This window comes from Nicotiana sylvestris, chromosome 4 (assembly GCF_000393655.2).
Source record: "Nicotiana sylvestris chromosome 4, ASM39365v2, whole genome shotgun sequence".
In the NCBI taxonomy this organism is placed as follows: Eukaryota; Viridiplantae; Streptophyta; class Magnoliopsida; order Solanales; family Solanaceae; genus Nicotiana; species Nicotiana sylvestris.
The window spans coordinates 118,783,066-118,855,154 of record NC_091060.1 but is presented as its reverse complement, the minus strand read 5'-3'; the positions used below and the strand labels follow the sequence as shown (position 1 = coordinate 118,855,154).

Genomic DNA, 72,089 nt, shown 5'->3' with positions numbered 1-72,089 from the left:
TAAATGAGCTTCAAGTTTATTTGTCTCAGGGACTTGAAAAGGAGAATCCAGACGGCTCTTTTGATCTTTTGGAATGGTGGAAGGCAAGGGAAAAACATTTTCCGGTTCTTGCAAGGATGGCTCGGGATATTTTATCAATTCAAGCTTCAACTGTTGCATCAGAGAGCGCTTTCAGTCAAGCAAGACTGCAAATAGGTGATCATAGAGCGTCTATGAGGGATAGCTTGGAAAAATCAGTACTGTTTAGAGATTGGATCCGCTCGGAAAGAAGAAACTTTGGAATTGCAGAAGCACAACCGGCGATAGATGAAGCTTATGAAGAAATGATAGCGGAACTTGCGGAGGATTCGGCTTCGCCCGGAAGTGGTGATGAACAAGCTTCTTTTCCACCACCACCAACGCAACCTCCTCCGAACCTTGAAGGATTTATGAGATTTGTTAGAGATAATACATAGACTAATATGTAACTTGTATTTTGGCACATCTTCCTTAGTTTTTTTCCTTCTAATGGTGGTATTAGTACCTTGTTGTGCTCATTCCATTGGGGGAAGGATGACTAAGAAAGATATGCCATTTTTGGTAATAAAATTTATTGCTTCTACCCATGAATATCTTTTCGCAATATTTCTTTGTCTTTACTTAGAATTATATATAAGAGAATATATATACATAAGATACAATATATATACTACAAGACAATATATTATGCGAATATATATACATAAGATACAATATATATACTACAAGAAAATATATAAGAGAATATATATACATAAGATACAATATATATACTACAAGACAATATATTATGCGAATATATATACATAAGATACAATATATATACTACAAGAAAATATATAAGAGAATATATATACATAAGATACAATATATATACTACAAGACAATATATTATGCGAATATATATACATAAGATACAATATATATACTACAAGAAAATATATAAGAGAATATATATACATAAGATACAATATATATACTACAAGACAATATATTATGCGAATATATATACATAAGATACAATATATATACTACAAGAAAATATATAAGAGAATATATATACATAAGATACAATATATATACTACAAGACAATATATTATGCGAATATATATACATAAGATACAATATATATACTACAAGAAAATATATTATGCGAATATATATACATAAGATACAATATATATACTACAAGACAATATATTATGCGAATATATATACATAAGATACAATATATATACTACAAGAAAATATATAAGAGAATATATATACATAAGATACAATATATATACTACAAGAAAATATATAAGAGAATATATATACATAAGATACAATATATATACTACAAGACAATATATTATGCGAATATATATACATAAGATACAATATATATACTACAAGAAAATATATAAGAGAATATATATACATAAGATACAATATATATACTACAAGACAATATATTATGCGAATATATATACATAAGATACAATATATATACTACAAGACAATATATTATGCATGACAATTTAGTGTTTTACTATTGTTTTGTTATGTTTCTTTTTCGTCAAGCACTTTAATAATTAGATCTACATATATACTACATACATATTTTTAATATAGCCATGATACTACAAGAAATTGTCTTTAAAAAAAACCGCTAGGCCCGCGAAGCCCACGAGACCGGCCCGTTAAGCCCAGGACCATGTGGGCTTAGGCCCATCACGGGCCGGTTCCACCCGTTGAGCCCACGAAGCCCGGGACCGCCAGAGCCCAGGCCCACGAAGCCCGGCCCGTTTGGCCCACGAAGGCCCGGCCCAGAATACAGCACTAATTACAAAAAACAAAGATCCCAAAAATAATGGGTTTTACGCGAAAGTTAAACACATAGATAAATTTTATATCTTTAATGAGAACGTCAGAAAATGTACAACTCGCAAACTATGTATTATGGAATACATAATGGATTAAAAAAATCAGTCAATTAGCTAATCATTTGTCACGATCCTAAACCCAGACCCGGTCGTGATGGTGCCTCTTGTGTAGACAAGGCCAGCCGACACAACACCCAATTCATTTTAAACAATTAAAATAACACAATTTAAGTCATTAGCATGATTAAATCCCAAAGAAACAGTGAAACGGTACAATTTGCGAAACAAACACAGCCCGACATTAGGGTGTCACCAGTCATGAGCATCTAAACATGTGTCTAAGAGTCTGAAGGAGTTTATACAGTCTATTACAGAACTAGAAACAGAAAGTAAGATAGGAGGGATAAACACTGAGCTGCGAACGCCGAGCAGCTACCTAGTGGACTTCGAATGGCCTGCTGGGAGCAATCAACTCTCACTGGCGGGACCTGAAGCTCCTGAATCTGCACACGGGGTGCAGGGAGTAAAGTGAGTACTCTAACTCACTGAGTAATAACAATAAATGAAGACTGAGCGATAAGAAATCATGTAAAACGCAACAACATGCTATAGAAAGGCAGAGTAAAACTAGTAAAATGCAGTAAAACAGTGAAACCTTGAAAAAAAACACCTTAGTTCAGTATAAGCTTCTTTAAAATACCTTTTTAATAGTTAAACAAGTAAATGAGAAGCAGCGAGAAAAGATAAATACATAAAATTAGCCCCTCGGGCACAATATCAACAGAATCAGCCCATCGGGCAATAACATGGAACAACACCAGCCCCTCGGGCTATATCTCATATCACAATGGGTACCCGTGCTCACTTGGGGTGTACAGACTCCGGGAAGGGCCCCTTACGGCCCAAGCGCAATATCAAGCCATCTCTTGACATAATTAAATAGGCTTTCGGCCTTATATCGAGCCACCTTGTGGCATACAACTCAGGCCCTCAGCCTCATAATCATAATCAGTTCAACACTGCTGCGGCGTGTAGCCCGATCCCATAATAACCTCACAACACAGGCCCTCGGCCCTACTCAGTCAGAAATTTCTAAAAGTCACTCGGGCACAGTAAAATATGATGCTCAGCCCAAAATATCATTTTAAGTGTTAAAACAGAGTAAACATGCCTGCGTTATGAAAACAATATAATATACATGACTGAGTACAAATATAAAATCAAAACAGTGAGGAAATAGTAGTAAAAATACCCTAAGGGTCCAAATAGTTGGAACGAGGCCCAAATATGACATTTAGCCCAAAACATGATGATAGCAAACAATTTTCAATAAAATACACAGTAAAACAGTCATACGGGATGGACTAAGTCACAATACTCAATGGTGCACGACCCCACACTCAACATCTAGCGTGTGCGTCACCTCAATATAGCACAACGATGTGAAATCCGGGGTTTTATACCCTCAGGACAATATTTACAATCATTACTCAACTCTATCCGGTCCAAACTCTAGCCTGCGATACCTTTGCCTCTCGAATTGGCCTCTGGATGCTCCAAATCTAACAGAAATCAGTGCAAAATCATCAAAATATGCTAAGGGAACAAAGCTCACTAAAGAAATCAAATTACAACAAAAATCTTGAAATTGGCCAAATCCGACCCTCGGGCCCACATCTCGGATCCCAATAAAAATTACATCAATAGACTCCTTATCACTCCCCGAGTTCATTCATATCAAAATTACCAAAATCCAACTACAAATGATCCCTCAAATCCCTAATTTTAGGTCTCCAATTACAAGCCCTAGTTCTTTAATATTTAGGCTTAAATTCAATAATTTCCATGATTAATTAGGTATAAATCACATTAGGATCGAGTATTAAGTCCATAAATCTTACCTCCAAGTGTTCCCCCTTGATTCCCTCTTCAATCCTCTTCAAAAAACTTCACAATCGCCCAAAAATGGAGGAACTTAGGCTAAACATCGCGGAAATGAGCTTTTAAACATTCTGCCCAGACATTTCAATCCTTCTTCGCGAAGGCGGTCAAAGCCTCGCATTCGCAAAGCACAACCTAACGTTGACCACATTTTCCTTCTTCGCGAACGCGTCTCCCCTCTCTCGAACACGAAGGATCAGCTCCACAACCCATCGCGAACACGGCTCCCCGAATCACGAACGCGTAGCTCAAAGACCCCACCCCTTCGTGAACGTGGGACCTCCTTCACGAACGTGAAGGCCAAAAATCCTGCCTCACATCTCAACCCTTCGCGAACGCGAGGGACCATTCGCGAACGCGAAGGCCAAAAGCCTGCAATAGCTGAAGCCAAAAATCTGCAACTTCTCAACTATGCATTTTGGTCCGTTTAAACAGCGGAAACTCACCCGAGGCCCTCGGGACCTCAACCAAACATGCTAACATATCCCATAATATCACTAAAACTTGTTCCAACCTTCGAAATTCTCAAAACAACATCAAAACACCAAATTTGCATCGGATTCAAGCCTAAGAATTCCAAAATCTTTCAAATTCCACTTTCGATAAAAAAAGTCTGCCAAACCTCGTCCGAATGACCTGAAATTTTGCATACACATCCCAAATGACATAACGGACCTATTGAAACTTCCGTAATTCTATTCCGACCCCTATATCAAAATCTCACCTATTAACCGAAAAATGCCAAAATTCCAATTTCGCCAATTCAAGCCTAAATCTACTCCGTACCTCCAAAACAAATTCCGATCACGCTCCTAAGTCCTAAATCACATCCCAAAGCTATTCGAACCATCGGAACTCACATCCGAGCCCTTTGACACATAATTCAACATCTGGTTGACTTTTCCAACTTAATCTTCCTCAAAAGAGACTAAGTGTCTCAAACGTTACCAAAACCTCTCCGAACCTGAGCAACCAACCCGGTAACACAAAATGCAGTTGAACAAGGCAATAAGAAGCAGAAATGGGGGAAACGAAGCGATAACTCATGAAACGACCGGTCGGGTCGCTACATCCTCCCTCTCTTAAACAAATGTTCTTCCTCGAACGAGTCAAGAAACATACTTGAAGCCTCAAACAGGTGATGATATCTGCTCCGCATCTCCCGCTCGGTCTCCCAGTAGCCTCTTCCACGGGCCGACCTCTCCACTGCACTTTCACTGAAGCTATATCCTTTGATCTCAACTTTCGAATCTGACGCTCCAAAATAGCTACTGGCTCTACATCATAAGTCAAATCACCATCTAACTGCATCATGTTGAAATCCAGAACATGAGACGGATCCCCAATATACTTTCGGAGCATAGAAACATGAAATGTCGGATGCACACTCGACAAGCTGGGTGGCAAAGCAAGCTCATAAGTCACCTCCCCAATCCTCTGAAGCACCTCAAAAGGCCCAATGAATCGAGGACTCAATTTATCTTTCTTCCCAAATCTCATAACACCCTTCATGGGCGAAACCTTCAATAGAACCTTCTCGCCAACCATGTAGGACACATCCCGAACCTTCTTGTCAGCATAACTCTTTTGTCTCGACTGCGCTTTGCGAAGCCTCTCCTAAATTACCTTCACCTTTTCTAAAGCATCCTGCACCAAGTCTGTCCCCAATAGTCTAGCCTCACCCGTCTCAAACCAACCAACTGGAGATCTACACCGCCTCCCATACAAAGCCTCATATGGAGCCATCTGAATACTCGACTAGTAGCTGTTGTTATAAGCAAACTCTACGAGCGGTAGAAACTGATCCCATAACCCTCCGAAATCAATGACACAAGCACGCAACATGTCCTCCAATATCTGAATTGTACGCTTGGACTGCCCGTCCGTCTGAGGGTGAAAAGTTGTACTCAACTCAACCTGAGTACCCAAATCTCGCTGCACAGACCTCCAAAACTACGAAGTAAACTGAGTGACCCTATCTAAAATGATGGAAACCGGGACACCATGCAAATGAATAATCTCCCTGATATAGATCTCTGCCAACCGCTCTGAAGAATAGTTAGTACACACAGGAATGAAGTGTATGGGCTTGGTCAGCCGATCCACAATCACTCAAATAGCATCGAACTTCTTCAAAGTCTGTGGGAGCCCAACTACAAAGTCCATGGTGATCCGTTCCCACTTCCACTCTGGAATATCCATCTGCTGAAGCAAGCCACCCGGTCTCTGATGCTCATATTTTACCTGCTGACAATTGAGACACCGAGCTACAAATCCCACAATGTCCTTCTTCATTCTCCTCCACCAATAATGTTGTCTCAGATCCTGATACATCTTCGCGGCACCCGGATGAATGGAATACCACAAGCTATGGGCCTCCTCCAGAATCAACTCTCGAAGCCCATCTACATTGGGCACACATATTCGGCCATGCATCCTCAACACCCCATCATCACAAATAGTCACATCTCTAGCATCATCGTGTTGAACTCTGTTCTTAAGGACAAGCAAATGGGGATCATCATATTGGTGCTCTCTTATGCGATCATATAAGAAAGACCGAGAAATCACACAAGCTAATACCCGAGTGGGCTCCGAAATATCCAACCTCACAAACCGATTGGTCAAGCCTGAACATCAACTGCAAGAGGTCTCTCCCCAACTGGAATATATGCCAAACTCCCCATACTCACCGCCTTCCTACTCAAGGCATCGCCCACCACATTGGCCTTTCCCGGATGGTACAAGATAGCAATAACATAATCCTTTAGCAACTCCAACCATCTCCGCTACCTCAAATTGAGATCCTTCTTCTTGAACAAGTGCTGGAGGCTACGATGATTAGTAAACACCTCACAAGACACACTATACAAGTAATGCCTCCAAATCTTTAACGTGTGAACAATGACAGCCAACTCTAAATCATGAACATGGTAGTTCTTCTCATAGGGCTTCAACTGACGAGAAGCATAAGCAATGACTCTACCCTCCTGCATCAATACACACCCAATACCAACCCTCGAAGCATCACAATACATGGTATATAAACCTGAAGCTGATGGCAAAACTAACACTGGAGTTGTGGTCAAGGCAGTCTTGAGCTTCTGAAAGCTCTCCTTACACTCATCCGACCACCTGAATAGAGCACCCTTTTGAGTCAATTTGGTCAAGGGCGATGCGATAGATGAGAATCCCTGAACAAACCGGCGGTAATAACCCACCAAACCAAGAAAGCTGTGAATATATGTGGCTGAGGACAGTCTGGGCCAACTCTTAACCGCCTCTATCTTCTTCGGATCAACCTGAATACCCTCGCTGGACACCACGTGCCCCAAGAAAGCCACTGAACTTAGCCAAAACTCACACTTGGAGAACTTTGCATAAAGTTTCTCCTCTCTCAATCTCTGCAACACAACTCTCAAATGCTCCACGTGATCCTCCTAACTACGTGAATACACCAGAATATCATTAATGAAAATTATGACAAACGACTCGAGATAAGGTCGGAACACGCTGTTCATCAAATACATGAACGCTGATGTGCATTGGTCAGCCCAAAAGACATCGCCAAGAACTTATAATGACCATATCGGGTCTTGAAAGCCGTCTTAAGAATATTTGAGTCCCTGATCTTCAACTGGAGATAACCTGAATGGAGATCAATATTGGAGAACACTCTCGCTTCCTGAAGTTGGTCAAACAAATCATTGATACGAGGCAAATGATACTTGTTCTTGATTGTTACTTTGTTCTACTGCATGTAATCAATGCACATCCTTATAGTGCCATCCTTTTTCTTCACAAATAGAACAGGCGCACCCCAAGGCGACACACTAGGCTGAATGAACCCATTATCAAGGAGTTCCTTAAGCTGCTCCTTTAACTCCTTCAGCTCCGCTGGTGCTATAGGATACAGTAGAATAGAAATGGGCTGAGTGCCAGGCACCAGATCAATACCAAAATCAATATCCCTATCTGGTGGCATGCCTGGCAGGTCTGCAGGAAAAACATCGGAAAAATCCCTCACAACAGGAACAGAATTAATATCAGGAGTCTCTGCATTGACATCCCTCACAAAGGCTAGATATGAAAGACAACCCTTCCCAACCATACGCTGGGCCGTTAAGAATGAAATTACCCTACTGGGAACATAATCAGTCGAACCTCGCCACTCAATTCGTGGCACACCCGGCATAGCCAATGTCACTGTCTTAGTATGATAGTCCAAAAATAGCACCATACGGAGATAGCCAACCCATGCCCAATATGACATCGAAGTCCATCATACATAATAACAAAAGATCCACTCGGGTCTCCAGACCCCCAATAGTCACCACACACAACTAGTACACATGGTGTACAAGAACGGTATCGCCCACCAGAGTAGATACACGAATAGACAAAATAAGAGACTCACGGGGCATAGCCAAATAACGAGCAAAATATGATGACACATAAGAATAAGTGAAACCGGGATCAAATAATACAGAGGTATCTTTGTGGCAGACTGAGACAATACCTGTGATTATGGCGTCTGAAATAATAGTATTGGGACTAGCTGGAAGTGTATAGAAATGGTCCTGACCGCCACCTGATCGACCTCCCCCTCTAGGGCGACCCCTAGCTGACTAACCTCCACCCCTAGCTGGGTGGATGGGTGGTGGTGAAGTAACTGGCACTGAAGCCGATGGCTTACTCTTCTACTGAGATGAACCCACAAGACGACGAGGACACTACCTCCACATATGACCTATCTCTCCACACTCATAGCAACTCCCGGGGTGCTGGAGATGGGGACTGAAAGGAACCCCTAGCACTGGAATGACTAGCAGATGCACCTGGTATAGAATAGCCTTGAACTGATGGAGCACGGGACGAACCCTGAGCTGGAAGGGCACTAAGTAATGATTGGCTCTAATGAGAACTGCGGGGACCATAACCCGATGATGCCCCACGATAACCTGGGAGAGCTGGTTGAGTATGCCTGAATGGACGACCAATGTCGTGCTGAAACTGACCTCTCGAAGGAGCACCACCATAACTACCAAATCCCCGATGCCTCTTGGCCTCCCTCTCATCTCACTCCTGGCGTCGAACTGACTCAATCTCACGAGCAATGTCTACAACCTCCTCAAAAGTAGCACCAGACACCCTCTCCCTGGTCATGAGAATATGAAGCTGATATGTGAGGCCATCAACAAACCTCCTAATCCTCTCTCTATCTGTCAGAACCAACCAAATAGCATGACGATCTAACTCTGAGAACCTCATCTCATACTACGTCATAGTCATCTCTCCCTGACGCAACCACTCAAACTGCCTTCGCAGCTCCTCACTACGAGACTGTGGCACATACTTCTCCAAAAAGAGAACGGAGAACTACTGCCAAGTAAGGGGTGCTACACCAACAGGCCTACGCCTCTCATAAGCCTCCCACCAAGTGAAGGAAGCTCCAGAAAACTGAAAAGTAGTGAAAGAGACCCCGTTGGTCTCTAGAATACCCGTTGTACGAAGAATCCTCTGGTACTTGTCCAAGAAACCCTAGGCATTCTCGCCCTCTGCACCACTGAAAGTCGGAGGCTGAAGTCTACCAAACCTGAGCAGCTGAAACCGGCTGGGCTGGATGTGCCCCTGGTGTCTGAAGTCCATGTACGACCTGCTCAGGTGTGCAAGCGGCGGGAGTCTAAGTGCCTCCCCCGGCCTGAGAATTAGCTGTGGCTGTAGTAACTGAAATCGCCTGAGCTAGGCCAGTGCATACTGATAGAATCTGAGCCAGGGCCTCTTGAATACCCGAAATCACAATGGGCATAGCTGGTGCCTAAGTTGGTGCTGCTGGAGCGTCAACAATTGGGACCTGATCCTGAACTGGGGCGGCTGGTGGATTTGCAGGTGCTTCCCTAGCTATTGTGCGGGCCACACCCCTACCCCTACTGTGACCACGACCGCATCCTCGGCCTCTAGTGGCCATAGCTGGTGGTACTGGTGGCCGTCCATCCTGACTGATAGCGCGTGTCCTCACCATCTGTGAGAGAATAGAATAACAGAAGTTTAGTACTCGGATTAACAAATTTGCACGACAAGAACTTCAAGAATGTGAAGTTTTCCTAAAGGTTTTGCAGCCTCCCAAGGATAAATATGGATGTCTCTATACCGATTCGCGAGACTCTACTAAACCTGCTCATGACTCGTCAGACCTATGTAACCTAGGATTTGATACCAACTTGTCATGACCCTAAACTTAGACCCGGTCGTGATGGTGTCTCTTGTGAAGACAAGGCCAGCCAACACAACACCCAATTCATTTTAAATAATTAAAATAACATAATTTAAGTCATTAACATGATTAAATCCCAAAGAAACAGTAAAAATGTACAATTTGCGGAACAAACACAGCCCGACATAGGGGTGTCACCAGTTATGAGCATCTAAACATGTGTCTAAGAGTCTGTAGGAGTTTATATAGTCTATTACAGAACTAGAAACAAAAAGTAAGATAGAAGGGAGAAACACTGGGCTGTGAACGCCGAGTAGCTACCTAGTGGACTCCGAATGGCCTGCTGGGAGCAATCAACCCTCACTGGCGGGACCTGAAGCTCCTGCATCTGCACACAGGGTGCAGGGAGTAAAGTGAGTACTCTAACTCAGTGAGTAATAACAATAAATGAAGACTGAGCGATAAGAAATCACGTAAAACACAACAATATGCTATAAAAAGGCAGAGTAAAACCAAATATATGCAGTAAAATAGTGAAACCTTGAAAACAAATACCTTAGTTTAGTATAAGCGTCTTTAAAACACCTTTTTAACAGTTAAACAAGTAAATGAAAAGCAGCAAGAAAATATAAACACATAAAATCAGTCCTTCGGGCACAATATCAACAGAATCAGCCCCTTGGGCAATAACATGGAACAACACTAGCCCCTCGGGCTATATCTCATATCACAATGGGTATCCGCGCTCACTAGAGGTGTACAGACTCCGAGAGGGGGCCCTTATGACCCAAGTGCAATATCAAACCATCTCGTGGCATAATCAAATAGGCTCCCGGCCTTATATCGAGCCACCTTGTGGCGTACAACTCAGGCCCTCGGCCTCATAATCATAATTAGTTCAATATTGTTGTGGCATGCAGCCCGATCCCATAATAACCTCACAACACAGGCCCTCGACCCTACTGAGTTAGAAATTACTAAAAGCCACTCGAGCATAGTAAAATATGATGCTCAACCCAAAATATCATTTAAAGTGTTAAAACAGAGTAAACATGGCTGAGTTATGAAAACAGTATAATATAGTATGACTGAGTACAGATATAAAATCAAAACAGTGAGAAAATAGCAATAAAAATCCCCTAAGGGTCCAAATAGTTGGCACGAGGCCTAAATATGGCATTCAGGCCAAAACATGATGATAGCAAACAATTTTCAATCAAATACGCAGTAAAACAATCATACGGGATGGACTAAGTCACAATCCCCAACGGTGCACGACCCCACACTCGTCATCTAGAGTGTGAGTCACCTCAATATAGCACAATGATGTAGAATTCGGGGTTCATACCCTCAGGACAACATTTACAATTATTACTCACCTCTATCTGATCCAAACTCTACCCCGCGATGCCTTTGCCTCTCGAATCGGCCTCCGGATGCTCCAAATCTAACCAAAATCAGTGCAAAACCATCAAAATATGCTAAGGGAACAAAGCTCACTCGAAAGAAATCAAATTACAACACAAATCCCGAAATTGGCTAAATCCGACCCCCGGTCCCACGTCTTGGATCCCGAAAAATTATATTAATAGACTCCTTATCACTCTGTGAGTTCATTCATATCAAAATCACCAAAATCCAACCACAAATGATCTCTCAAATCCCTAAGTTTAGGTCTCCAATTACAAGCCCTAGTTCTTCAATATTTAGGCTTAAATTCAACAATTTCCTTGATTAATTAGGTAGAAATCACATTAAGATCGAGTATTAAGTCCATAAATCTTACCTCCAAGTTTTCCCCCTTGATTCTCTCTTCAATCCTCTTCAAAAAGCTTCAAAATCGCCCAAAAATGGAGGAACTTAGGCTAAAAATCGCGGAAATGAGCTTTTAAAACATTCTGCCCAGACATTTCAATCCTTATCCGTGAACACAGTCAAAGTCTCGTGTTCGCGAAGCACAACTTGACGTTTACCATATTTTCCTTCTTCACGAACGCATCTCCCCTCTCGTGAATGCGAAGGCTCGGCTCCACAACCCATCACGAACGCGGCTCCCCTCTCGCGAACACGTAGCTCAAAGACCTCAGCCCTTCGTGAATGTGAAGGCGAAAAATCCTTCCTCACATCTCGACCCTTCGAGAATGCGAGGGACCACTCGCGAACGTGAAGGTCAAAAGCCTGCAACAGCTGAAGCCAAAAATTTGCAACTTCTCAACTATGCATTTTGGTTCGTTTAACCACCCGAAACTTACCCGAGGCCCTCGGGACCTCAACCAAACATGCCATCATATCCCATAATATCATTCAAACTTGTTCCAACCTTCGTAACTCTCAAAACAATATCAAAACACCAAATTTGCATCGGATTCAAGCCTAAGAATTCCAAAATATTTCAAATTCCGCTTTCGATCAAAGAGTCTATAAAACCTCGTCTGAATGACCTAAAATTTTGCACACACATCCCAAATGACACAACGGACCTACTGAAACTTCCGGAATTTCATTCCGACTCCTATATCAAAATCTCACCTATCAACCGGAAAACGCCAAAATTTCAATTTCGTCAATTCAAGTCTAAATCTACTTCGTACCTCCAAAATATATTCCGATCACGTTCCTTAGTCCTAAATCACTTTCCAAAGCTATCTGAACCATCGAAACTCACATCCGAATCCTTTGACACATAAGTAAACATCCGGTTGACCTTTTTAACTTAAGCTTCCTCAAAAGAGACTAAGTATCTCAAACCTTACCAAAACCTCTCCGAACCCTAGCCAACCTACCCGGTAACACAAAATACAGCTGAACAAGGCAATAAGAAGCAGAAATGGGGGAAACGGGGCGGTAACTCATGAAACAACCGGCTGGGTCGTTACATCATTCATACTTTCAGTTTTTAACTGACTCTTTATTTATCCCAACTTTCTCTTTATCTCATTACCAGATGGGTTACCTATTCATTTCTCCAGATTCAACTTGATCATTTTCCCTCAACATTAGCTTATAATAATACTACACTATGTTATCTAAATATATTTCTCATTGCTATTATGTTTTTCAGAATATCAAACTATATTTCTAAGAACTTTTCTATATAATTCTAAATAAATGGTGTACCTTTTAAAGCCTTCTTTTGTTACATCAAAGATCAGCAACCTCTGAGATAAGAAATAAATTTAATAAAAGAGCAAACCACAGCAATAGAACTTGTGCATTTGGATGGAGACTGCTTTTCCCATGATTTATTTCCTTCTCTTTCTCTCAGCTCTTCTCTTGTATCACATACCAAAAAAACAAAAAGGAAAAGACATACAAAAAGCAAAGTTGCCTCCTGGTACAATGGGGTGGCCTTAAGGAAAACTCTCCAAACGTACTCTGAAGACCCAAATGTCTTCTTTGCTAATAAACTAAAAATAGAAGCAACAATAAGAGTTGGTATGAAATATAAATCCACTACTTCCAAATAAAAATGGCAATATTTAAGAGATGCCAAAATTGTACACAATTTTCTAGTCCACAATCTTCTTTAGCTGGATGTGAACCACCTGACAATAATAAAAGAAAAGGAGCATGTTCAACAACAACAACAAACTCAGTGTAATCTCAACTAAGATTCAATCTTTATACGTAATACATAAATTGCAAAAACACGGATACGCTAATCTTGTAAATGTAAATAAATTCCAACATCGCAATTAACAAAATCAGTGAGATAAAAAAGGATATAGAAGTGGAAAATCCAAACACTTACATCAATAAAATCATTAAGGAAACAAGAAGGAGTCTTCTGAGTAGGCTTATAAAAAGACAATTTCATAAGCTGTCTTAACTTCTCAAGAGTTTGTGGCAACAAAATTGAAACAACCTCCTCTATACTTTTTATTTGAAACATCTCATTTTTCATATCCTTTTCCTTAGAACAAACACTAGAACACCCTAAAATCAGCCTCTCCACTGCCTCAGGAAACTGAACAGCCATACTATACCCTATAAAACCACCATAACTCAACCCCACAACTGTCATTTTCATAACCCCATAAACCTCCATAATTCTCATAACACTCAGCTTGAAAAAGTTCACTTCTTTCAGGTCTAGTAGTATAAGATTCACCAAAATGTAACAAGTCAGGAACATAAAGATTGAATCTTGATGATAAAAGTGAGATGAAGTCATTCCATTGCCACATTGCATTAGCTCCAATTCCATGAATAAGGAGTAAAGCCTATATCCGAGATGGAAATTCAATTCACACAATCTTTGATCTGAGAAAAATTGTGATCACTAAAAAGACAAAAAGATAGTGGCAATATGAGGCACTATGATAGTGATATTACATCAGGTAAGATTCCATTTCACTTCTCTGGTTATATTATTCAAAAGTTGTCACGGCCCCAGTTCGCCCTCCGTGAACTATCGTAATGGCACCTAGTCTCTACGACTAGGTAAACCTAACAATTTGCGAAAAAGGAAACAAAAGATAAAAACTAATAGAAACTGCAGATAAACATAATGAACGTTTAAGATGTCACTCGGCATATACAAATACACACTCTCAACTGAAAAGATCTCCCAAAACTCGGAATCTCATGAATTCACAAGCTATGGATACTACATAATGCTTTAACTCCAGAATGTCTAAATTAAAGTGAAAACAGAAGGGCTATAACTACAAGAGAGAATAGAGAGGGACTTCTCGGTCTGCGGACGCGGCAGATATACCTCGAAGTCTCTGATGAATCGCCTCGCCTCAAGGATGGTAGGGCTGAGCCAAAGAACCTGGATCTGCACATGAAATATATGCACAAGAAGGGCATGAGTACACCACACCGGTACTCAGTAAGTGCCAAGCCTAACCTCGGTCGGATAGTGACGAGGAAAGTCAGGGCCCTAGTGATTATAGATGAAAGAACAATGTAAAATAGTATAGAATATGACAATATAATTAAAGTGCTAATAGTCTATAACGAATAAAAACACAGAAAGATTCTAACTCAGTACACAGAAATAGCAACTGGGGATCTCCCAGGATACCGTCCCGTAGTCCCAAACATAAATGTCTAGAGGATCTCCCAGTATATCGTTATAGTCCAAATCATAAAGATGCAGGGGAAACTCCCAGAATACCAATCCGTAGTCCCAAAGTAAATATCCAGTATAGGGGATCTGTCGGTGCTATCCCGTAGTCCCAAATATAAATGTGCACGGGGATCTATCGGAATACCGATCCGTAGTCCCAAAGTAAACAATCGGGGGGATCTCCTGGGATATCGTCCTGTAGTCCCAAAGTAAACACACAGCAGCAACACAAAGCATATTCAATTCGATCCAATTTCATACCAAGGTAAAACAGGTATTTCTAACCTAGCATACTGCACAGAATTCAAATAAAGCAATTTGGACAAGTAATGTAATTAAATCACTTAGACATGCTTCCCTAAACTAACAGTAGGCTTAAATTGCAAGTAATGTACAACAAGGAAGAAAAACACAATTATAGTTACTTAATGAAAATAGAATTTTTAACAATTAGCACATGTACGCACTCGTCACCTCACGTACAAGGCATTTCATATATCAACAATACCAAATCCTAAGGGGAGTTCCCCCACATAAGGTTAGACAAGCCACTTACTTTGAACCAGCTCAATCAACTCGATATCATGTTCTTGCCATGAGTACCCGACTCCAAATGGCCCAAATCTATTCAAAGTAATTGCATAATGTAAATATAACTTCAAGTAATTAATTCCACTAATTAATTCGAAGCTAACGCGCGGAATTAAGAAAATCGCCCAAAAAGTCCCCCAAGCCCACGTCTCGAAATCGAATAAAATTTGCAAAACTAGAATCCTCACACTCTCACGAGTTCATACATACCAAATACATGAAAATCGGACCACAAACAACCCCTCAAATCCCCAATTCCAAGTCTCCAATTTCAAACCCTAAACCCCCAAATTTAACCCTTATTTTCCATAAATTTCTTGCCAAATCAGTAGAAAAATACCATAATAACGAGTTTGGGTTCCAAAAATCTTACCTACTTGAAGATCCATTGAATCCTCTATAAAAAACCACCCAAAAAGCTCAAAATTCGGATGAAAATGGTGAAAGAATAGGCCAAAATCGCGACAGAAACATTATATAGGTTCTGGCCCAGGGTTTCTGCACCTGCGGCCATTTTCTTGCACCTGAGGACCCGCACCTGCGATCCCAGGTGTGCATCTATGAGAATTCACTTAAAGCACCAAGCCGCACCTGCGCTTCTTCTACCACACCTACGGTCCCGCAGGTACGCTCCAGCTCTTGCACCTGCGACTTCAGAACTCCAAACGACCAGCTTCATCTATGGCTTCACAATCGCTTTTGCGGTCCCGCACCTGCGATCCCATGCACGCAGGTGCGGTTATGACAGATCCAGCCAACTTCAGATTTTTTTCTAAGTCCAATTCAACTTCCGTTAAGCACTCGAAACTCACCCGAGGCCTCCGGGACCTCAAGCAAATATACCAACTAATCCTAAGAAATCATACAAACTTATTCCAACCCTCAAATCACATCAAATAATGCTAAAACCACAAATCGCTCTCCAATCCAAGCCTAAGGATTCCTAAACTTCCAAATTCCATTTTCGATCAAAAAGTCTTTCAAACCTCGTTCATATGACCTGAAATTTTGCACGCACGTCACGTTCAACACTACGGAGCTACTCCAACTTCGGAAATTCCATTCCGACCCCAATATCAAAATCTCACTATCGAACCGGAAAAATCAAAAATTCTACTTTCGGCGTTTCAAGCCTAATTAAGCTACGGACCTCCAAAGCACAATCCGAACACGCTCCTAATCCCAAAACCACCCAACAGAGCTAACAGAAACAACATAATTCTATTTCGAGACCGTCTTCACATTGCTCCGACTACGATCCAAATTTTAAGGCTTAAACTCTCATTTAGGGACTAAGTGTCCAAAAACACTCCGAAACTCCAAACGAATCCTTCCAGCAAGTCACAATAGCAAAAATAAATATGGGGAAGTAGTTAATAGGGGATCGGGGCGTTAATTCTTAAAACGGCCGGCCGGATAGTTACAAAAGTATAGGACTTAGACTTCTTTCCATATATTCTAATATGATGCACTATGGTTCTTATATTTACTTGAGGCACGAGAAATAGTAACAAAGTGCTTTAAATTTAGGGAACCAAATAAGATCAAAATGCTTACATATGCAGCTTTAAATTTTAACAAAAGAGAATCAAAAGTAACCAATCTAGTACCTTCTACCAATACAAAATATATATATTTATAGTAAATAGAGAAGAAAGCATCAAAAATAAAAAATAATATTAAAGCTGGAGTTTCTAGCGTGTCTTTAGTTGTTAATCAAGCAATTGACTGGACGATTTTTCTAGTTGAACATGTACAAACATTCATTACTTGAATTAGCAATGCCCAAGAAATATTGAACACCATCAGTATACTTATTGGTATCCTTGGTAGATCCGTCCAACCTTAGGACAGAACATTTGTAAACCTAAAATCAATGGTGATATTAGATTTGAAAATAGATATCCATTTAAGCAATAACTATACTTAACAAATAGATCGTAAAAATTAAAAATAATTTTTCCAACATAGGGTATTATATAGTAACATAATAAGAAAATAAAGAGAATAGGAATCTCTTTACCTAGTCATGACATTTGTTTTATGCCAAACCTAACTTCAAGTACACCACAAATCCCGAGTGTTGACTAATTTTGGAGGAGAAAATAATCAAATATTATTATAATTCAATAGAAATATACTAACATGAATACCTCTGTATCCAATTTTGCCATAAACAAAACCTCTCGTAACAATGAAGCATGTGTTGAAATATAAATTTTAACATTCAAAAGATTAAAAAGCTAAACAGATATTCCCTACAGCTTAATAAGTATTTACGACTATATTAATTTTTCCTTGTGCTTAATTAGCATAATTAAAAAATGCATACCGGAAATTTCAATGGTTGGTTAATATTTCTTAGCAAATAATGCCACAATGTTAGAAGAAAACTAGTGATTTCTAGATCAGTATTAGTGAAGATAATATAATCAAAATTTTACCCGTTGAATCCTAAGCAGTAACAAAAAATTCACAAATTCCTTCGACGTCTAGGGTTTTAGGAGTCAGCGTGAGTCTTTTTTAACAACTGAACTGAAAAAATTATTTTTCTCATAAAACACTCACCGTCATGACTACGCAATCGCAAGAAGAGATCTTAGCTGATCATCTCGAACAACAGAAGAATGTCGATCCTAAGCAAAGTTCAGTTGTTCAAGTATATTTATATCAAACCAAAAGAAAATAATTAAAAAGATGAAGCAGGAAGTGAGAAAATAATAGTGAATCAACCAAATAAAATAAAGAGAACACCATACTAGTCAGCCCAGGAGACAGAAGCGGTGTTGCTTCGGTAACAGAAGCAACACGAAGCCGAGTTCAACGAAACTATAGGGGAGGGAAACAAATTGGGGATGGCAAAAGTTTTTCCAGTACTTTTAGAAAGAGATACAAATGCGTATTAATGTTACTGCCTTTTGAATTTGTCACGATCCGGATTTCGCACCATTGGGATCGTGATGGCACCTAACTCTTAGAATGCTAGGCAAGCCAACAGATAGAGATCTAACACGCTAATCATTATTCAAACCGTAAATAAAAAAAAATTAAACCAAAACAAAGTAGTAAGTGAGGAAATTTGTAACAATCTAAACTCTAATACACGACTACCCAAAATCTGGTGTTACAATCCACAAACTTCTAAGAGTTTCTACAAATACTGGTTTAAAGAAAATACATCTATTCTCTAAATACAAGAAAACAAGGAAGATAGGATATATGGAATGGGACTCCAAGGTCTGCGAATGCCGGCAGATCTACCTTGGGTCTCCTAATGGACTGAAGGCAACAACCCAACTCTGATCAACAAGGTCCGGTACCGAAATCTACACAGAAAGTGCATAGTTCAGTATTAGTACAATCGACCCCATGTACTGGTAAATGCCGAGCCTAACCTCGGCGAAGTAGTGACAAGGCTAGGACACGACAATAAGATGAACTTGTGCAGTTAAATCATATACGATAAAATAACAACAGCGGAAATTTAGCAGAAAATAAGGGGAAAGCGAAGACATGCTAAGGGGAAATATCAAATCCTGAAAATAGTACAGTAAAGAAACGCAGTAAAAATCGTGTTTTGCACCAACGGAAATAATAACATAGTAAAACTTGTGCACGACATCACCCTTCGTGCTTTTACTCTCGTCCTTACCGTAAGAAACAATAGGAACGACACGGCATCACCCTTCATGTATTAACTCTCTCATAACATGGAACGACACCATCCTTCGTGCATTAATACTCACAGAATATGGCACGGCATCACCCTTCGTGCATTATCACTCACTCACAAAACATTGCACGGCATCACCCTTCGTGCTTTACACTCTTCCTCACCAGAACAATAACAACCCGTCAAGGGAAATCATCAATAACCAAACTTGTTTCAATGTTAAATTTCACAATATAATCCCAACTTGAATCAATACTCGACCAATATCTAATTCCAATAAAGCATGATAAGATTATTTTAACATGAAGAATAACTAATTTAAGCATGAACAGTATGAATAAAGAATGCAACGATCACGAGTGTAAAACTCACTCTCATGTTATGACTCGACGACAACATATAGGTACTCGTCACCTCCCTATACATCGTACTCAACAAACAATCATATATAAAATAAGGCAACAGTACCTAATCCCTCAAGCTAAGGTTAGCCACAACACTTACCTTGTTTCCTCCGCCAAAATCAAGCCACAATTACCGCTTTACCTCTCGACTCCACCTCCAATCCACTCGTATCTAGTCATAATTAACTTAATAACATCAATTATCGCTAATGAAATCAGTTCCAATGCATAATTATAAGTTTCCCAATATTTTTCCCAAAAAGCCAAAAATCGACCCCGATCCGCTTGGTCAAAACTCGAAGTTTGGACCAAAACCCGATTCTCATTTATCCCCGAGCCCGGATATAATATTAGTTTTGAAATCTAACCTCAATTTGAGGTCTAAATCCCCAAATTTCAAAATTCCTAAGTTCTACCCAAAAAACCCAATTCCACAATGAAAACCCTAGATTCTAAGATGAAATCTTGTGAAAAAAAGTAAAAGAGTGAAAGAAATGAGTTAAGAATCACTTACTTATGATTTGGGAAAGAAAAAATATTTGAAAAATCGCCTCTTATATTTTAAGGTTTTGAAAAAGTGAAAAATGGATGAAAAGTCCCGTTTATATAGCACCCCCGGATCCTCACTACGAGGTTCGTTAAATCCCGGGCGCAGCCGCGAACCTTCACCGCGGTCCGCAAAATTATAGATGTGGCCACGAAAATGAGCCTTGCCATACCGAGTCCGCGAATCCCTCCACCGCATCCGCGTTCTTCAACCCGAGGTCCGCGAATTTCACTCAGCGGTCGCACTCCTCAGAGTTGAGACCTGCAACCTCTGCAACTATCCAGCACTAGGTCTTTTCCTAAGCTAGATATCACGTAGCCTATCCGAAACTCACAAGAGCCCTCTGAGCTCTAACCCAAATATGCACATAAGTCTTAACACAACATATGAACTTGTTCGAGCGATTGAATCGCCAAGATAACACCTAGAACAACGAATTTAGCATCAAATGGCATGAAATTTTCAAGAAAGCTTCAAAACTTCAATTTTCTCAACCAAAGGTCTGAATCACATCAAATTAGTCCCTTTCTCACCAAATTTAACAGATAGGGAATAAATATCATAACAGAACTGTACCGAGCTCCGGAACCAAAATACAGACCTGGTACCAACGAGATCAACTATTAACCATTTTCTCAAAACCATTATAATTTTAGTTTAACAGTTTTCATCAAAAATTTATTTTTCGGGCTAGGGACCTCGGAACTCGATTTCGGTCATACGCCTAAGTCCCATAATTTACTACTGACCCTCCGGGACCGTCAAAATACGAGTTCGGGTCCGTTTACTCAAAATGTTGACCGAAGTCAACTAAAATCACTTTTAAAGGCAAAAATTATTCTTTTCTCAAATTTTCACATAAAGGCTTTCCGGAAACGTGCTCGGACAGCGCACATAAATCGAAGAGAAATATGATAAGGTTTTGAAGGCCTCAGAACCCTGAATTGGGTTCTAAAACATGAGATGACCTTTTGGGTCATCATATTCTCCACCTCTAAAATAATCGTTCGTCCTCGAACGGATAGAGAAAAGTATCTGAGCTAGGGAAAAAATGGGGACATCTGCTCTTCATATCGGACTCGGACTCTTAGGTAGCTACCTCAACAGGCTGACCTCTCCACTGCACACGAACTGAAGGATAACTCTTCGACCTCAACTGACGAACCTGTAGGTCAAGAATAGTTATCGGCCCCTCCTTGTAGGTCAAATCCTTGTCCAGCTGGACTGTGGTAAAATCTAACATGTGGATGAATCGGTGTGATACTTTCGAAGTATGGACACATGCAACATTGGGTGTACTGCTGATAAGCATGGTGGCAATGCAAGACTGTAGGCCACCTCTCCCACTCGATCAAGAATCTCAAAAGGCCCGATGAACCTAGGGCTTCACTTACCCTTCTTCCCAAACCGCATCACACCTTCATGGGTGACACCCGGAGCAACACTCTCTCTCCGACCATGAATGCCACCTGACGAACCTTACGGTCAGCATAACTCTTCTGCCTGGATTGAGTTGTACAGAGACTATCCTGAATGATCTTAACCTTATCCAAGGCATCCTGTACCAAATCTGTGCCTAATAACCGAGCCTCTCCCAGCTCGAACCATCCAACCGGTGATCGACACCGTATGACATACATGCCTCATAGGGAGCCATCTGGATGCTCGACTGATAACTACTATTGTAGGAAAACACCGCTAATGGCAAGAATTGATCCCAAGAACCTCCAAAGTCAATGACACAGGCACGGATCATATCCTCCAAGATCTGAATAGTATGCTCGGACTGTCCATCCGTCTGAGGATGAAATATTATGCTCAACTCGACCCGCGTACCCAACTCACGTTGTACTGCCCTCTAGAAATGCGAGGTAAACTGTGTACCTCAGTCGGAAATTATAGACACGGGCACACCATGAAGACGAATAATCTCGCGGATGTAAATCTCTGCCAATCGATCCGAAGAATAGGAAACTGCCATATGAATGAAATGCGTTGACTTGGTCAGTCTATCCACAATAACCCATACAACATCGAACTTCCTCTGAGTCTGTGGGAGTCCAACAATGACATCCATAGTGATACTCTCCCACTTCCACTCAGGTATCTCAATCTTCTAAAGCAAACCACTTGGTCTCTGATGCTCGTACTTTACTTGTTGACAATTCAAACACAGAGCTACATATGCAACAATATCCTTCTTCATCCTCCTCCACCAATAATGTTGCTGCAAGTCCTAATACATCTTAGCGGCACCCAGATGAATAGAATAACGGGAACTATAGGCCTCCTCTAGAATCAACTCTCGAATCCCGTCCACATTAGGCACACAGACACGACCCTACATCCTCAAAACTCCATCATCTCCAACTGTAACCTGCTTGGCATCATCGTGCTGCACTGTGTCCCTGAGAAAAAGCAAATGAGGATCATCGTATTGCTGCTCCCCGATACGCTCAAATAAGGAAAATTGAGCGACTATACATGCTAGAACACGGCTGGGCTTTGAAACATCCAATCTCACGAACTGATTGGCCAAATCCTGAACATCTAAAGCAAGCGGTCTCTCACCGACTAGAATATACGCAAGACTGCCGATACTAGCTAATTTCCTACTCAAAGCATCGACCACCACATTGGCCTTCCCGGGGTGATACAAGATAGTGATATCATAGTCTTTCAGTAGCTCCAACCACCTTCTTTGCCTCAAATTGAGCTCCTTTTTCTTGAACAAGTAATGAAAACTCTTATGATCCGTGAACACCTCACAAGACACGCCATATAGATAATGCCTCCAAATCTTCAGTGCATGAACAATGGTTGCTAGCTCCAAGTCATGAACTGGATAATTCTTCTCGTGAATCTTCAACTGTCATGAAGCATATGCAATAACCTTTCCACCCTATATCAATACCACACTAAGTCCAAGACGAGATGCGCCATAATATATTGTATATGGCCCTGAACCTGTGGGCAACACCAACACCGGTGATGTAGTCAAAGCTATATTGAGCTTCTGAAAGCTCGCATCGCACTCGTCTGACCACCTGAACGGGACACCCTTCTAGATCAACCTGGTCATCGGAGCTGCTATAGATAAAAAACCCTCCACAAACTGACGGTAATAACCCGCCAAACCCATGAAACTCCGGAACTTTGTAACTGATGTGGGTCTAGGCTAGTCCTTGACTGCCTCAATCTTCTTAGGATCCATATGAATACCCTCTGTTGATACAACGTGACCCAAGAATGCAACTGAACTCAGCCAAAACTCACATTTCGAAAACTTAACATATAATTGGCTATCTTTCAGGGTCTGAAGAAAGACTCAAAGATGTTGCTCATGCTCCTCTCGACTGCGGGTAGATCAAGATATCATCAATAAAAACAATCATAAAAGAATCCAGATAGGGCTTGAACACTCGGTTCATCAAATCCATAAATGTTGTCAGGGCATTTGTCAACCCAAATGACATCACTAAAAACTCATAATGCCCATATTGAGTCCAAAAAGATGTCTTAGGGACATCGGATGCCCTAATTCTCAACTGATGGTAGCTAGACCTCAAATCGTGCTTTGAAAACACCTTGGCACCCTGAAGCTGATGAAATAAATCATCAGTCCACGGCAATGGATACTTATTCTTAATGGTGACTTTGTTCAACGGCGGAATAGAAATGGGTTGAGTGCCCGAAGCCAAATCAATGAAAAAGTCAATATCCTTGTCGGGTGCCATCCCCTGCAGGTCTGCAGGAAATACCTCTAGAAACTCATGAACAACTAGTATAGAATCCATGGAAGGAACCTCCACACTGGAATCACTAACATAAGCCAAATAAGCCAAACACCCCTTCTCGACCATACGCCGAGCCTTCATATAAAAAATAACCCTACTGGTAGAATGACCAGGAATCCCTCTCCACTCCAATCATGGAAACCCTGGCAAGGCTAAGGTCACGATCTTGGTGTGATAGTCCAATATAGCATGATAAGGTGACAGCCAATCCGTCCCCAAAATAACATCAAAGTCAACCATATCGAGAAGTAGGAGATCTACGCTAGTCTCAAGACCCCCAATAATAACCATACACAAACGATAGACACAATCTACAATAATAGAATCACCCACCGGTGTGGACACATGCACGGGAGAACTTAAAGAATCACGAGGCACAACCAAATATGAAGCAAAGTAAGATGATACATACGAATAAGTAGATCATGGGTCAAATAATATTGATGCATCCCTACTGCAGACTGAAACCGTACCTGTGATAACGGTATCATATGCCTCAGTATCGGGCCTAACCGGGAAAGCACAACATCGGGGTTGGGGCCTACCACTCCAAACTACATCCTTGGGACGGCCTCATACTGGCTGGCCTCCACCTCTAGCGGCCTGACCTCCACCTCTAATACCTCGACCTCCACCTTTGGATGTCTGACCCCTACCTATACCTGACTGAGCGGGCAGTGGAACACCCAGTGCTGGAACTATGGCACGAGAACCCTGATATTGAGAACTGGTCGATGCTCGAGGGCAATACCTAGCGATATGCCTCGGATCGCCACAAGTATAACAAGATCTCGGCTGTTGAGACTGCTGACTCTGAAATTGACCCTGACGGCCTGGGTAACCACTCTGGAAACTTTGGAGCGGAGGTACACTGATAGGAGCCTGTGGTTCACTATAGGGTAGCTGATCAAAATACTGCATATGAGAGCCACGGCCACCTGAAGCACCGTGGGAAGCTTGAAATGCTGAATGAAACGGCCTGGGAGGATGGCATCTACCAAAGGAATCCCTACCTCCAGATGAGGCATCACTGAACCTACCAGAATGATGAGGCCTTTTGTTAGACCCCTGACCACTCCCCTAAGCTAAAACTATCTCCACTTGCCTGGCCACATTGGCTGCATCCTGGAAAGAAATCTCACTCCCTGTCTCCTTAGCCATCTGCAATATGATAGGCTAAGAGAGTCCCTCAATAAACCTCATTATCCTCTCTCTCTCTCTCTCTCTCTCTCTCTCTCTCTCGGTAAGAAGTATAAGAAGAACATGACGAGCTAAATCAACAAACCTAGTCTCGTACTGAGTGACGATCATAGAACCCTGCTGAAGGTGCTCGAACCGTGTGCGATAGTCCTTTCTCTAAGTAACTAGAAGGAACTTCTCTAGAAATAACTGAGAGAACTGGTCCCAAGTCAAGGCAGGCGACCCAGCTAGTCTAGTCAACACAAAATCATTCCACCATCTCTTGGCGAACCCTATTATCTAGAATACAGCAAAGTCGACCCCATTGGTCTCCACTATACCCATGTTCCTCAATACCTTATGGCATCGTTCAAGATAATCTCGTAGGTCCTCAGAAGTTGCCCCACTGTAATGAACCGGGAAAAGCTTGGTGAACTTTTCCAACCTCAACAAAGCCTCAAAAGACATGATTGATCCACCAGCGGCCTGTGCCGCAGTAGCTGGTTGAACTACTCTAACTGCTGAGTTGCCGGAGTCTGAATCTGAGGAACTATCAGCTTCGGAGTGTGGGTAGCGGGAGTCTAGGCTCCTCCCCCAGCCTGAGAGACGGCTGGTGCTACAGGAAATGTGTCAGTCTGAGCTACAATCTCCATAAGGCCCACTAGACGGTCCAAAGCATCTTGAATCACTGGGGTGGCTATGAACCCCTCCAGGACCTGAGCTGGTCCTGCTGGAACTGTCTGGGTGGGAGCCTCTTCATTAAACTCTAACTGAGGCTCCGTCGCTGGTGCTGCTGCTCGAGCTCTAGGCTGAGCCCTGTCCCTACCTCGTCCTCTGGCATGGCCCGTCCTCTGCCCCTTGTAAGAGCTGCCACTAGGGGCTCGGGCTGCTGGCCTACTGATGAAGCGGTACGTGTTCTCACCATTTGCGAAAGAACCTGAGTAGAAAGTTCAATTAGCCTTGAGAAATCAAATCACACGACAAAGAAGAATAGAAGTGATCCCTCAGACTCTACCTAGCTTGTTCGTGAATTTTGAGACCTAGGTAACCTAGTGCTCTGATACCAACTTGTCGCGACCAGAATTTCCCACCAACGGGATCGTGATGGCGCCTAACACTTAGAATGCTAGGCAAGCCAACAGATAAATATCTAACACGTTAATCACTATTCAAACCGTAAATAACAACAATTTAAACCAAACAAAGTAGTAAGTGCTGAAATTTGTAAAAATCTAAACTCTAATACATGACTACCCAAAATCTGGTGTTACAATCCACGAACTTCTAAGAGTTTCTACAAATATTGGTTTAAAAGAAATACATTTGTTCTCGAAATACAAGAAAACATGGAAGATAGGAGGGGACTCCAAGGTCTGCGAACACCGGCAGATCTACATTGGGTCTCCTGATGGATTGAAGGCAGCAACCCAACTCTGATCAACAAGGTCCGGTATTGAAATCTGCACAGAAAGTGCAGAGTGCAGTATCAATACAACCGACCCCATGTACTGGTAAGTGTCGAGCCTAACCTTGGCGAAGTAGTAACGAGGTTAGGACATGACAATAAGATGAATATGTGCAGTTAAATCATATACGAGAAAATAACAACAATGGAAATTTAGCAAAAAATAACGGGAAAGGGGAAGACACGCTGAGGGGAAATATCAAATTCTGAAAATAGTATAGTAAAAAAATGCAGTAAAAATCATGCTTTGCACCAACAGAAATAATAAGATAGTAAAACCTATGCACGGCATCACCTTTTGTGCCTTTACTCTCGTCCTTACCGTACGAAACAATAGGAACGGCACGGCATCACCCTTCGCGCATTAACTCTCTCATAACATGGCACGGCATCACCCTTCGTGCATTAACTCTCTCATAACATGGCATGGTATCACCCTTCGTGCATTAACACTCACAAAATATGGCACGGCATCACCCTTCGTGCATTATCACTCACTCACAAAACATTGCACGGTATCACCCTTCGTGCTTTACACTCTTCCTCACCCAAACAACAGAACAATAACAACCCGGCAAGGGAAATCATCAATAACCAAACTTGTTTCAATGTTAAATTTCACAATATAATCCCAACTTGAATCAATACTCAACCAACATCTAATCCCAGTAAAGCATGATAAGATTTGTTTAACATGAACAATAACCAGTTTAAGCATGAACAGTATGAATAAAGAATACAACGGTCACAAGTGTAAATCTCACTTGCATGCTATGACTTGACGACAACGTATAGGTACTTGTTACCTCACCTATACGACGTACTCAACAAACAATCATATAGCAAATAAGGAAACAACACCTAATCCCTCAAGCTAAGGTTAGCCACAACACTTACCTTGATTCTTCCGCTAGAATCAAGCCTCAATTACTGCTTTACCTCTCGATTTCACCTCCAATCCACTTGTTTCTAGTCATAATTAACTTAATAACAACAATTATCATTAAAGAAATTAGTTCCAATGCATAATTATAGTTTCCTAACATTTTTCCCAAAATGTCAAAATCAACCCCGGGCCTGCTTGGTCAAAACTCGAAGTGTTCGAACCAAAACCCGATTACCCATTCACCACCGAGCCTAGATATATAATTGGTTTCGGAATCCGACCTCAACTTGAGGTCTACATTCCCAAATTTTGAAATTCCTAAATTCTACCCAAAATCCCCAATTCCACCATGAAAACCCTAGATTCTAAGATGAAATCTTGTGAAAAAAAGTAAAAGAGTGAAATAAATGAGTTACGAATCACTTACTTATGATTTGGGAAAGAAAAAGTATTTGAAAAATTGCCTCTTATATTTTAGGATTTTAAAAAAGTGAAAAATGGATGAAAAGTCCCATTTATATAGCACCCCCGGATCCTCACTACGCGGTCCGCTAAATCCCGGCCGCGGCCACGAACCTTCACCGCGGTCCGCAAAATTATGGGCGTGGCCGCGAAACTGAGCCTTTCCATACCGCGTCCGTGAATCCCTCCACTGCGACCGCGTTCTTCAACCCACGGTCCACAAATTTCACTCTGCGGACGCACTCCTGTGAGCTGAGACCTGCAACCACTACAACTATCCAACACTAGGTCTTTTCCTAAGTCTAGACATCCCGTAGCCTATCCAAACTCACTTGATCCCTCGGGACTCTAAACCAAACACGCACATAAGTCTTAACACATCATATGAACTTGTTCGGGCAATCAAATCGACAAAATAACACCTAGAACTATGAATTTAGCATCAAATGGCATGAAATTTTCAAGAAAGCTTCAAAACTTCCATTTTCTCAACCAAAGATCTGAATCAGATCAAATCAGTCACGTTTCTCATCAAATTTCACAGATAGTGCACAAATATCATAACAGACTTGTACCAATCCCCGAAACCAAAATACGGACCCGATACCAATTAGATCAACTATTAACCATTTTCTCAAAACCATTACAATGTTAGTTTAACAATTTTTATCAAAAATTCATTCTCGGGCTAGGGACCTTGGAATTCAATTCTGGGCATATGCCCAAGTCCCATATTTTACTACGGACCATTCGGGATCGTCAAAACACGAGTCTGGGTCCGTTTACTCAAAATTTTAAAAGAAGTCAACTAAAATCACTTTTAAAGGAAAAAATTATTATTTTCTCAAATTTTCACATAAGGCTTTTCAGAAACGTGCCCGGACTACGCACGTAAATTAAGGAGAAGTATAGTGAGGTTTTGAAGACCTTGGATCCCCGAATTGGGTTCTAAAACACGAGATGACCTTTTGGGTCATCACAGAATTTTTAGAAAATTTTGGGGGAATCTTTTGGGAGGGAAATTTTGGGGAAAATATTTTAGAGGGAAATGTTCAAGGTACGCTTGTAAAACGCTTGTAAAGGATTATATTAGTTATGCTGATAAAACTACTCTTAAATAAGTTACAATACATATAATAAGGGTTGCCAAATATTTTGTTATTAGCCACCTTTAAAAAGTGCAGACTTTTCATTTAAAAGGAACACTTTCCAAGCATTGCCTTAAAATCCGTAGTCAAAGACTCTATCCAAAAGCCACAATTTGAAAGCGTTCCCAAAAATATTTTTTACAACACTTCTTGGGCGCACTTCCCAGACCCCACTTGTGGGATTATACTGGGTCGTTGTTGTTGTTCTTGGGCGCAGTCTAAAATAAGTGTGGTTGTAGGTCAAATTTGTTGTAGTGAAACTAGTTTACCCCAAAATAAAGCGGCAATAAAGCTGGGAGTTCAAGGTGGCTTGAACATGAGCATGATTGGTCTCCTTTTCTTGACTCGAAATAAAGGCATTTGCCATCTATCTATGTTCAAAAGCCATTTAATCTGACTGGGTAAAGAACAAATATTTGTGCATATGTATTGGTTTTCTTGATTGTGGCTAGAGAGTTCATTCTATCTGCAACTTGGTTGGCCTCTCTAAAATAATGATGGATGAAAATACCTTGTCTTTTAATGAGTTTCTCAATATCTTGGACTCTATCTTTGATTCTCCACGGAATGGTCCAGTTTTCTGAGATGCAATTTTGTAGTAACTTTGAATCAGTTTCACCAACGATCAAGTTGAACCTTTTTCTATACACTACTTGATCCCAAACAAGATAGCACACGCCTCAACCCAATTGCTTATACCTTGCCCCAGAGGAATGGAGTATGCCATCATAAATTTGTCCATTGTCCCTCACTACACCTCTTCCTCCACATTCATCATTTCTGCATGAACCATCACTATTAAGTTTCACGAACAAGATAGGTGGTTTAATCCATTTCACCACAGAGGTGCTAGTTTCCATTAGAGGTAGCTCCCAAATTCTACACAGGTTCTCTCATGAGTAACTGAACTCCAATTTCCTGAATTGAGCTTTGACATTTGTATAATCTTGAAATTGATCGGTGAGATAGATCTTGCAACTGATGGCCTGTCCATTTCAAATTTAGAGTTGCATCTGGACCTCCATAACTCCCATATTACTATAGGTGGAATATATACACAAATATTGATAGAACTAATTAACTACATATTTATTCACACTTTCAATTCAACATGTACATCTTTAAATCTTCAATTGGTCACTGCCTTCATTAATTGTGAAACTTTGATTTGCAGCGGAGAAAAATTATATTAGGGCTAGATAGAAAAAGAGAGCATAGAAAGAGAGAGAAAGAGAGAACGAGATATTTTCGTTCATTCTGAAATGAGCCATCTAACTTTGGAAATTCTAGAAAACTAGTTAATAGGTTTGTGCTATGCACCATTTCTTTTATAAATTTATTCATTAAAAATTATAATATTATAATAAAAAATATATATGATATAAAACATACAATGATTACAATTGTACTCAATGCAAGTAAGTGAGGGAAAATTGCTAAAAAAGTTAAAGTTCAAATGTTTAAGGAACAAAATTACATAATTATGCGAAAAAATAACCAATGTGTCTCGATGAACAGTCCTTCCAATTGGAAAGGTTCATCATACAGTTTGTAATTAGAAGTAAATATTATTCATAATTAGTGACTTTTGTATTCTTAGTATTGTTCACAAATAATGCTCCACTAAATATTACAAGTAATATAATATTTATGAGTAAAGAAAAAGTAAATGGTTGAAATCCAATTCATTTACACTGTTTCCCTCCTATTTTGAACAACATATATTGATATATTCTTCCTATCATATCTCAATTGACTTTTTTAAATACCTATTTTACAAATAAAGGGGTAATAAGAATAAGCCTCCATTTGTTAGCCTCTGACCTCTCTGTAAGTGTGTATGCTGAAACAAAAGCCAAAAACATGAAAATCCAAAGCAAATAAGCACGATGTTAAAAAGTAAAAGGAGTAAAAAGTTCAGAATAATTACACAAACCAAGTAAGCACAAAATAAAAACTTACCTCTTCATTAACAATACAAAAAAATGGAAAAATAAAGCCACAATGATAGAGTATCAGGAGGTGATACTGAGGCAATTGTATGGAGTAAAATATGTTCATATTAAATGCTCGCATGATAAAATGACACGTGGAGTCAAAGACAGAAGGCAATCAGGTCCGAAGGCAATGGTCTCGTTTGTCCCCGAAACGGATGGTGTTCATAAAGGCGAAATAAATATCTGTCACCCGGTAGCATTTAACGAAGAATATTCTATAGCATTAAGCACATGGTCTGTTTTAGAGAATATGGCATTTACTGCCTACCGTTGTACATTCTTCAATAGCCCTCATAATTTACATTTAAAAGTGGCTTGATCCTAGGACCTTGTTCCTTAGATACCGCTATAAATAGTGAGTTCTACAACCATTGTAAGAGAGGATGAATTTTTTGAGAAGCACATACTATACTTTTTTCAAAGCTTAATAATATTTTACTTTCTTGCTTATTGATACTATTACTACTGCATTCGTAAGCTCTGCTCCCAGAATCAATATTTCTACTGTCTTATCTTGATTTTAACGATGAGTCTTACATTTTTGTCTATTTTATTTATTATTTTAGGATCAAATCGATTCACTTGTCTATAAACCATATATAAATCCAACTGTACCATTTTACGAGTAAATAGTTTGGCGCCTTCCGTGGGACTTAGATAGTTGTGTAATTGAGTTGGTCCTTGCATTTGTTAGTAATCTGTTTGATTCTTTGTTATTAGCAAAAATTATAGAAAATGGCAGAAAAAAATTCAACATCGCACACAACGTTGAGGCCCAAGGAAATCAGCCTTAGCACGAAGAGTCCATCAATGATACCCACAACGAGGGGGATGAGGCCACGCTGGTCCATGGCGGCAGTATCCATGCATGTTCGAGAGGCAACTCCTAATGATGCTGAAGATGAGCACGTCGTTGAAATAGTAAGGATCCTAAGAGAACAACAAAAGGCCATTATGGTTTATCTCTTACGACAGGATCAAGCCATGATGGAATTAAGGCAGTCCTTGTCAGGTGCTTCAAACAACGCGAATGGATGAGGTCCTGCTCCTCCCGGTACTCCCGCAAATCAAACCACATAGAAGAGTCAATAACAACACCCCGAGGGGCAAAGTCGGCTTTGACAGTGCCAGGAGGAACGGTAGTGGATCTGATAACAACAATGAGAGTGATCCTTTTAAAATCAAACTCATGCGATTTATGAGGGAAATAAGCACCCGAATGGATAAGATTCCGGGCGCACCACTAGTATTGAAAAAAACAGACTCAAAGAAGTACACCCAATTGCCATTCAAACCAAGCATGACACCAGAGTTGATACCGGAGCGATTTAAAATGCCAGACGTGTCGAAGTATGACGGGACTTCAGATCCTCAGGAGAATATCACCACCTATACAACGGCGGTGAAGGGAAATAATTTAGCTCCGCATGATATTGAGCCAGTCTTACTGGAGAAATTTAGGGAGACACTCAACAAAGGGGGCGTTGACATGGTATTCGCTTCTTCCCGAGCACTCTATAGATACCTTCGAGATGCTAGCGAATTCATTCAACAAGGCTGACACGACCCAATTCCCGAACCCGGTCGTGATGGCACCTCTCGTGAAGACAAGGCCAACCAGACCAAAACGGAACACCTCTTTTAAACAGTTAATCATCACAAACAGTAATAACATATAATATAATACTCATAAATTGCGGACTTTTAACGTTAACAACAGCAGGAACCATCCCGACACAGTCCAAACCGGGGTGTCACAAGTCATGAGCTACTACAGAATCTATTATAGGTCTACAAAGTACGGAATCCGATACAACAGTTTGAAGAAAACATAAATGATAGAGGATAAGAGAGTCAAGGGGCTGCGGACGTCAACAACTACCTCGTAACTCCAAATCACTGCCTAGCCTGGAAGGAATCAGCGCTCAGGTGCGGACTCTGCTATACCTGAATCTGCACACATGGTGCAGGGAGTAATGTGAGTACTCCGACTCAGTGAGTAATAATTACAAATAATGGCTGAAAGTATGAAAACACGTAAAGGCACAAAGCAATTTCATATCAAGCAGTAAAATCACTTAAAGCAGTAAATCAGTGAAGAAATCAAATGATATTCCTTTTTAAAACAAGTAACACAAGTAATTTAACAGGTAATTAACAAGTAGAAATTCGCCCCTCGGGCACAGTATCAATCGCTCAGCATTGTATCAGCCCCTCGGGCTCACTCTCAGTACAGTATCAGCCCTGCGGGCTACCTCACAATCACTCAGCATAATGGTCAGCCATTGTTACCTGACCAACTTTCATCAAACAGTGTCATTGTTACCACTGTTTCAAATCACATGGGTACCCGCGCTCACTGTGGGTGTGCAGACTCCGGAGGGGCCCCTTACGGCCCAAGCGCTATATCAAGCCACCTCGTGGCATCATCACTCAACATATCCTCACATCACTCAAGCCACCGCATGGCATAAATAGTATCTCAGGCCCTCGGCCTCATATCACTCAGCATATCCTCACATATGGCCCTCGGGCTCACTCAGTCCAGAAATCATCATAAGCCCCTTGGGCATTAGTAAAACAATAGTTCTCAGCCCAAAACATGATGTAGAAATATCATTTAAGTTTCAAATCTGAGTAAAAGTGGCTGAGTTTGTAACAGTAGATATCAACAGGACTGAGTTCAAATAATAAGTCAAGTAGTGAGGAAACAGTGATAAAAATCCCTGAAGGGTTCAAATAGTTGGCACGAAGCCCAAATATAGCAATCAGCCCAAATCATGATGATAACAAATGAATTTCAGTCAAATATCCGGTAAAGTCATCAATCGGGATGGACCAAGTCACAATCCCCAGTAGTAAAAGACTCTGTGCTCCTCATCCAGCGCGTATCTTGCCTCAATATAGCACTACGATGTGCGAATCCGGGGTTTCAAACCCTCAGGACATCATTTACAACCATTACTCACCTCGAACTGGCTAATTATCTAGCTCGCGACGCCTTTGCCCCTCGAATTGGCCTCCACGCGCGTCGAATCTATCCAAATTCATAACGAATACGTCACAATATGCTAAGGGAACAAAGCCCAAGCGAAAACATTCAAACAATATCAAAAATCTCGAAATTAGAAAAACCCGAGCCCCGGGCCCACATCTCGGAATCGGGTAAGATTTACATTTTCAGAATCCTCATACCCTTACGAGTCTAACCATACCAAAATTATCCAATTCCGATACCATTTGGTCTTTCAAATCATCATTTTACATTTTTGAAAGGTTTCACAATTTTCTTCCCAAATTCCATCTCAAATCACGAAATAAATGATGAATTCAGTGATAGATTCATGTACTCTAACCAAATCTGAGTTAGAATCACTTACCCCGACCAATTTCTTGAAAAAACTTCGAAAAATCGCCAAAATCCGAGCTCTCTAGGTCAAAATATCAAATAAAACCTAAAACCTCGTATTTATAGAGTACTCCTCGGATTCCGACACCGCTGACCGCACAAAAATGACCGCGGTCCGCGCAAAACCAGCGGGGTCCGCGCAAAAATGACCGCGGCCATGCAGGTCTTGCTCAGCAGGGACAGGCTTTAGTATTTTGGCTATAACTTTCGTTACAGATGTCCATATTGCGATATCTTTACCTTTCTAGAAACTAGACACGAAGAGCTACAACTTCGTTTTTGAATCACATCAAAATTCCTTGTGGATCAAAAGATATGAGCTTCCGAAGTAGGACCAGCAACTGCAATCTTCACGACCGTTGCCGCGGCCACTTTGACGCGGCCAGCACTAGGCCAACGCGCCCAGCGCGAAAAGGAGCGCGGTCCGCGCCAAAACTGCTGCTCCCTCCATTTTTTTAAGTTCCGGAGTGTCCGTACTCGCTCAAAACTCACCCGAAACACACCCGAGGCCCCTGGGACCTCAACCAAAAGCACTAACGCATCCTAAACATTATTCAACCTTGTTCCAATCATCAAAACACCTCGACTAACACCAAAATCACCTCGAATTCAAGCCTATGAATCTCAAGAACTTCCAAATTCCATTTTTGATCAAAAACCCAACCAAACCACGTCCGAATGGCCTCAAATTTTGCAAACAAGTCCAAAATGACATAACGAAGCTACAAAAACTCTCGGAATTCCATTCCGACCCTCGGATCAAAATCTCACCTATCAACCGGAATTCGCCAAAATACTAACTTCGCCAATTCAAGCCTAATTCTACACCGTACCTCCAAAACCACTTCCGATCACTCTCCTAAGTCACAAATCACCTACCGAAGCTAACCGAACCATCGGAACTCACATCCGAACCCTCTAACACATAAGTCAATATCCGGTTGACTTTTCCAACTTAAGCCTTCTTAAAAGAGATTAAGTGTCTCATTTCTTACCAAATCCTCTCCGAACTCGAACTAATCATCTTGATCCCATAAAACACGGATAACGAAGCATAAAGAAGCTGAAATGGGGGAAATGGAGCGGTAACTCATGAGACGACTGGCCGGGTCGTCACAAAGGCCTATGCCGGGGCTAGGAAGGTGCAAGCCCGTGAGGTTAACATATTCAGGATTGCACAAAGAGAGCCTGAATTGCTACGAGAGTTCATGAAGAGATCCCAGAAAGAAAGAATGTTGCTCTCGACCGTACTAAATGAGTGGGCAGCTGAAGCATTCACTAAAGGGTTGAATCTGAGAAGTTCCGATGCCTCCCAAAAATTAAAAGAAAGTTTGCTCGAGTTTCAAGAAACAACATGGATGGATGTTCACAACCGGTACGAGTCAAAGATAAGAATTGAAGATGATCAGCTCGGTTTTTCGGCATTAGCCAAAGGCCGGGACTGGGAAAAAGAATAAGGAGAAATCAAAGGATGATTTCGACACAGATCGATAGTCCTCAAGGGGTTGGTTTTTGCCCTATGAAAGGACCGAAGGATGCGACAGAGGTTTTTGGTCGGCGTATAGATTCGCTACTGATAGGAGAGCTAATTGCAGCCAGAATAACATGTCATTGTGGAACAAGTAGATATCAGGTTCTCTAGATTCGTCGTACCCCAGGCTTTTTGAATACAACTTCAACGTCAGCATAGTGGAGCTGGTGTCAGCTATAAGAAATATTAAAGCGACACAGTTGCCAAAGTCAATGAGATCTGATCCCAGCCAAAGGGATCCTAATTTGTGACGCGAATACCATTGGACCAACAGCCACCGGACAGGGGACTGTCGGTATTTGCGTGAGAAGGTGGCAGCACTACTAAAAAAATAGCCATCTTAGAGAATTCTTAAGCGACCGAGATAAAAACAACTACGGCCGCAATCGTGATAACACGGAACCTTTGAAAGAAAGAGAAGATCCTCCAGGTTTGACAATCAACATGATTTTCGGGGGAAACGAGATTAATGGTGTGACTTTTTCGACGACAAAGAAGATGAAGGTATTAGTAACCCATAGTAAGGGACTCTGAAAAGTCATTGAGGACGACATTACTTTCACAGAGGAAGATGCATATGGACTATTGTCGCCGCATAACGATGCCTTGGTAATCTCTTTAAATGTCTTATATTTTAAAATTAAACTTGTTTTGGTGGACCCAAGAAGTTCGGCCAATATTATCCAGTGGAGAGTGTTGGAGCAAGTCAAGCTGACCGGAAGTTCGGCCACAAAACTCCTCGCTGTGCTCAATCTGGCAAGTGTGACAACCGGGGGAGAGATCCTGCTGCCTACGAATGCCGAGGGGGTGATGAAGACAATCTTTTTCGAGGTAGTAGATGGTGATATGGGCTACAATATTATTTTGGGGAGACCATGGTTGCACGAGATGAAAACTTTCCATTAATATACATATTTGTACTCCCTCCGTCTCATATTATCAGTCGTGATTACTAAAAATAGTTGTCTCAAATTATTTGTCATTTTTTTTTTTTTGGTAATCCACTAGGCAGTGCCTAGGGCTAGGTTTTATTAATAAAAATCAAAAGAGTACAAAATTTTGTCTGGAGGTCTTAAGCAATGAAAATAACAAACTTGAAAATTACATTAGTCCTATTACCAACATTGAGTAGCGACCTCAACATTGATATCACAAATGTGTAGCTACTCTAATCCTAATTGTTGTTGTCGTCCATACCATGATCGAATGCCAGAATAACCTTCTGATTCCAATGCCAATGAAACATTGAACTAATTTTTCTTGACCAGCTGCCTCTACTTTGTTTTCAATCTTATCTGCCATTTTTATGCATGTGCTTGATTTCCATTTCTGCGTTCCATCTTTGCATTTCCTGTTCTGATGATATGTTGTATTCTTGTTCCCTCTTGGTCTCTTCCTGTTTGAAAAATCCAGCCAAACTTGCCCTGTGAGTTGCCTTCTCCATCTCAGTTTCAGCATGCATTTTTGAGTTCCATTTCATGACTGTATCCTCTGCTGAAGCATGACCCCATTATGCTATTTGACCTCTGAGTTAACTGTGATACTGCGTGTGACATACAGCTACATTACCAGAAAATTGAGGCTAAATTCTGCTCAATGATTGAGTGAATATATATTGTTGAACTGAACTGTCACTACTTCCTATCGATGCTACTGTGATCACACTCCCCCATGATTCACTTGTACTGGGCTGAGTACCAAGTACTAATACCACCAGCTGCAAGCTCCTCATAAGGTCATGTATAACCAAAGTAGTATGAAGACCTACAAACCAACTCCTACTGTTAAATGTACCCAAGGCTGCCTGAGTCGTTGTAGCTTGTGTTGTGTTTTCTTTCTGCTGTTGCATAGGGTAGATCCACGTTTGCTTCATCCAGTTGCGCTTGTACAGCTCAGCTGTCCACAATGAATGTACATATGTGTCCCATGCCATCTGAAAGCTTCTTTTCTTTTTGCTTGTTGTTCTCTTAATTGATGATGTGCACCACTGATGTACCATGTTTGTCTTAACATCCTAAAGTTTGATTTCTGCATTTTAGACTTTGATCCTTCTAGGTTGTATCCCATTTCTACCTCCAATTGCATCAGCTCATAAGCCAGCTACTGCATATTTGCTGCCTACCTCCTTGCATCCCCAGCCTCCGTGACAAATTCGTGTTGCTGCTAACTTTAGGCAGCACATTGCCCTTCAACTGCAAACTGAAGCATCTGCACCAATGTTCCTGCAGTGTTGAATGCATAGCATTGATACCACCTCTCGAAATTCTAGTAACTAGCAAAACATTAGCATACACACAGATCCTGCAAAACAAAAAAAAACAATGTTAGTAAAAACCTGAAGAACCATGCCCTCCTCTACTGATTTGAGCATTGTATGTGATCATGATAGCTCCTGGTTCTTCCTTTTCTTCTCCCCTTATTGTCTTGCAACTTTTACCCTTAGATATGGACATTGCATTTTATCCTCATTCACAATTCTTCTACCATGTGAGTGTAGACCCCAAAAATCATAGCACTCCTTGTTTCCAGTGTCAAGTGCATTATTTGTCATTTTAGAATTTCAAGACAAAATTAATTTTTTTTCCTTTCTTACACTTAGTAATAATTATTCTTGAAGATGGAGATAACACATAAATAGAATAAATATTTAATGAAAAGAGATTTTATCTTAAATCATAAATAAGGGTAAAATAGTCTAATCTCTTTCTTAATTAATATTTCTTAAGAGGCGTGTAAAAAAAATTACGACAGATAATTTGAGATAGAGGGAGTTCATATTACATGGACGCCATAGGGGGTATACTAGTTTTGAAGATCATCACATCAAATTTTATCATATCATTTATAGTTTACATATCATTTATAGTTTACATATATTAATAACTTCCATGATATGGAGCAAAAGAACCAAATAATCTCCACACCGGAAAAGTGTTCACAAGTTAATAGCTCTTCAAAGTTGTTGGAACTTGTCAATGGAGAAAATACAGTTTGATAATTAAAAGATAAAAGAGCATAACTTTTTTTTCTTTGACCCTCAAGAAATAATACAAAAGAAAAAGTAAAAAAGCTAAAAAAAGGAAAAATAAGTTCAAAACTGTTAATTGAAGATATCCTCAAAGAGCTAGTTTGTCTAATGTGTTTGAATGGCGAAAAGTTTGTAAAATAGAAGCAATAACAAGAGACTCATCATCATCATTATCATTATCATTATCATCTTCTTCATTTTCAATCACTTCTAACTCTGGTGTTGATGGTGGTGGTGGCGGCGGAGGAGGTGGTGGTGATGGTGGTGGTTGAGAAGAAGATGAAGGAAAAGACATGAATGGGTAAACGAAATTAGTACGTGCATTTTCAATGCCACAAAAAGCAATAGAAGAAATATCATAAGCCAAAGCAGCTTCTTCAGCAGTATCAAAAGTGCCAAGCCAATGCCTTTGTTTTGTGTTTGGATTTCTAATCTCAGCAGCATATCTACCCCATGGCCTTCTTCTTACACCATGATATTTTGTTGAATGTCTTGAGCTTCTTCTACCTAAATTTCTAACATGCAATTGAGGAATAATATTTTCCATTTTCGCTTCTTTTTTTTGCTTTTAAATGGGGTTGAGGATTCAAAGAATTTTCTTGACTATGGAGGGATGGAAATGAGATGGGATTTATATACTTGTGAAATGACAGAAGCTTAATGGTGTTTATTAATAAAATAAGACTCCACTGATTAGCACTAAGATAAGCTAATTATAAAAAATGAGTTAAGATGAGTGTTCTGTTCTTATTTGTGGTTTGGTCAAGTGGAGCAAGTGGAGAAGTGTTTAAGTACAAATTGCATTATTCCTTTGACGATTGTTTGTGTCAACCTTTATCCTTAATTCCCTCTCTTTGACATGATTAGAGCAAGCATAATGCGGAATTTCTGAATTTCATATTTTTGGTTTGTTAATTTTTTTCGCTCAAATTTGATCTCTCTCTGCCTAGTGCCTCCTCTGTCCCCCTATCATTTGTTTCCTCTCTTACATGTTCAGAGGCAAGAGTTTTAAGTACTTGTTTATGACAACAACAGTTGCATCTTAATCCTAAACTAGTTAAAAGCGACTATATTAATCTTCAGTATTCATTACGCTCCATCTGAACAATCTCATGACAATACTACATAATTTATTTTTTCTAATACAAACCAGCAGGTCTAATCTATCACCTTTGAAACTCGTAACGTAAACTCGCATAAAGTGGCAATCTAGCACAGACGTCAAGTGATCATATGTTTGTACAAGAAAATAACACTTGCATGAAAAATACGTGATTTGGAATGAATAGAATATTATTTCCTTCATCCCTATTTTACATCTATTCTATTTTCTTTTTTGTTTGGAGTTAACCAAGTAAAACTCTTACTAGAGATAATTCTTTGAAGCAGTCCAAAGCTGAGAAGAAACTTGCTCATAACATCTACAGCTATTTGGTATTCTTACGATTTACGAATGAGAACGAAAACTGTCCTTTTCTCTGTACAGTTCTCAAGGTTAAAAGAGTGAAGAATCACCCCATCTATGATTTGAGTTCCTAAATTGCGTATTTAATTGTATTCGTGTCCACAATTACAATTCTTAAACCAGCGTGGCAGTGGCTAACTAGTTGATTGCCTAGTTGGCATTTCCATGAATAAATATCTTACAGAAATTAGCACTAAATTTACAAGTTTTTATGCTACAAAAATAGGGAGAAGGCGAGGATACAAGAAGGAATTTCTTCATTGCTAATTTTAGGAATTCGCGCACGCACACGAGAGAGACTACATGAACTCAACTGACCTATTATCAAACAATCATCACACGTACAACCGGAGTGACAATACTGAAACTACAACAGTTGCAAAATTGATACTGGACAATAAAATGAATACATATTTGGCAAAGGCAACTAACATCCGTATAAATGGGCTAATTAATCAGAACATATAAATACGTAGAAACTATAGTCCCAATCTGTACATTTATGATTAAGGCATGTACAGGAAATTTTCTTCAGATTGCAACAAACGACTTGTTGCAGCAGTTGGATTATGTCAGCTTTCGCCATATGGAATGTTTTGCAGCTGATAAGCACTTCACCCTGGGGAAAACAAAACCTGTCTTTGGGGGATTTCCATCCACCAGAGAATGTTCATAGATTTCTTTGCATTCTTGGACAACCTATTTCACAAAGAAATCCTCATCAAGAAAGCAATAAAGAGAAACCAAAGTTATCATCTCAAAGATAACGAACAGCCTTAGAGGGCTCACTAATATAAGGAGCCGCTGCAAATGCATGAGAACCAAGAGCTTAATGCTTTTGATATTTTTACAGGTAAATGAGTCTTGGAACAAGTTCATGTAATTTAGAAACAGGTGCAGCAGAAAAGTAAAAAAAAATCAAAGCACAATACCAGAGCTCTTGCAATAGATGTTTAGAAGGGATCGACAAATAATTTGGAGAAGTCTCTAACATGGTTTGGTCATAAAGAAGCCTGACGTCGACAAGCTTCTGCTTTTATATGGAATGTATATATTTATATTGAGTAAATATATTATCAAAAGTAATAGCAAAACAATCTATGTTGCTCGGGCTTTCCGAAAATATCGCCGGGTGCGTGTCGGATTCTCCAAAAGCAGTGTATTATTGGAGAATCCGACACGGGTGCGGCAGTATTTTGGAGAGTCCGCGCAACATAGAAAACAATGACTTTTGATTTTTAATGGCGAAAAAAGAAACATTAAATCTTGTAGCCTTAAAGCATGGCAAATAATGGCAACTTACTAAAACAACATGTTAACCACTTCACTAATGCATTGGCAGGATGTAATGTAGAAAGTGTGAACAAAAGAACTACTAATGAGTAGCAATATCCTTTTCTCAGATAGTTCAAATTTTGAACTAAAACTTTGAGCATGTGTGCCACTTAGATAACACATGTATACCTCTTTTGCATCTTTTCGCGGTATGCCTTCTCGCAGACCCACAATCTTTTCAACCACTTCTGGCTGCAGTTGAGAGTAACAATGCTCAATAATAGGGATTATCACAGAACAACAAGATAATGATTTTAACCACCAGCTTCCAAACGGTAGATTCAATTTTTAACTGACATTTAGATTCATATCTCGGTTTTGAGATTTCTTTGCATGGACAAGAGCAGACAAGAAAACTTACTGGACAGTCCGGTTGCTGTTCTAAAATATTTGTGTAAACCAGTGTGAAGGAATCAGGGCTCTCAGATGAAGCAAGTTCTCTCAAGTCACTGAGTATCCTTACTCTGTTCTCTACTTTCTGCAGTGGAAGTGAAAATTTGAGATTATAAAGAGAGATCATGTACTCCTTCTCCATTGACATACAACATCTCCATCAAAAGACAACTTGGATGTTACCAAAGTTAAGACAACATAACACAAGTGTATGTGCATACATATGCTTTGTGTAGATAATTTAAAGCACCAGTAAGGCAGATCTATAAATTTCAATAGGAAAAATAGGATCAGTTAATTTTTTTTCTCTAACTGAGAAATTCCGGAGCGCCAGCAAGCACACGGTTCGAAGCTCGGTGGATAATGACCCCACCCATCTACCTATTCCGCTTATATCCGGGCGCTTATGTGTGCGGCAGGATTCAAACTCGTGCAGTGCGCCTGATCTACAAATCACGCGCAACGCTCTCTTTCTCATGGATAGGTCATCACGCATTGCGCTCTTATCATTAGAGCAAAGCTCAGCGTCCAGTAGGATCAATTAAATTATGTTATGATTTCTTAACTAGCTTGAAGATTGAATTCATATCCCAATGATATTTTAGAAGTCACCTTATTTTTCTGTTGACAAGAAAATCTTTTATCAGAAATGCAATATAGCATCATTTTGGGGGGGTTGGAAACCATATACATCTATTGTTGAATTGCAAAGAAACTATTCACACAAAACCCTTTGAAGCTGTTATGACTATCGTATCTTTTTTGAACTGAACACCTTCCTCTATCATCTCTGGTCTAATTTTCCCATCCTCATATAGGAGTGCATCTTTTTTAATAGAAAAATTTCGACCCTGCCTGCCTATGAAGAACTTCAAGTCTATTGGGAAAAGATACGGTAGGAAACCCTGCAGCTTTTTAGGACTGGGCGCCTAGCCATGTAGGAAGACTCACCCCAGCCACTATAGCAAAGCCACCCCCAACTCTAGCGGAGAAGCACTCTCCACCCATTTCCATTTTTCTGTGAGCCAAAAAACCCGCCCACCCCCTTTTTTTGAGACCCTTAGTGATAAGTGACTAGTCCAACAATTAAAAAGACACCTAACGCCATGGACTTCCTGGATGCAGTGCGGTATTTTTCTTTAATTCTTCTAACTACGAAAATTTCCGATCTCCCCAATTCTCTTGTTAGTTGCTGACTTACTTTGCCTCTCCTTTAGCCATTAATTTCTGCATTTCATTCACATTTGATAGAGTTTAATACGTCTATACCAGCCGAAATCCAGTTTCAAGGTATTGTTCGCTCTGAACCAATCTTTGGGACCTCACGAGTTTGTCCCCTTGGGCTTTAAGGCACCTTAACACTTGAATCCTAACCTTATATGGCTCAAACTTTCCTCTCTCATTCCGACGTAGGATTTGCCTAAGACAAGTGTCGCAATGAACAGAGTTGAACCATGTTGTTACATTCACCTCCAATAGGAACTCAGCGTACTCGCTGAGGTTTGCCCCACCCTCGTACTAGACGAGGTACCAGCTCTGATACCACCTACCATGACCTAGAGGGGTGGGGCCAAAGCGGACAATACCTTGATATTCGGGCCTAGGCATATTTAGGCAAGCAACAAAAATTTTCTAGTATTTAAATTCAGTAATATAATATTCACTCGATCCTTCAAGATATATAGAAGATATATTAGAGAATATATATGGCCTTTGCATCTCTAAAATATTGCAAATCAAATGTGATTTATTAACAATCACATGATATTATCGTAAAAATTGAACTTTGGTCTCCAAATACCTCGATATGGTATGTAAATGAGGGACTATAATCTAGCAAAAACATACATGAAATAAAGGCCGTATACTATATTTAATGTTTTATAATTCATCTTTTTAAAATACTACTTAAGATTCATAATGCTTCAAACCATTTTAAAAAAAGTCGTATGTATAGCCCCCAGGGCCTAGCTCAAGTGGCAAAGGGTGGTGGATTTGTGTCTTAGGTCACAGGTTCAAGCCCCCACACCATGCAAAGTAAAGCCTGGTATTTAAGTGGAGAAGGGTAGAGGGGCTGGCCCATTATCCACCGAGTTTCGAAGGCTGCGGTTGGTCCAAAGGAACGGCCCCAGACGGATTTCTCGGTCATCAAAAAAAAATGTCGTATGTATAATACCCTGATACAATTTTAAATCACAACAAAGCTCTTACACTCATTATCATGGATCACATAATCACTTTTGTCAACATTTTTAGCAAAGTATTTTCTCCTGTTTGCAAAATCTCTTACAAATTTCTTGCTGGAAAATTGGTGCTAACTTATGCAATGTTCTCCCTATTAGTGTTAAATAATGTTACAAGCTAAAACTTAAAAAGTTAAGAGATTTGAGGCAATCTATTGATTCTTTTTACATGTGGGGACAAAAAGCGGATTCAAATCCTTTCTTAAAAAATTTATTGTATATAACCATCAAGTTAGATTAACAATAAGTCTAGCATTTTTCATTCTTATTTTCTATTTGATTGCTACCAGATTGAATTCCGGATAAATAAATTGCCACCATTTTAGCCTTAAGAAAAAAAATTTAAAAAAATAGCCTTAGATTGACACTTTGCTATAGTAAATTAAAAAAGTAGACCTTGTAAATAAAGTAAATAAAAGTAGTGTTCTTGCACCAAAATTGGAGTTTAAGTTAGATTAAGCCAAAATAATAATAGAAGAGACTGGTATCGTAATTTTTGATTATAGAGTCATTTTGTTATTTTAAGGCATTAAACTCATAAGTTAGAACAGGAAATTCAGAAAAAGGATTTGGCAAACTTTCTAAAGACAGAAAGGCAATACTAACACAAATCTAAATCAGAAGTAAATGGGATAAGAAATGAAGTAAAAGATGTGCACGTAAGTTGAGCTGCTTATCTATTTACCACCCTCCCCAAAGAATAAGAGAAGTGCAATCGGTACATGAGTTTCGAAATTCCCCTAAATAAAAATATACCTCAGGTAATAGTAAGAGTTCAAAAAGAAAGCTGTTGGGCTTACAGAAACACTAATGTACTCCCGGAAGAAATCCATGAGAACCTCTTCATCGAGCCTCATCCTCTCAATCGTTTCTTCTTTAATGTAGTTTTTCTACCATGTGAGAAACATAGAAATAGTCAACTAAATTGTGTTATAACCCAACAAAAAAAAAAGTAGTGTCAATTAAATGAACTGTGAGAAACTTTTCAAATAAACCTGGGTAAGTAGATGATCCACATAAACAACAACAGTCTCCTCCAGGCAAGCCTCGACAAAACGCCTAAATGATCTTTCTTCAATGTACCTTTTTCCCAAATTGTGAAACAAACAAAAGTTAAGGATATACATGCCATTCATTCTAGGATATTCCTCAATTAGAAAGTGTTGCTGCTGCTGCATATGAATATAGAATATAATGAACTCACATAAATAGGATAAAGAACATTCCAAGGGAGGAAGAAAAAAAACAACAGATGATGTCATTCAGCTAAAGCACAGAAGAGAACTCACATTTTAACATCGGTGAAGTAGTCTGAAAATGTTGCAACTAGAAACTCGGTAACCTGTCCTTCCAACCAATCTGAGACATGAAACAACGAATTTCCAAGTGAAGACTAGAGTTTTAGAATCATGGCAACCTAACACATTTGCATAATTTCTGACTTGAACTAATTTATTCACAGAATGCTTCACATTTTTCTTGATTGGCAAGAAGAAGATAGAATGCTTCACATTTTGTACAGTACATAATGGTTAGACTCGTTTCTCTGTGGCTAGAAATATCTTGCTTCGAATGTCCATTGCGAGGTTGCAGAAGAGTACATATCGGTTGCAGATCTCGTTTCTAATGTCAACCATTGCTAGGTTGTCCAATGCTAGATTCAAGTTCAACCATTATAAAAAAAAAAATTGATTTTGCACCGGGTGTCTGAGTCTCTTCGAGCCCCAACTAATCCCGGGGGGTGCACAGGCCCTCGGCAAGGAGTTTCCCGCAAGTGCACCACGGTTAATTCAGGTTTTACCTAGTCCAATGGCCCTCAGAAATTGTTTGCACCCAGTGGGTTTCGAACTTGAGACCTTGAAAGGGCGCAAACCCCAAGGCTCAAGTCAATTGCCACCAGGCCAACCCCTGAGGGTTAGTTCAACCATTATAAAATTCTGAAAGTTAGTTTCAATTGGTTACATCTATCTTTTCTTGCATTCCCTTAATCCCAAATCAATATCCCCGTTTGACTATTAAGATTAGAGGTGATTGTTCGTTGAATCAACAAAGTGCAATAGCCAAAAACCCTTACCTAAGATCATCGATGGATACTCCTAGACTGTGAAAGAGAGGGCGAACTGGGAATCTAATAAGATGCATCGAATGCCCTTGCCCTGTTGCTAGAATAGGAGCTGATATTGATTGAATGAGGGAATAAAAAAGGACCATGATACTTTCTGCCTTTAGAATAGTAGAGGAGGTAGAGTTAACTTAAGTTTTGGTAATTAAAAACAAATTCCAGAAGGTTCCACATTAGGAAGCTGAACATTAACTTTGTGACAACTGTGAAAGGAAGGGAGACAATCATGGGAACTGAGATGGAGGGAGATTTTCTTATTCCTCCTAAAGACAGGGAACTAATGTACCAGTAAAGGTAAATGAATACAGATGATGAGACTTCTATATTGTAAGAGCTGAAATTGGACAATATTTGCACTGTAGGTGCCTTTTCACTACTAACATAATGCTTAGATGGTTGTCCCATGAAAAATTGTCATGATTGCAAGGAGTGACAATGGTTGTAAGACGTTTTCAAAATTTAATTTCTTTTAATATCTCACTCTGACTATGATTTTGTAGCCCATTCTACTATCATATTGCCATAAGGTCTCATCAAACTAGAATGACAAACAAGTATGCCCTGCAAGTCAAAAATAGGTCGGACCACCACGGTACGAGTTAGGGATGAACTTGTTCAAGATAAGTGTCTATACATCCTCCAATAACATTTCAAGCATCTTAAAGATTCAGAAGTAACAAGATGATGGCCAGAGTTACTATTACCCCCATTCTATGCAAGAATGAAAATAATCCCAGATCTTCCTTTATCAAAGAATTGATTCTATTTTGGTTTTTCTTTAGTTATTCAAAGAAATGAATGTCATTCTAAGCCATGCCGCACAGCTAATGACTCCACACAAAATTATGAAGTTAAATTTCACTAGTAGTATCTTAATGTGTTATTACTCCATTTTAAATTACTTGTCCAACTTTTCTCATTCGTTTTAAAAAATACCAATTCAAACTACATAAGTAATAATTATATTACCTTAATGTTGATGTGATGTATTTTCAAAATAATTATCCTATAATTTCCAGTTAACATTTACTAGTACTAATTAAACACTTTTCATACTCTAATATACTCCCTTCGCTCAAAATGGAAAGTCTAAATTTCATTTAGAAAAAAGGTTGAAACTGTAAATTGTCATGTGAAACCACACATCAGGTTTTGTCTTCCAAAGTATAAATAGAAAAGGTTTGTTACGAGAGGAGAAAATGTGTGTTATCTATAACCTTGTGTCATAAAAAAAAATGTGCCATTGATAACCTTGTTACTAGAACAATGTGTGGTGAGGCACATGTCACGGATTTGAACCCTGCAACAGACAAAAGCCTGGTGTTCACGTGGAGGGGGGGGGGGACCCATTCGAACAGTGTGTCGCAGACCTCAGGGATTTCTCGGTTTAAAAAAAAAAAGGCAGCTACACCAAACATTTCTTTTTAAGAACATTGGACATTATATTTAGACGCGAGAAGGAAAGGTGGAAATTGTGTTGGGGATGGAGGGACTAATAGTCGAGTCAAACTTTCTTCTCTTCAGATTTGAGCAGATTCTTCAATATAGGGGTAGTTATGATGACGCTATTATCAAAATAATAAAGAAGCAAATACATGTATACAATCAAAACAATCCAAATGGAACAGAAAAGTAAAATAGCATAGAAGCAACGGTGCAGATACTGTACATCGTAAATTGATTAGAATCACTTTGTGAACATAGCACAAGGACAGAATAGATCCAACACTTCACCAGTAAATAATAGGCAGTAACAGTTCTAAGATAGATGCTTCTAACATATGGGACGAGAGCTCCTAGCAACAGAAAGAAATCTGAGGAACATCTCACCTTTCTGATACAACTTAACGAGCAATTCCTCTACTCCTGGATCTTCAAAGATGACACTGACAGTTTGATGAACAGCTTCCTGAAATTAGTGAGAGCAACTCAGGTACAAAGTAATGATGTATCACCAATAAAAAAAGTCAGATATGAAGTACTGGTAAAAGGCAACTATGGTCTATAGTGTACCCATAGAAATTTACTCCCCTTTCTTGCCATCCCCAGCTCCAAGTACACTATTCTTCCCCTTCTCAAAGATCGATTGCTCACACAAGACTTGAGACCTCTAAGCAATGAACACTCACAATAACGGTCCCAGAAGGCACAAAATGCATCTTCTTGGATCACCTCCAATGGTTGTTCAATTTGGGCTTACGCAAAAAAGGATTTTGGATTTTTGCTGTTGGGTACTTGGTACGGACTTCTTAGTCGTGGTTTCGTGTTTAGGTAGCTAGCATTTACTGGTTGGCCATGGGTTTTGGCTAGACCCAAATCTGCAAGTTTGGAGATGTTCTGGGTTTCCGCTTGGAGTTAGGTTGCTTAGTTTGCGGGTTTGGTTTGCATTATAGTGTTAGAGAGGCCACGTCTTTAGTGGGCTTATTTGAGACAGGCATAAATTATGTGTTAGCTCTAATCTGTCAATCAATCTATCAATTATGCGTCAATCCCAAGCTAGTTGGATTGAAAACATGCACCCATATCCATTATGTTCCGGTCCATTTCATTCCAATACTAGCACGGTTACTAGTCTTTTAAGGAAAATTAAAAGTTCTCTAAAACTAAAAGTTCTCAAAATCTCACACTTATTCCCTTATCCACATACTAGCATAGAATTTCTCAAAATAAACTATAGATACTCCTGGCAAACACACAACCTAATATAAGTCTAACAAACTTAGCTTTAATGCGAACTCTTCGGTATTGCCAATATGGATCCTCCACTTCTATTTTGCTCTGTTCTTAACTAACTACACATTGATTCCAGAAGCTTGTAGGTGTTTTGAGACAATCTCCCTCCACGTCTTTTTTGTATAAGCACCTCCATGTAATGTTAGATCTATCTTTTACTTTTTTACCACCTTCAATCATTATATTGTCACACCTGCGGACCAATCTAATTTGAGGTTTACATAAGGCATGGCTAAACCATCTCAAACAATCTCTTATTTTATCCTCCATGCGTGCTACTTGTTGTGCCCTCTATGTGATCATTCATACTATGAGATGTGGAATATTCCTATTTCCATTCAAGAAGCTATGTCTTGAATAGATAATACAATAAGTTGAAATAACAAGAGACCATTTGTTCCTGATAGAGATTTTGGACGAGTTACATGTTTTACATTCCGATGGCCTACTTCAATTTTCTAAAGGTTTTCACCTAATAGAGTGCCCATAACGAATACATGTTCTTTATTATTGCTTCAGAAGATAGCCGTGACATGCACGGCATGATTCTTGAGACCTTAAACCTTAAGCAATATCGAATTCATGCACCTACGTCTGGCTTATATCTAGTTTCCAATAGGCTGTCCCTTAAGTTATCCATAAAATTGAGTGAGGAATTAACTCCACAGTAAATAGAGATATGTTGCACACTTAACCATAATAATAAAGTCACCATCCATAAAACCAAGCCATTACTTACCTTTGCAACCTCTAAAAAACCTTTGCATGTGTCCTCGAAATTAACCTGAGAAGCAATCAAATAACTTAACATAAGAGGAGTTAAATGCCAACAATGCAACTTCTAGGCCAAATAACTAGTAACAGTAATCAAATTGACAAGAGTTAGATGCAAGTGCCAGAAACCAACTTCTAGGCCAAACAACTAGGACTTGACAAGAAGCGTTAGATGCAGAACTCTTTCCCCATGTGTAAAATCCATATATTCAAAACAAATCATTTTGTCCCAGAAGGGGAGCCTTGGAGCGATAGTAAAGTTGTCTCCGTGTGACCTATGTGAGAATGCACGGGAGAAAAATCTACTATTAACAATAATACAATGAGCCCTATATAAAATACATATTCTACTCTTACCACATATGGGACTAGGACTTATTCTACTCCTACTACATATGGGACTAGGACATATTTTACTCCTACTACATATGGGACTAGGACTATTTACACATAACTATCTAACACTCCCCCTCAAGCCGGTGCATACAAATTATATATACCGAGCTTGTTACATATGTAACTAATACGAGGACCAATGAGTAACTTTGTGAAAATATTTGCAAGCTGATCATTAGATATACAAGGCCGCTAGACTCCCCCTGAGCAACAAAACCAAGTGGTTGCTGATAAGCAGAAGTTGGCTGAAAGGCCGCCGGAAATATTACAAAATAGGTTCTAAAACACCACCAGAAAACAGAAACTTTGATGTAGTTTATATGGGTAGGCTCGGAATCACTAGACGAGTAAGTTGTCCTTAAGAAGTTTTGCCAGAAAGTGGCTGGAATGGCTCACACACGCCGAAAAAGTTATTGTAGCTTGTCGGAACCCTAGTTCTGGCGGCGCGTGGAGGCGCGTGAGGGACTTTCTGCCGTAGCAATTGATTGGGGTTCTGTCGCCCAACTTTTCCGAATAAGATGGTAGTATTGGTTTCCGCACAACACTTACCGATGAGGAGATAACGCAAATCAATCTTGAGTCGTCAACTGGAAAGACGTACGGTGACTGACTTTTCTATTTCGATGGAATTGGAATTTCTGGGGTTTGGTCGCACTAGGGTTTCGGATTTGGTGGTGGTACTGGTATATGCGCAGTACCATTGTTGCAATGATGAACCCCGGAAACAAGACAAAGTTGCCGAAAAGTTGCACGGCGACGAGATCTTTCTTCCCCGATGTCGCTGGAATGATACACCGCGATAATTTTCTCATTGAAGCTCTGATACCATGTGAGAATGCACGGGAGAAAAATCTACTATTAACAATGATACAATGAGCCCTATATAAAATACATATTCTACTCTTACTACATATGGGACTAGGATTTATTCTACTCCTACTACATATGGGACTAGGACATATTTTACTCCTACTACATATGGGACTAGGACTATTTACACATAACTATCTAACAACCTATAGGTCACGGGTTCGAGCGGTGGAAGTAGCCACTAATGCTTGCATTTGGTTAGGCTGTCTACATCACACCCCATGAGGGGCGGCCATTACCCGGACCCTGCGTGAACGCGGAATGTCCTGTGCCATTTTGTCCCGCAACATAAAAGAACAGCAATACTTTCTGGTATACACCAGGCATTAGTGAGTCTATGTATTATATTATCTCATAGTATAATACGATAGAATTGAGCCATAAAGGTTGTACCAGTGTTGCAGTTGCATAACTTCAATCTCACCGAGAATGAAGGGGGGGAAAAGGAGTTGCTTGAATGTGGAGGCTGATGAAAAGAGAATCTTTTATCAAACGACACACACATGCATCAGAATTGAAACTTTCATATTTCCACACCCAACTTCTGATTCTTCTATGCTAAATTTCCTCATGCTTAACTCACATAAAGCGAGCTATATCTTCTGATGATAGGTCCTTTGTGGATTAGTAACCCACATCATTACATTGGTGATAGAAGAGCAATGTGACCCTTTTCACATTTCTACTTTTTCTTTGCTAGAGCTGTGGCGGAGATTATCCGATTGTTTGACAAATCTTATGTGCTTCCACTTCAGTTTTTGAATCTTTAACTGGAAAGCATTCGGCTTTCATTGCTGAAAAAGGGTAAAATTTTCTTTGGCAACATACATTATTGGCTGTCATATCAAGTATTTGGTTAGAGCCCAATGTCAATACGCTCTAAGATAAGTTTCTTGCAGAACATGTTTAGAATATTGTATTTTCAATCTTCTACAAGGTGTCCTTTTTATTGATAAATAATTAATCAATCTTCAGCGAGATTGACGGTTTAGTTTATTAGAAGTAACATTTCTTATAGTTGAGGACATTCGTCCTCCTCTACACCCTTCTACCTTATAAATGAGACTCTATTTTCTTACCCAAAAAGTAAAAAGTAAAAGGAGATGAAGTAAAGATATGATGACAACAAAAAGACCAGCAAGATCCACAGAAATATTACAACAGTATGAACTAAATATATGGACATATAAACCATCAGTATATCATCTTTCTAATCAAATCTGACAGTCTGACATATCACATACAAAATAAAAAGTTTATCAGACTCATCCTAGACGTAAAATTAAAAACAAGACGACTGATGGGGAAAAAGGCAGTAACAGCAATCAGGATAAAGCACAGAAGATGCACGCAGAAGTTACGGGGAAGAGAAGAAACTAATAAGCACCTGCTCGGCATAGTTCTGTGGGAGAGCTTCAAGAGTACTAGAACTTAGCTCCATCGCGAGATCATAACAGCGAAGATTGTTGTTAATCTGCCATAGTGTCTAGATCTTAGCATAGTTGTATAGCACCAACATGATTTAAAGATATTTCTACTTCACAATAAACAGTTTAGATTTCAAAATTTTACAAACCATTGCACATAGGGATTCCAGACCGATTTCGGAAGCAGGTTCCTCCAATCTCTTCCTCTCAGCTGCTTGAAAATCAATCATTACCTGGAATGAAACATTATCAAGTAACCAGCAAAGTTTCTTTTCAGAAACCTGAAAATCAAGTTGTTACCAATCAAAAACTCATGAATTTATATGGAGTAGATTACTAGAAATATATCAGAACGGGAAAGAAATAAAATTAAGTCCTTTCAGTCTCTGAGCAAGTTTTTGGACATCTGATCAAGCAGATTATCATATAAACACACTCATAAAAGAGAGGGAAAACAGTTATCATGTAAACACAAGATCATATTCCTTCTTTTTCCCTCTTTCATTAAAGGGCAGCTTAGATTAAAACTGGAAAGACAAAAATTCCTCTTTGAGCAAGGATATAGAAGATAAATCATTTCAGAATAACTGCTTCTCTCAAAAAACAAAGTCCAAAAATGCTTCAGATACTCGTGAACTATTTTCTACAAGAACTCAAGTACTTGAATATCACTTGATACACATTTTTGATGAGGAAAAATACTTCACAAAAAATACTGAGGACAACCATGCACCATTAACCCCCTACTTCAAAGGAAAATGTTAACTAAGAGTCCATGGAAAATTGAGTCTGTTTTGTTGTAACACAAGCATGATTATTAAGGGATAAGAAATGATGCCACCGGAACAGAAAGCATTGGAGATTTTTCCTTGTAGATGTATATAATGAAACAAAAGAACTTACCTGAATGAGAGCCAGAGCAATCCTGTATAACATGACATCAGTGCTATTTTCTCGTACAATTTGCACCTGCTCCCCCAGGATCCTAAATAAGTCAACAGCAGCAGGCGTATAAAGTTTCCCATCGTCAGTCTTTTTAGGTGGCTGTACTTTGTCTGCCTCAAGGATGTTCAAGTACCATTTCTATGTTACGAAATAAGATGAAAAGTCAGTATCATGTATGTCCTAAAATAATATGAAAAGCAGTTATGATAATAAATTGAGTTTAAACCTTTGTCGTCGCTTGCATTCTCTCAACATACGCATTCATGAGGGGATCCATTGCACCACTCTCAGAGCAAACTTGAGCCAAAGAATCATCAACTCCAAGTCCAATTAGACTTTCTTGGTAGTCGACCACCCAACCTGTTACCTAATTCATGGATTGGGAAAACATCTCAATTCCGAATCATACCAACATCTCTTGCAAAGGGGAGAGAGAGCAAGAGAGAGAGAGAGAGAGAGAGCATTCACCCACCCATATAGAAAAGAATTATTGGGAAGATGAACATGCTAATGCTGAGAGATGATGAGGGGGAGTAACTATAGTTAATTATCAGTAAGTCAGGAAGCGGCACTTCGTTTTTGCAGAACTATGTAGCTCATGGACACAAAAGCACAGTTATCAAAAGAATCAGAAAGGGAGAGAGGAAACTAAATCAAAGCCCTTAGACATGACTGCCTTTCTCTTCATGAAAATTTGTTACTGGTTGAAAGAAGAACCACAAAGGGGCCATGAGCGTATTTGGAGAAGTACTAACACAGATATGTTTCTCAACATAAAGGATGCTATACCACTATTCCTGAAAGTTTACGAGGAGTGCACAATTCTGTAACATTGAGATTAATTACAAGCAGGGATAAGAAGGTATAATAGAAAGAAAGAAAGAAGCCACAGCAAGTAGTAAAAGAAACAATCATATTTGAACAAATTTTTTAATTAATATCAAATTTTCCTTAGATTAAAAAAGGTGATGGAGATGCTCTTTCATGACTTCCATATCAATAGTTTATAAGATTTTCATATTCTCTAGCTATTAATCAAACAAACAACGGTTTCTGATGCCAATATACTCCATCAGTTATCCAACAGAAAGAAAATGCCAATATGATTAAAGTTGCATTACCTTTAAAATCTCTATATTCGTCATATTATTAGCTTGGTCACTCAGCTTTCTCAGCCACTGGACAAATCTCTCTGTATAAAGGTTTACCATGAGCTGGAAAATTTCATATCTGAGACCATATAAAGTATAAATTAGAATGGACATAACAACGTACAGAAAAGAAACAGAAGTTGACCAAGTGGAAACAGATATTAAGGTATAGATGCCACTGACTTGAAAGTGTTGCATGATTAAGACCAAACAATCACGCCTATTTAGCGCAAGAAGGAGCTTTACAGCTAACAAAAGCTTTTTGAAGAAAATCATATCAACAAGATACATGTGAAACATCTAGATCATCCTAAGTATTAGGAACATCATGCTGGTTGACTATCTAACATTGAGTGAGTTATACTATATAATATTATACTTTATCAGTAGTAGAACGCAATTAATAGCAATAAGGAGCATTTCAGCTTGTGACTAATTTTAGAGATAAGAGTTATTTTGCCGAGCAACTTTTCCAAATACAACAAAAACAAACCCAGTGGGATCATGTAGGGAGTGGGATCATGTAGGGTCTGGGGAAAGTAGTGTATACGCAGTCCTTACCCCTACCTTGAGAAAGTAGAGAGGTTGAAAACCCTCGGCTTAGAAAAGATATAAAAGTAAAGCGGATAAAAAGGCTCAGAAAAGGTAAAAGCAGGAAATAACAATAAGCCGCAATACCAGCAAAGCAACCAGAAAACCAAAGCGCAAGAACCAACAAATAATAATAGAAATCTCGGAACAAGTAATACAAGACTAGCACTAAGTAGTGCACTAAAACTACTGGTACGAAGAAGGCGCTCGGCTACCTAACCCTATACCTTAATTCTCGACCTCACACACCTTCCTATCAAGGATCATGTCAACGGTGAGCAGGAGCACCGCCATATTTTGTCTAATCACCTCTCCCCAATACTTATTCAGTCTATCATTACCTCTGCTTGGGCCCTCCACGACCAACCTCTCACAGCTCCTTACTGATGTCTGATGCATTGGCGCCTCTCCTCTTCACATTTCTGAACCATCTAAGTCTCACTTCACGCATCTTGTCCTCCACCGGAACCACTCCCACCTTGTCCCGAATAACTCCATTCCTAATCTTATCCAGCCTGGTTGCTCGGACATCCTCATTTGTTCTTCATCTTCTGGACTTAGGAGTTCTTGACTGGCCAACATTCAGCTACAAAACAAAATAAAGTAATCGGTCTAACCGCCGCTATATAGAACTTACCTTTAAGTTTTGGTAGCACATTCTTACCACACGAAACACTGAAAGCGAGCCTCCGCTTCATCCACCCGCCACAATATGATGTGTGACATCCTCGTCAATCTCCCATTCCCCGTTACAACTGACCCAAGGCACTTGAAACTCTCTCTCCTAGGAATGACTAGTGAATCCAACCTCACATTCTCGTCCACTTTCCGATCCGCACCATTGAACTTGCACTCCAATCATTCTGTCTTGGTCCTGCTCAACTTGAAACCTTTAAACTCTAGGACTTGCCTCCAAACCTCTAGTCTTGCGTTAACACTGCCTCGCGTCTCATCAATCAAAACAATGTCATCTGCGAATAACATGCACCATTGGACCTCCCCTTGAATGTGGCACGTCAGCACGTCCATAGCCAGTGCAAATAAAAACGGGTTGAGAGCTGACCCCTGATGTAACCCCATCTCAATTGGGAAATGGTTCGATTCCCCTCCAATGGACCTCACCGAGTCTTAGCTCCATCATAAATATCCTTAATCGCCCTAATGTAAGCAACAGGAACGCCTCTAGCCTTCATACATCTCCATAGCACCTTCTTAGGTACTTTATTGTAGGCCTTCTCAAGGTCGACGAACCCCATATGTAAGTCCCTCTTCCTTTCCCCATATAGCTCCATTAATCTCCTAACAATGTGAATAGCTTCCGTAGTCGAACGCCCCAGCATAAACCCGAACTGGTTCTCGGAGATAGATACACTCCTCCTCACCCTCAACTCCACCACTCTTGGCTTAGCAGCTTGCTACCTCAATAATTGTTGTAATTCTGGATATCACCCTTATTTTTGTACAAAGGGACCATCGTACTCCACCTCCATTCATCAGGCATCTGCTTGACTATCTAACATTGAGTGAGTTATATATAATATTATACTTTATCAGTAGTAGAAAGCAACTAATAGCAATAAGGAGCATTTCAACTTGTGACTAATGTTAGAGATAAGAGTTATTTTGCCGAGCAAATTTCCCAAATGGAGGAGAAATTTCAACGCAATCTCTAATGGATCCGGCATAGCCGAAATTTGAGATAGTGAGGAAATCTTAAGAGTATGAGTAGGAGACTGCCCTTTCTAGACATGTAATGTTTTGTTCATCTATCGCTAAAACTAGTTGATCTCGATAAATGGAAAAGAAAATGGGATTACAGAGGTGTACAGAGCAGAGGACAGACCTTGGAGGAAAGCAAGGAGCCACATAGTCATATATCTCTCCAAGCTCTTCTCCCATCTGAAATTGATGAGATTATATGTCAATGCAAATATAGGAAATGATATCTGGATTATGAGAATAAACATACATCACAACAAAGTTATTTTCCTCTACTTTGCCATTTATAACCGGCAGAAGGATGTATCTCCTAACCTTAAATTCTTCCTCCTACTGTTTACAAATTTTCTTTTTTTAATCTAGCAAGGGGATCAATTCCATAAATGCTTTACTTAGTCATCTTCTCAACAAGTTTAAGGGTTAATCTAATGTGTTAAAGCCCAACAAGACATGTCTTACTGGAAAAAAGTGTCCTGATTTGTTCAAAACAAAAAACTTCAAAAAGAAAATCATGACATGCACCTCCATGAAAAAGGGTTCTAAGTTTTAATTACAAAGATAAGAACTCATTCTCATAAGTCATAACATATGATTTATTTGTCTCATCACATCCACCTTTTTCTTTGATTGTTTGCATTTTCATTATTTTAAGAGCATTAGCCAACTGTGTGCATCTTTCCCTCGAGTTTCGTTTCTCTTTAATTTTCTTCTCATTTGCTGCATTCCTTGTAAATACTTCAAGGTGTTCCTTGAACATTCTGTGCAGCTAACTAGGTGAGACAACAGCCTTTCAATTCAAGCAGTCCTTTGGTATGACGGCAGTTACACTCAAAAGATACAAGATAACCAAAGGTGGCAAACTTTACCGAGTTGAGGAGGAATGACAGGCTAAAACCTACAGGTACCAAATGTGTCAAAATCACTCGGTGTCTACTTCATCAAAAATCTTGTCCAGTTGTTGACCAGAAGTTAGTTAGGAAGGGATGATATCAGCAACTAAAATGGAGCACGTGCTCAGGAAAACATGTATTCTATCAGCAAGATGAAGGGAAATGGGGGAAATTCTTGTCAATATGAATGACTATACCTGACAGACAACGGGCCAGGAGGTCCTTGACAAGCATCAATCATTTCAAGAAGATTTCATGAAAGATAAACTTTTTTTTACAATAATGAATTATATCTTAGAATCAGTCTCTTTCAGTTTGTTGCCTATAAAAAGTGTTTTTGGAGAAGTAAAAAATTCTAACATCTGAAAGCAGGTGTAAAAGCAGATATGCTAACCGCTCTAGCTTCCTCTATAGCTGTTTTAAGCTCTTCCTCATTGAGCAGTTTGTCAAAACGTGCTTCAACGGACTTCCTTATACTTTCATAGCATTTGTCCTTGTAGCCTTTTCCCTGAACCTTCAACTTCTGTTGTGTGAGATTTTTTGAAGAAGGTGTTTTTCTGCAGGCCAAAACATTAAGCAGAATATACATTGATATACTTTGACACGTGAGGCATGCAGAAAGTTAAACAGAACAAAAACCAGGCAAGGTAGAGCACCTACTTGGCATTTCTTCGAGGATTTGCGATTGAAGCCATAGCACCACCTCCCTCAGCCTCAGCTGCTTCTTCTGCGAGTTGCTGATCTAAGATTTCTTGCATTTCAACAACCCTGGAGAAGGGTGAACACATAACAATCCAGATCCCGGATTAATGAAATACATTGATGCGCAAGAAGGTATTACACTGTAAGTATGCAACATAGACCAAGATTGTGGGCATAACAGTGGCAGCTCTGCTACTGTACAACTACACTAAATAGAAATGAAAAAAAAATGACTTGTCTTAATCAGCTTTGGTCATGAAAATTTCCATTTAAGTTAGCATACCTTATAGCACGGACGAGTGTTTGTGGGCTGCAAATTATGCCAAACAAACAAATAGCATTATCAGTTCAAAAAAATGAAATAAATGAATGAATACAAGAAATCCAGCGCAAACTAGAAGAAGTCAATTAAAACATGAAGAATAAATTTAATACTTGAAATTATAAATGACATGCACAAATCGCAATACTTCAATAAATAGATGGAAAGCTAACTATGCCTATGAAAATGGTTATGGAACAAACAATTTTGGACACCGACCAAGAATTAAAAAAAATGAAGGAAAAACAAGAAGCTTAAAGTGATATTGTAGCTTCTGAAATAACTGATTGTATGTGGGCATATATGTAAGATCTGAATAACAGCACATACATATTACATGGCATTATCTAGCCTAGATTCCTAGGTGCATTATTAATTCTGCACTCAGTCTCTTAAGATTAAGATTTGAGAGACGCGAATACAATATCTTATCTATTATCATTTATTCGTTCATTAGTTCACTTGTCTATTTATGCACCCTTTCACAGACATAGAAACAAAAAGAACTTGGACACCAAAGTCAGTCTTGAGATCCTAGCCATCAACTTCTGCGTCCTTCACCCGTCTAAAAGCTCTAACTTTAGGAAGAGGCCACTGATTCATTGGTCTGATGAGCTATCTTATGCCTCCAACATGATGATTTCACATTATAGAGGAGAATCCTCGACCTAGTAAAAACTTCCAAAATCTAATAGAATAATGTCGACAAGGAAATCACAGACTAATATGCAGACAAAGGAAGTATATTGCACTGTGTGTTCTTTCCAGTTTGATTCTTTCATGCTTTTTTTTAATACTTTATATGGTCGGCCATCCAACTTTAAAGGTGCTTCCTAAACTTGCACCGGAAAATGATACGCCAGCTGTAACAGGCAACCAACAACTCGAAATGATTGGTCACCCACCAGTATTCAAAGATACCTTGGAGAATATCTATAGGATATGTTCCATTCAAACGGGAACAACAAAAAAATGGAGAATCATTAGGAGGCAGCCTAAGTTTTAAATACCTAAGAAGAAGAATAAACAGGTCTATTTTTTGTTCTTTAAATCCGAGGGTTTTATCTCTCTTAAATATCAAATTTCTATGCTCCCCTTTCAAGTATTTTCACAGGAAAAGAAAAGAACTTATCATTACCCAGAGAACTTTAACAATACCATATTTTGATTCCCTCAGCCCTCCTCATAGGACTACAAAGTTACACAGTTGCAGTAGTGTAGTGCAGATCCATGATGCTGTCTATATGTGTATCATTGTCAAAAGAATTAAGTGTTCGGGGAAGTGTACACTCCAATTTTTTTTTAAAGGTAAGTAAGTATATTATTAAAATATTAAAATAAATAGCAGAAGCACTATGAAGATGCTTACAGGTGCATGTACAAATTAAGGGAAGACCCTACACAAAACAAAAAGAGAAGCTTGCATCTGTTCTAAACACTAAAAAAGGTACTCCACCAAAAAACTTATCAAGGAAAACAAAAACATAATATATTCCAGCAAAGAAGGGACTCTTTCACTTTACCATTTACATTGTTATTTCTGCTTATTGAATTAACATATCCCTTTACAAATATACACTGGACTCACCTGCTTTACATATGAATCAAATTGGGGAACTCTGACGATTTCCAATATGAGTACCACTGCCCCAATCTTCACATATGTAGTCCAGATAGGTATACTCAGCATAATAGTTATCAACATTAGGATGAGCTATCCAACGATGTTTGAGAAAGAAAGGGAGAAGGAAAACCATGCAATTTGACTCATAAGGTTACCTAAAGATATAGCTTGGTGACTTGGTCTCATTGTGCAAGGTTTTGAGATTACTTTTCTCTTTTATTTTTCAGCCTCTTCTAATCTTGGATGCTATACGTTTGTATATATCGATTTCAGCATTAGATGCATCCCAACAACACCATTTATCTAACAAAAATAATACAAGAAGAAAAGGAAGAAGCAAAAAGGCCTTCCAAGTTCCAACAACCACACCAGTGACTGAAGTTTGAAGAAAATTTCACAAAATTATGTGCCTTTGTAATCATGCAACAAAATATTAGTCTGAACTCCCCAAAAGGACAAGATTATGATAATGCAGGCAGCATGATTTGACAGCTTGACAAATAATTCTTCAAAAAATCAAGACTACCTCTCCTTAGCCAGTTTAGAGAAATTTGCAATATGGGCCCATAGTGTCTTCTCAAAGGTCTCCCATGTTTGATCCACATCTTCAAAATACTCTCTGACAAATTTCAAAAGTTCCAAATCCAAATGGTCAAATTCCAAAGCCAACAAAGAGGCAGAGGTCATCTGAATATCAGCAGACTAAAAGATTTTTATATATTCCACTATAGTAATTATCAATTCATAGAAGACACAGTTTTCAACTGTTCAGATGAGATTAAGATAGAGTGCAACTGGATGTTGGTGCACTGTTCTTTTTTTTTTCTTTGATATAGTATCTTGTTGTAATGTCCTGTCATCAGTCATCTTCATAATTTTCTGCATCAGCTATTGAGAAATTGAAACCAGCATATTTAGGCTGATAGTCACTATGTTTAATCATAAAGAGAGCTGCAAGCCCTCGACTGCAGCGAACTTTGAATGTGTTTATCCAACATGAAGTCAGTTCAATTTGATGTTTTTGCACTGAATATATATTATACTCAAGAACCATAAGCAGCAACAGGAAAGATGTGAACAGTTAAAAAAAATTAAAATTTTGGGCGTCAAGAAAGAGGACCTTATTCATTCATACATAAATGAACTAAAAAAAACTTTTAAAAAAATGTAAGATACTGACCTTAGTCTACCAACCTCTTCTTTATGAGACCCTGCAGCGGCTAGCGCAAACCTTCTCTTTCCATCAAGTGCTGTTAACCTCTGTAACCAATTTAAGTTAGAAGCATCAGACTATCAGCAGAAGAGTAGGGGAGTGTTGATGACTAAGAAAGCCAGAAATCTGAGAAGAGCCTACTTCATAAGTGTTAATTAGTTCCTTATCATCTCTAAGAGAATCCCGTGCTTCAGAAGCCTCTACCGAAATTGACATCATTCCTTCCACATCCTACAAGAGATGAACCAATTAGATTGATTGACAATCAGTGAAGCAACAAAAAACTCTGACCTTTTGACAAAACTAAGTCACTGCTATAAAGCTATGTGCAGTATTTACCCATGAAAGAAATAAAAGTTAGGTGCAAAAAGGACATATAAAAACTAAGTACTTGTATGCTTTTTTAGAAAGCTCGGAACAAAAAGATATGAGCAAGATATACCTTCAGAGTAGTGTTCAAATTATTCCTGGTGTTGCTGAGAAGCTTTATCTGGTCATGATTTTCGATTAAGTTTTGGCACTCTTGACAAAGCCTGGTTCAAGAAGAAAGAACTCAGATCAAGCTCAAGACAGAATGCCATAAGTAACAGAAAATGCATATTTTACGCTTGAAATGCAATCATGACATTGCTAAAAATGGCGAATCTTATTATACTTTTCAATAGAAAGGAAGTTTTCTCGGAGCTGGTTTATAGTCTTCTGAGATAAGTTAAGTGATTGCAGACCAGCTTGTGCTTGTTCAACCTGCATTCCAGAAAATTATGCAGCAGATAGAGTTTAGTATCTGGATTTTCTCATAACAAACATTTCTCTCGCCATAATAAAAGGTTACAAGATGGAAGTAGAGCTTCAAAAGCTTTCTAAGTCAAAATACAGCAGAAACCCAAGAAATCACAAAAACATTTTCCACGGCATAAGAAATGAGTTGTCTAAAAATCAAGTGGAAGAATCCATATACCTGTTCAGCGACCATCGTACTAAGTTGTGCATCATTTGCCTGGTCCAACATGAAACAGTAGCAGACCATGATTACTGTATTGCATTCAATTTAAGTTCAGACCACTAAGTTGAAACTACGAGGAAATGTTACAATGTGTGATAAACAAAGCAAGTCTAAGCAGGCCAGTTAAGATCCATTAGCAACTCGGTATAATCATGACATCCTACTGCATTTAGCGGGAACCAAATCACTTTAACAAATTACCAAAGTATCAAAAGCTAAAATTTAAATTCATTGTTTTGATGGCATTTTCTCGGATACTGTTAGATTTTCAACAAAGTGACAAGAATGAAAAGCAACTGAAATAGCGATAATGACTTAGTGAGTAAACTTAAAAGTTCAAAACGACACACTTATGTGGCGAAAAAAGCAACCAGCTCTAGGAATTACATGATCACAATTGATTCTTCATCAAATAAAATCATTTAAACTTGAATTAAGAAATAATCATGTTAGTCTCCCAAAAAATAGAAATTGCTCCACCATTTTCTACTTGAAAACACTCTTCAACTGTTTCTCATAACAGTTCCTTTAGACAACTGAATTACAAAGTGACAACATATTCTCTAAATACAACAAAATTTCCAAATTATACAAAAATCCACGATAAACAAACAAAAGGAAAGAAGCAGTGGATCTATGTGAAACCTGTTGACGAGCAATGTAATCGGCTTTGATTGACGAAATAGACTGTAAAAGCTCCGGTAAAGGCAAAAGCTTAGCGACCTCACGAACGGAGGCTTCCTTAGCCTCAACGCCAAGATCTTCGGCCATCATTTTTCTAAGTTGAAATTATTTACAAATCTAACTGCTCAATTTAATTTACTGACAAAACCTGCAAAATTTTGAGGAATTTTTTATATCTTAGAATTGAAATTGAAGATGAAGTCTATAGAGATCTCGAGGGAGAAGACCTTCAAAACGTTGATTCAAAGGGTGCAAGCAATCAGCTTGATTTTTCAGTGGAGCTCTCGAAGTGGGTCGGGTTTCAGGGTACTGGGTCGGATTGGCTTATAGTTAAGGTGTTTGCCTGTTTGGTCAAGCTTTTGCAGGAAAACAATAAGTGATTTTTAGCCGAAGCATTTTTAAAAAAGTGGAGTAACTTCTTCTTAAAAGTATTTTTTTAAAAATATTTTTGAGAAAATACACTTTAAAAGTAGTTTTAAAAGCTTGTTCAAAAAAGTACTTTTCAAATTGATTAGTCAAATATAAATTATTTTTTAACAAAAGTATTTTTCTGAATAGTACTTTTAGAAAGAAAAAAATATTTTTTAAAATAAGCCAATTTTAAAAGTTTGGTCAAACAGACTATTAGGAACAAAAAATATTTGAGGTGCGCAAATAGCCACTTTTAGTTTTAGAATTGCTACATAAAATATAGCTGAAATTTATAAAGTATTGGCGAAATACATAAACTGTCCCTTCAAGTTGCCCACAACGACCAAACAAACATCTCAATTGACCTCTGAATCATTTAGACATTTCAAGTGACTGTTAAGTAAATCAAATAGGCACCCGAGTGCAACATACCAGATACGTGAGTTACACTTGCCAATGATGTGTCAAATGAGCCAATTAGTGAACGACATGTGTAATTTATAATTAAAACTTAACACTTATAATTAACAAAAAAATGAATTTAAAAAAGAAAAAAACCTTTTCCCTTCGGTTTTAACCAAAGCAGCCCCCCCACACACACACACCACCGCACACTTCGTCTTCTTCCTTCCAGAACCACCCTCATTCATCTTCTTCCTTCTGCCCTTCTTCTGCGTCTCCTTTCCTTTCCCTAATCAACTCTTCATCCAACTAATTAAACACATATCTTTCTATTAGACCCCTTCCCCTTCCCACCTTCTTCGCCAGAAAAAAGCTGATATCTTTCACTGGAAAATTGACTTCCAAGAACGATTCTACTGGAAAATTATCAGAACTAAGAACTAGAACAACAAGACAAAGAACAAATAAAAGAAGGATCAGATCCGTTACTCATATTCTAGGACAAAACAAACAAAAGATGAAAATCAGAACAACAAAATAAGTAATATTTTACAAGAATCAGATATCGAACTTTATTAAGGCATTGCGAGCTCAAAGCAAATTGAAACATAGTTGGGCGACAAATGCACAAACATACGAGAAGTAACAAGCAACGATGCAAATGGTGATGGTTTTGGCTCGACGGATATAGGCGACGCTCTGGAGGTTATGGGCAGTAAGTTTTTTGATGAAAGGCGACATTTTTTAGTGATTTAAGGTGGCTTAGTTGGAGCTTTAGTGGCTGATTTTCATGGAAACTATTGTGGTTTCATGGTGGGTTGCACTTGAAAGAAGAAGATAGGCTAAGCTGAGGTATTTCATGTTTTTTCTTTAAAAAAAAAAATAGGCTGCAAAAATGTATTATGCGCTCAAAATTTGGTTAGCAATCACACATATGCCACATCAGCAACATGTGTTTACTTGATATGAGTAATAGAAACTTGAAGTGCCTCGATGATACAGGGGTCAATTGAGGTGTTTGTTTGGTCTTTGTGGACAACTTGAAGGGGCCGTTTATGTATTTCGCCTAAAGTATTTAAAGTCTAGTTGTCTCAAAATCAAACTTCAATGCAGTTCAAAGATATAGGCGGATTACATGTAAAATTGTCACGACCCAATTCCCGAACCCGGTCGAGATGGCGTCTCTCGTGAAGACAAGGCCAGCCAGACCAAAATAGAACATCTCTTTTAAACAGTTAAATACCATAAATAGTTCTAAAACATGATAGGATAACCATAAATTGCGGAAATAACGGTAACAACAGTAGAAACCCTCCTGACACAGCCCAAACCGGCGGTGTCACAAGTCATGAGCAACTAAGAAATCCCAATACAAGTCTACTAAACACTGAATCCGGTACAAAAGTTCTAAAAGCATGAATGATAAAATAAGGGAGGCACGAGGGCTGCGGACGCCAACAGCCACCTTGTAGTCTCCAAATCACTGCATGGACTGGGAGGATCAGCACTTAGGAGCGGACTCTGCGATGCCTGAATCTGCACATATGGTGCAGAGAGTAATGTGGGTACTCCGACCCAGTAATAATAATTATAAATAATGGCTGAAAGCATGAAAACACGTAAAGGCACAAAGCAATTCTATATCAAAGCAGTAAAATCACTTAAAGCGGTAAATCAGTGAAGAAATCAAATGAAATCCCTTTAAAACACGTAAAACATGTAATTTGACAGGTAAATAACAAGTAGAAATCCGCTCCTCAGGCACAATATCAATCACTTAGAACAGTATCAGCCCCTCAAGCTCACTCTTAGTACAGTATCAGCCCCTCGGGCTCACTCTCAGATCATATGGGTACCCGCGCTCACTGTGGGTGTGCAGACTCCGGAGAGGCCTCTTACGGCCCAAGTGTTATATCAAGCCACCTCGTGGCAGCATCTCTCGGCACTCGGCCTCACATCACTCAAGCCACCTCGTGGCATATAAAGTATCTCAGGCCCTCGGCCTCATATCACTCAGTATATCCTCACATATGGCCCTCGGCCTCACTCAGTTCGAAAATCATCACAAGCCCCTCGGGCATTTGTAAAACAGTAGTCCTCAACCCAAAACATCATTTGGAAATATCATTTAAGTTTCAAATCTGAATAAAAGTGGATGAGTTTGTAAAATAGTAGTAAACAATAGGACTGAGTTCAAGTAATATGTCAATAGTGAGGAAACAGTGATAAAAATCCCCGAAGGGTTCAAATAATTGGCACGAAGCCCAAATATGGCAATCAGTCCAAATCATAATGATAACAAATAAGTTTCAGTCAAATACACGGTAAAATTATCAATCGGGACGGACCAAGTCATAATTCCCCGTATTAAACGACCCCAAACTCATCATCGAGCGCGTGTCTCACCTCAATATAGCACTACGATGTGCAATTCGGGGTTTCAAACCCTTAGGACATCATTTACAATCACTACTCACCTCGAACCGGCTACAACTCTAGCTCGCGATGCCTTTGCCCCTCGAATTGGCCTCCACATGCATCGAATCTATCCAAAATCAGAACGAATACGTCACAATATGCTAAGGGAACAAAACCCAAGCGAAAACAATCGAAAAATATCAAAAATCCTGAAATTAGCAAAACCCGAGCCCTGGGCCCACTTCTCGAAACTCAGAAATTTTTACATCAACGGGTTCCTTATCCTTCCACGAGTTCGTACATATCAAAAGTTCTTGAATCCGACCTCAAATGGTCCTTCAAATCCCAATTCAAAAGTTCAAAATCCCAAGTCCTAGTTCTTCCATTTTTAGCTTAGGTTCCATGAATTTCTAGGTTAATTTCACAATAGAATTACGTTTTAGGTTCATAAATCTTACCTCCAATCAATCCTCCTGGAATCCCTCTTCAATCTCCCTCAAAGAGCTCTCAAAATACTTAGCTATGGAGGAAAAATGGCTCAAAATCGCGGATGAAATATTTTATAAACATTCTGCCCAGTTCTGATATTCATTCATCGCGATCGCGACCCATGCCTCGCGATCACGAAGCACGATTTTTTAACTTTCCAAAATAACACTATGCAAACGCGATACTCCTGTTGTGAACGCGATGCTTTCTCCCTCCAAACTACGCGAACGCGAGACTCCAGCTGCGAACGCGAAGGGCAATTCCACTGGACCCCCAGATTCTTATATGCGAACGCGAAAAGCCTTATGCGAACGCGAAGCACAATCATCTAGCCTTTCGCGAACGTGAACCCCAAACGCGAACGCGAAGGACAATTTACTTGCCTTCCAATTTCCTCCTACGTGATCGCGACACAGCCTACGTGATCGCGAAGGCCAAAAACTCTGCAACACTGAACATCAAAATCTGCAATCTCACAAAGCAAAAAATGGTCCGATTGACCATCCGAAACTCACCCGAGGCCCCCGGGACCTCAACCAAAAGCACCAACACATCCTAAAACCTCATTCAAACTTGTTTCAATCATCAAAACACCTCAAACAACACCAAATCCATCAATTCACATCGAATTCAAGCCTAAGTTTTCTAAAAACTTCCAAAATACGCTTTCGATAAAAACCCCAACCAAACCACGTCTGAATGACCTGAAATTTTGCACACACATCACAATTGACATAACAAAGCTACAACAACTCTCAGAATTCATTCCGACCCTCGGATCAAAATCTCACCTACCAACCGGAAATCGCAAAATACTAACTTCGCCAATTCAAGCCTAATTCTACACCGGACCTCCAAAACCAATTCCGATCACACTCCTAAGTCATAAATTATCCCCCGAAGCTAACCGAACCATCGGAACTCACATCCGAGCCCTCTAATACATAAGTCAACATCCGGTTGACTTTTCCCACTTAAACCTTCTTAAAAGAGACTAAGTATCTCATTTCTTACCAAATCCACCCCGAACACAAACCAATCAACTCGCCCACATGAAATACGGATAACAAAGCATAAAGAAGTAGAAATAGGGGAAACGGAGCGGTAACTCATGAGACGACTGACCGGGTCGTCACAAAAATCACTTGACAAAAGTTGTCTAAAGACATTATAATTCCTTAGCACTCAAGCTAACTTAGAGCCCGTTTGGCCAAGCTGTCAAGAACTGTTTATTTTAAAAAGTACTTTTCTTGTTTGGTCAATTCGTTTGAGTAGTACTTTTTACAAGCTCATTGTGTTTGGCCAATCTTTTAAAAATTACTTTTATGAATTAAATTATAAAAAAACGCAGTAAAGGTTCAATTTGCCATTAGTATTATTTACAATTTTTTTTTAAATATTTATTATAAAAGAAGTCAATTAAAATATAAAATATAAAGTAAAAATATAAATTAAAATTCCAGTCAATATAAAATATAATTATTCCAAAGTAATAATATTGAGTGTTTGATATTACTTATTGTTTCCATGATAATTTAAATATATCAAAATACATCATTCAATATAAATTTAAATTCTCTACTCGTAGGATTAGGAGAAAGAGAATAAAAATATGGCTAAAATAAAAAGTGAAGAAATGTATAGTGGAAATAAAAAGAAAAAGGAAAAAGAAAAGGAAAAGAAAAATATTAAATTAATAAGGAATAATTTGAAAAATATAAATTTATTGTAAGGTTGGTTTTGTGTTGAATAAATTATTTTTCTGCTTCTGTTTTTGCTTTATTTCTTGGAAGAAGCTACAATTTGTAGCTTCTCCCCAAAAGCAGAAAAGATGCTTTTGCTGTTGCGCAAAAGTACTTTTTCATTTTGGGTAAACACCTTAAATTTTTCAAAAAGTATTTTTTGTGACAAAAAAAAATACATTTGGTCTCCCAAAAGCTTGGCCAAACAGACTCTTAACGAAGAACAACATTCATAATGAAAGTAAAATCCATATCGGTAATATCTATTAGCTGAGATTAATGTTCATCGTTATCGGCACATTTACATATATTCGATGTTTGATTAGTTTCTTAGAACTCGTTTGGACATAAGATTTTTTTCACTTTTTTCGAATTTTTTTTACTTGTTTTCGAAATTGGTGTTTGGCCATAAAATTTTTAATTTTCACTTGAAGATGAATTTTGAAATTTTTCGAAAATTTGAAAAACTCGATAAAATTATTTTTTAAAATATTCATTCAAATCACTCACAAAATTCAAAAACGACCCAAAATTATATTCATGTCCAAACACACCTCTAATTTTCAAATACCATCTTCACTTGAGAAAAATTTTACTTTTTTTAAAAAATTTTACAATTCTTATGTCTAAACGCCTACTTAACTTTTAGCTATAGACTGATGACATAGTAGGTACATGTGTGGTCTCAGAAAACTCTTCATTTTTCTTAAAAGACAAATTATAAATTAATGGAATGGAAAGGCCGATCAAATAGAGTGAATAGAGATACAACGCCTATTAAATTTGGAGAGTATATTATTATTTTTGCAATAGTTGCTGATTTAGTTACAAAAATACAAATGTCCGCACCTTATTAATTGAGATTTCATACATAGCTTCCTATATATTGTTATACTAGTCTTAGGGTACGCGCTTTGCGCGTGTATCCAAATCAGTAAATACACTATTTTAAAATATTATATAAATAAAATAGTCTGTTGATTATAAAATAAAATTTAATGCAAACACTCATCGGATAAAACTCTAAAATAAAATATTTATGAAAAACATAATTAAACAACACATACACTTAACCCCGATTTTGATAAATCCATAACTTCTTCCTTCACATCTCACGAGAATGCCATAATCAATTTTGAATACCAATATATATTGTTTGTTTCTAATTTACCAAAATTTTCATTTGAAATATTTAATTTTAGTTATATTTTTATCGATCTAATAAGCATTATATTTCAAATAGTTGAAAATGTAGCCACAATTTTACTTTTGGATCTTTGTGTTTGTAGAGTTGTTAATGCTATTGACTTTCGCCAACCGCCTCTCTCTCTCTCGCGCACACACACACACTTTAATTTTTTTAGTTATTTGTTCAAATTGTTGAGTGTAGTTTTCAAATATTAAATAAAAATTGATGAACTATTTGAGTAGAAACAGTAAAATTTATTATAGTTCATATATTAAATTTAAAAACAATATGGAAGAAATTATTGTTAAGTTATATTGTTTAACTAAAAAAATATTTTATAATAAGTAAAATTATAGTTGATTTTAATTTATAATTTTTACATAATTCAAATAGGAAAGATTGGATATTTGTCATGATTTTGTGAATGAAAAAAAATAAAATCATACTATCCACATTATATAACTCAAAGGCGTAAAATCCTAATTTAATACAATTGACATAATTCAAGAAAAATCTAGGGTTGATTAACTTTTATAACTGAGTGAAAATGTGTAATATAATAAAACATCATATTTAGGAGAAACTTTAGTATAATAGTCATGGACGTAAAAAAAGAAAATAAACATGAATTTGCATTCTCTAAAAAGATCAAAATAAAAAGGTGAAGTAGTAATGTGGACCGATGTCAAATTTTTTAACTATTTTAAAATCCTTTTGATCTTTTCCTAGCTCGTTGATGTTTTGATTTTTCCCCTTACTTTTACCATAAATATGTTATATCGTTCAATAATGAAAGAATTTATATATGGTAGAATTTTAATTGATTTGAAGTCCTAAATATTACGATTTTCTATATAGTTAAAATAAGGTAAGATTTGAAAAGCAATAATTTCAAACTCCTAACTATAAGGAAATAAGTTAAATGACTATTTTGTCTAAAGTGAAATTTAATTTTAAAGGGTATAAAAGGGGAACGACATCTCGATAAATGCCTTCGTGCTTTTAATATAGTACTAGTCTCTACGTTCGTGCGATGCACGAATATCTTATGTCAAATATTATGAAACGCATACAAAAAATAACAAACGCATAATATTCTAAAACTAATTGCAATTGAATATGTACGAAATTCAATATGTACAAAGTTTAATAATTTGTTTCATTAGAACAAAAAAAGATATAATATACAATCCAAATGAATAAATTAATAATGTTTTGGCATAATGAAAGAACAAAATAAAACTAAATATTATGAAATTATACAATTGTGCAATTAAATTTATAAAATCACTTAAAGAATACAACAATACTTAATATTATTTTTCTGATTCAATAATTTTCTTTGATTTAATTAAACCTTAACGATTCAGAAATATGAAAATGATATTTACTCAAGATACAAACAATAACCATAAATAGAAAGGGCATTTAGTCATTCATACCTTCTGTTGGTAATTTTTTTGTGTTGCACATTATCCTATATTAATTATTACAAAAGTCATATTTAATAAAATATGAATTCTTAACTATACAAATATTCAAAAGAAAATTACATTATTACTGCTAAAAAATAATTTAACTCCAATCCTGATCAATCCAA

At 38.7% G+C, this 72,089-nt stretch overlaps 2 protein-coding genes across 4 annotated transcripts; both read right to left on the bottom strand.

Annotated features, from left to right (window-relative positions):
- Window positions 1-39,324: 39,324 nt before the first annotated feature.
- LOC104230019 (ethylene-responsive transcription factor LEP-like) lies at window positions 39,325-39,783 on the bottom strand. The gene has a single exon (XM_070173417.1). It carries the CDS (start codon window positions 39,781-39,783, stop codon window positions 39,325-39,327), a length of 459 nt encoding a protein of 152 aa, XP_070029518.1.
- A 1,222-nt stretch (window positions 39,784-41,005) lies between these two features.
- On the bottom strand, window positions 41,006-64,180 carry LOC104230017 (exocyst complex component SEC6). 3 transcript variants are annotated; one of them, XM_009782749.2, is made up of 25 exons: window positions 64,066-64,180; window positions 63,800-63,986; window positions 63,110-63,148; window positions 62,807-62,895; window positions 62,594-62,684; window positions 62,293-62,382; window positions 62,119-62,198; window positions 61,465-61,557; window positions 59,276-59,302; window positions 58,951-59,058; window positions 58,685-58,847; window positions 57,525-57,580; window positions 55,061-55,169; window positions 54,166-54,306; window positions 53,898-54,077; window positions 53,144-53,227; window positions 52,955-53,041; window positions 50,267-50,311; window positions 48,625-48,703; window positions 45,962-46,031; window positions 45,668-45,755; window positions 45,473-45,562; window positions 42,398-42,514; window positions 42,166-42,228; window positions 41,006-41,400 (listed from the first exon to the last, which is right to left on the bottom strand). In XM_009782749.2, the coding sequence occupies exons 2-25, from the start codon at window positions 63,926-63,928 to the stop codon at window positions 41,269-41,271; spliced, it is 2,250 nt and encodes a 749-aa protein (XP_009781051.1). In that variant the 5' UTR covers window positions 63,929-63,986; window positions 64,066-64,180; the 3' UTR covers window positions 41,006-41,268. The 3 variants fall into 3 exon arrangements, with proteins under 3 accessions (XP_009781051.1, XP_009781050.1, XP_009781052.1); XM_009782748.2 differs by having other exon boundaries at window positions 63,800-64,134; XM_009782750.2 differs by lacking the exon at window positions 64,066-64,180 and having other exon boundaries at window positions 63,110-63,183; window positions 63,800-63,913.
- Between the last annotated feature and the right edge of the window lie 7,909 nt (window positions 64,181-72,089).

What these genes read in the sequence shown, in the direction of transcription:
- LOC104230019 (XM_070173417.1), bottom strand. Translation starts at nt 39,783, where the DNA reads ATGGAAAATATTATTCCTCAATTGCATGTTAGAAATTTAGGTAGAAGA.
- LOC104230017 (XM_009782749.2), bottom strand. Translation starts at nt 63,928, where the DNA reads ATGATGGCCGAAGATCTTGGCGTTGAGGCTAAGGAAGCCTCCGTTCGT. An exon ending in AACTTCCTTTCTATTGAAAA is followed by an intron (nt 62,685 to 62,806) that starts GTATAATAAGAT and finishes TTCTTGAACCAG; the next exon opens with GCTTTGTCAAGAGTGCCAAA. An exon ending in CGAATATAGAGATTTTAAAG is followed by an intron (nt 54,307 to 55,060) that starts GTAATGCAACTT and finishes TCCATGAATTAG; the next exon opens with GTAACAGGTTGGGTGGTCGA.